The 62642-nt window shown below is 45.8% G+C and overlaps 3 protein-coding genes across 4 annotated transcripts in view; all 3 read right to left on the bottom strand.

The window, feature by feature from the left end:
• Positions 1-5842, bottom strand: part of LOC113247999 (zinc finger protein 345-like) — a 15292-nt gene extending 9450 nt beyond the window's left edge. The window contains exons 1-2 of the mRNA XM_026489385.4: positions 5572-5842; positions 2814-2940 (exon numbers count right to left, since the gene is read on the bottom strand). Coding sequence (XP_026345170.1) covers positions 2814-2940; positions 5572-5604 — 160 coding nt within the window. The 5' untranslated portion in view covers positions 5605-5842. The remainder of the gene's footprint in view (positions 1-2813; positions 2941-5571) is intronic.
• Positions 5843-29335: 23493 nt separating this feature from the next.
• Positions 29336-44394, bottom strand: LOC113250159 (zinc finger protein 345-like). Of its 2 annotated transcripts, none has more exons than XM_048223716.2 (3): positions 44165-44394; positions 41671-41797; positions 29336-38007 (listed from the first exon to the last, which is right to left on the bottom strand). In XM_048223716.2, the coding sequence occupies exons 1-3, from the start codon at positions 44195-44197 to the stop codon at positions 35690-35692; spliced, it is 2478 nt and encodes an 825-aa protein (XP_048079673.2). In that variant the 5' UTR covers positions 44198-44394; the 3' UTR covers positions 29336-35689. The 2 variants fall into 2 exon arrangements, with proteins under 2 accessions (XP_048079673.2, XP_048079675.2); XM_048223718.2 differs by having other exon boundaries at positions 44351-44394.
• Positions 44395-45785: 1391 nt separating this feature from the next.
• LOC113250145 (zinc finger protein 256-like) lies at positions 45786-61506 on the bottom strand. The gene is made up of 3 exons (XM_057313915.1): positions 59910-61506; positions 57065-57191; positions 45786-53566 (listed from the first exon to the last, which is right to left on the bottom strand). Exons 1-3 carry the CDS (start codon positions 59940-59942, stop codon positions 52107-52109), a joined length of 1620 nt encoding a protein of 539 aa, XP_057169898.1. The 5' UTR covers positions 59943-61506; the 3' UTR covers positions 45786-52106.
• Between the last annotated feature and the right edge of the window lie 1136 nt (positions 61507-62642).

The following is a 62642-nucleotide window of genomic DNA, read 5'->3' as shown; positions in this document are numbered from 1 at the left end:
GGAAACTGGACCCTTATCTTACATCACTCACAAACATTAACTTGAATTAGAATAAGAACTTAAACGTAAGACTGGAAATTATGCAACTTTTTTTTTAAAAGATTTCTTTATTTATTTGAGAGAGAGCAAGTGCACACACATGTTCAAGTGAGTGGGGGGAGGGGCACAGGGAAAGAAAATTCAGACTCCCTGCCAAGCACGGAGCCCAACACAGGGCTCAATCCCACGACCCACAAGATCACGACATGAGGGGCGCCTGGGTGCCTCAGTCGTTAAGCGTCTGCCTTCGGCTCAGGGCATGATCCTGGCGTTCTGGGATCGAGCCCCGCATCAGGCTCCTCCGTTGGGAGCCTGCTTCTTCATTTCCCACTCCCCCTGCCTATGTTCCCTCTCTCCCTGGCTGTCTCTCTCTCTCTGTCAAATAAATAAATAAAATCTTAAAAAAAAACAACAACAACAACAACAGCAGCAGCAGCACCTGGCTGGCTCTGTAGGTTAAGTGTCTGCCTTCAACTCAGGTCATGATTCCGGGGTACTGGGATTGAGCCCTATGTCAGGCTCTCTGCTCAGCCAGAAGCCTGCTTCTCCCTCTGCCCCTGCCCCCCACTTGTGTTTTCTGTCAAATAAATAAAATCTTAAAAAATCCTCCACAATAACAAGAACAAAACCAAATAATCCAATTAAAAATGGGGGTGCCTGGGTGGCTCAGTCGTTAAAGTGTTTGCCTTCGGCTCAGGTCATGATTCTCGGGTACTGGGATCGAGCCCCACATCGGGGGGGGGTCCCTGCTCAGCGGGAAGCCTGCTTCTCCCTTGCCCACTCCTCCTGCTTGTGTTCCCTCTCTCACTGTCTCTCTCTGTGTCAAATAAATAAATTACATCTTTTAAAAAAAATCCAATAAAAAATGGGCAAAGAACCTCAATAAACATTTATCCAAAGACACACAAATGGCCAACAGGTACATAAAAAGATGCTCAACATCCCTAATACCAGAAAAATGCAAATCTAAATCACAGTATCACCTCACACCTATCAGGATGACTATTATCCAAAAGCAAGAGAGAACAACTGTTGGTGAAGAATGTGAAGAAAAGGAAACCCTTATATACAGTTGGTGAGATAAACTGGTATAGACATTAGTACAGAATGGAAGGTCTTTAAAATTTTTCTCTCTCTGCTCCTCCCCCCACTCACTTGAACATGTGTGCGCACTTGCTCTCTCTCAAATAAATAATCTTTAAAAAAAAATAAAGTTTTATAATTTCAGGTCTTATGTTTAAGTTCTTATTCTAATTCAAGTTAATTTTTGTGAGTGATGTAAAATAAGGGTCCAGTTTCCTTTTTTCTCCTCCTATTTTTTATTGGTAGCACTAGGATTTATTAAGCTGTGTCTTAGTAAAGGCTCTGGGGCTCACCCATGCTGCTCTTATGTATAAAGCTCAGATGTTCTGTCAACAACAAAATGTTATGGTTTATACAATGTCATATTAACAGATTTCTGGTGTTCAACAAATTTAGTTTTCATGATCTAAAGAAACCGTGGCATGGGGAGCGGAGAGAAGCAAAAAAGTGTATGATTCTGGAAAAGACATTAGAAGGAAGTGACTGGGGAAAAGATGTCTCTTTGTATATTAAATAGCTCTAATGTAACTATTTAATGAGGTGTTAATGCTGGCTTGAGAATCTTTTTCTGAATGATTTTAAAGAAAAATTTGGATTTTAAAGGTATTAAAATATTTTTGTTTTGTACAAAAAAAAAAAAAGAGTTCAACCCATAGAAACAAAGAGTAGAATGCCAGGGGCGGGGGCTACGGGAAACAGGGAGATACTGGTCAGTTACAAGCTTGATTAAGTTCTGTGACTCTAATGTACAGCATGGTGATTATAGTTAGTAATAATGCTGAGTTGTATACTTGAATTTGCTAAGAGAACAGATCTTAAGTGTTCTTACACACCCAAAAAAGGTAAATATGTAAAGTAATAGATATGTCAATTAAGTTGTTTATAGTAATCATTTCATAATGTATATGAATATCGAATCATAACACTGTACACTTTAAATATAAATATATACAATATTATTTGTCAATTATACCTCAATAAAGCTGGTAAAAAGAAAAAAGAAAAAAGAAAAGAAATCTGAACACTATAAAAAGAACAGTACAGGATAGTCTTAAAAAAAACAGTCCATGGTCCAGGCAGGTAATGACGATGATAATACCTGCAATTCCCAGCACAGGGAAGCCCAATGAAATGTCAGATAAGAAAAGGAAACAGGGCGCCTGGGTAGCGCAGTCGTTAAGCGTCTGCCTTCGGCTCAGGGCGTGATCCCAGCGTTCTGGGATCGAGTCCCACATCAGGCTCCTCCGCGATGAGCCTGCTTCTTCCTCTCCCACTCCCCCTGCTTGTGTTCCCTCTCTCACTGGCTGTCTCTCTCTGTCAAATAAATACATTAAAAAAAAAAAGAAAGAAAGAAAAGGAAACAAAACCAGGGACACAGAAATAACATAGACCTAGAGAGACAACCTGGCCACGGAGAGGACAAACAAGATGCCACCCACTAGCCTCACTGCAAGACTACTGAACTCAAATTCTTCCTGAGGGTTCAATACAGACAGTATCGGGCCTGTGGGGAGAGAAGAGGACGGCGCAAAAACACAGCCCTACCAAGGACAACAACTATTCAAGAAACTGTTGAAGCAAGCAGTACCTATACTCTATATGTTGAAAAGGACAGAGCACCCCCTGGGAAAAGAGGGGCATGGGGTAATGCAAAACCTAGTTTACATCACTGGAGAGGGGGAGGGTCTTACCCAGGGAGGATATAAGTGCAAAGTTCTCCAGCATTACATCACAGTACAGGCGTCTCTGAGCCTCATTAAGGAGACTCCATTCGTCCTGGGAGAAGTACACAGCAACATCCTCAAAGGTCACGTCACCCTGTCAAGAATGGGACGGATAAAACGATGAACATTCTGTCTCTGAGAACCCACACTCCATCTCCCATACATCTACTCCACATTCATCCTCCTCTGGAGCTCCCCACCCCAGAGGAGGTACCAGGCCTTAGCACCACTGATGGCTGTTCTCTCCTCATGATCCCATTCATCACTATATTCAGCTCTCAGCAACAATAGGCGGGGGCAGATAAATGTCATGTAAGCTCTAGGCCTGGTCTCCAGGGCCCCATCCTTCCTACCAAGCAATTCCCCTACATCTCACAGATTGTACATACAAGACATAGTGAAGCCACATGGATTCATGCTTCACTCTGAGGTCCCCAATACCAGGGCCCTAGGGCCCTCAGCTCATACTTACTCTCAGTGTGCACATCATTCAGTAGACCAAACCTCTCACATCTTCAGATCCCTCAAATGCATTCCCATAGCTCTGCCATCTCCGTGCCCCACACCACAGGCATGTCCCTGGACTCACACATGCACTGGGCACGTGGCATCCAGACTGCTTGAAAATTTCAAACATGATCTAGTATAGCCCCTGTCCTTTGATGGATCCGACCGACAAAGAAAGCCCCAAGGGCTGCTTTGAAGGCCTGTCCATCTACTTGTGATCTTTGCTTCAATATTAGTCACCTAGAACCACAAGTAAATTTCAGATACCTATGACCCTCTGATACTTCTGTGCTGCCCTTGCTGTCCCTCAGCAGCAATAACCCTCCTTTCTCCACTTAACCTTCATTAAAAGCACATCAAAACGCCATTGGTCTCCATGCCAGGCACAGTGACCCTCACAAATGAACATTTCCCCAGACCTTATCCACCAGCAAGACTGAAACACCACAGATGCCATAAAAGCTCACCACAAAATTTGGTGAATCTGTACGGTAGTGAATGAACACCAGGCCTGGACTCACTATCATCTTGATTCAGTTTCTACTTTGCCTCCATAGCTCTCTCATGTCCACTCATCCCAGGGAAGTAGTGGCCGCCTGCCAGATCATCCTCTCTCCCACACTGCTCCCACTATCAAATTTCTCCCTCGGCATGCACCCTCTTCTTTCTAACCCACTAAACAGCATTACCACCACGACACCACAACCTGCCCTCCCATATGTGATCCAGCTCTCCACCTTGCTGCACACAATAGCCATCACTTTTGGATGTCTCCATCCTGGACGTCTCCCAAGATTCCAGACCTGTGTGTCCAGCAGCCCATTTGATTCTTTAGTACTCAGTTCTCTGAAACTTCTCAGATTCTTAATACGGCCAAAAACCTTAGGATATTCCCAGTGGAAATTAACCTTCCACCAACTTCCCCATTCCAGCTGATGGACCTTTCATAGCTTCAGCTGCTAACACCCAAAACCCTGAGATCCTCCCTGAATCCTCCTTTCTCTTCCTCATCTACAACATCCAAAAGTCTACTTGGCCCTTCTTAAAAAATGGACAGAAGTCCAACCCCTTCTTCTATTTCCACAGCCACCACTCCTATCCATCAACACTCATCTGGATTATAGCAATTGCCTCCTCCCGGGCTCCCCATCTCCTTCTTTAACCCCATAATCTGTTCTCCACTGTGCAGCCAGATGGAGCCTGTTAAACCTGGGTATCACCAACTCTTTCCCCCTATCCAAACTTCCCATCACTTCCCTAACAGATGCCCAAGTTCTCAGGCAGCCCACATTACAGGCCTGATTCTTGATCTGCTTTTTGTTCTTAATAGAAAGAATGAAGACCTGCTATACCCTGTTTCTAACTCAGGCACGCCTTCAAGCATTTAAACAAACTGGTATCTGTTCCTGAAATAACCTTCCACACCTGTTTACATTGGCTGACAAAACCGAGAACACCTCCATGTGACCCTTGGCCTGCATTCAGGACCCTGAACTTGGGGTATCTGGAAGGTCCCGGACCCAACAGCTGGAAAAACAAGTGAACGTTTCAGGTTACCACAATCCTATACACCATTGGGGTGGTGTCAGGGCAAGTGAGGGACTGGGAGATCTTCTCCCTCCTTGTGTAGGTGCCTTAAGTGCCTTTTCAGCCTCCAGAAACTGTGGGAAGAGGAAGGCAACCGAGTGAGCTGGGCATCCTCTGTAACCAAGTGACCTGTTATGGGACTAACGTCTGTGCCTCAGTGCTCCTCCTACCAGCTCTAAGACCTTGGTCAAGAACTCAACTCCCAGTGCCTGCCTGTCTTCATCACCCCCATTCCAACCTGTTCTCCCTCGAACAGCTTTTTGGAAAGCTGTTAACACCCTAACACAGACTGTATCCCTATTCTGCTCACGATCCTCTAGGGCCCTAGGAACCAAGGTACCTCACCTCTGCCTGCATTCTACGCGCGATTCCGCCTCACGCTCTGTCGCCTGAGGGCAGAATCCTCCCGTCTCAGGCCCCCTCCAGCCTCTGCCCCAGCCGGCCCCTCAGCCCCGAGCCCACTCCCGCAGCCAGCACGCCGGCGCTCACACACGGGGCCCCCGCCCACCGGCGCCTCCCTGTCCCGGACACTGGGGCCTGGGCCGCAGGGACGCGAGCAGGCGCCCCGCGCTCGGGCCTCTCGGGTCTGGGTGGGGGGACGGCGGGGAGGGCCCGGGGGACGAGCATTTACCTGAGCCGGGTCCCTGGGCGCGGCCGCCGCCATCGGACTCTGTGGGCGGAGCGGACCCGCGGTCCCCGTCTCGGCACGGGGCAGCCCGGGCGGCGTCGCTGAGCAGCGGACCCAAGTCTGTGCGGCGGGGACAGCGCCTCCTCCCGCCCGTTCTCTGGTTGCGTCACCACAACCCACACCGGGAGCTCCGGAACCTCCGACCGGGTGAAAGAACCAGCGAGAAGCAGAAATGACCGGGGTGATGACAACCGGAAGTCCCGCCCTGAGGCGATGCGCACGCTCGGAAATCCCTCAACTTGGTCCCTCATTGGCTCATGGCTGCTGGCTCCCATCGCAGGATCTTCTGGGAAATGTAGTAGCTGCAAAGGGCGTTCACAGTGCTCCACCGGAGGATGGTCCAGGCAGCTGCCCGGGAATGCTAGTCGCGCTCCTGCGTCAAAGCAGGGAGGGGTTTTGCTCGTTGTTAAACGCGGCTTACAGACATTATTTCGACTCTATAAAGCTCAGCCTGCTCCATGAGGATAAAAATATTATTTGAGATGTCCCGAAATCCTCTATCTAAATGACATCTCATTTCACAGTGTCGTTCAAACATAAAAGAGTTCACACATAAGTGGAAACATGTTATTGTTCTTCAAATGTATATGGCCTGGAGCATTATTACTCAGTTTTGTATTAATGTGTCTGTCAGGAAGAAGAAAAAAGACTCCATACAGGGTCGTAACAGAAGAGCAAGAAAAGGCATGCTAGGCTGCCCTGAAGCGGGTGGACAAACAGGATTTGTTTCTGGTTCCCACAGAAAACTTCTCCATTACCTGTGTCATCAGTGATTTTGACAAATGGAAGCAAAAATCAACAGAAGTGGAAGTAAAATTGGAAGCTCTATACTAAATCCTCTAAATTTTACAAAGAGCTATTTTATAACTGTGTAATTTTTTTTAGATTTTATTTTTAGGGGCGCCTCGGTGGCACAGGTAGTTAAGATTCCCACTCTCGGTTTTGGGTCAGGTAGTGATCGCAGGGTTCTGAGATCGAGCTCTGCCTGGGGCTCATCCTCAGTGTGGACTCTACTTGGGATTCTCTCTCCCTCTCTCTCTGCCCCTCTCGCTCATGCTCTCTCTCTCTAAAGTAAGTTTTTGTTTTTTTTTTTAAGATTTCATTTTTAAGTAATCTCTACACCCAAGGTAAGGCTGGAACCCACAACCCTGAGGTCAAAAGTCGCGTGCTCCACTGATTGAACCAGCTACGTTCCCTTGTAGTCTTTTTAGGATAGTATCAATTGTGTCCCCTAACTGTATCTTTTTGGATGTCCAGCTTATTTATTTGGTGAGAACACATTAAATGACAATTTTGTCAGTCTACTGTGACTGAAGTAGCTTAAACAACAGAAATTCATTTTCTCACTGTTCTGGAAGCTGGAAGTTGAAGACGAAGGTGTCAACAAGTTTGGTTTCTCCTGAGTCCTCTCTCCTTGGCTTGTGGATGGCCATCTTCTCGTGCTCTCACAGGGCCTTTTCTTCCCTATGAGCATACTCCCGGTGTCTATTTTTAGAAGAAATCAGTCCTAATGAAGTAGTGCCCCACCCATATGATTTCATTTAACTTTAATTGCCTCTATGAATGCTCATTCTGGCTTAGGATTTCAACATATTGATATTACACTCATAAATGTTTTAGTGGTAATGAAAGGTAAATGACTGACCAAAGACATGTAATAAAGAGGAAAAAGAGCAACTTTTTGAAAGTATCATCCAGGTGCCAATGGTTCACAATAATTACTAAAATTGACTGATAAAAACTAATTTCCAAAAGCTTCCCACTAAATACTGTAAATGCTCTTATAAGATTTAAAACAAACAAAAACCTTTCCATTTAAACAAATATTAAAAGGTGGTAAAATAGGGGCACCTGGGTGGCACAGCGGTTAAGCGTCTGCCTTCGGCTCAGGATATGATCCCGGCGTTCTGGGATCGAGCCCCACATCGAGCCCCACATCGGGCTCCTCTGCTAGGAGCCTGCTTCTTCCTCTCCCACTCCCCCTGCTTGTGTTCCCTCTCTCGCTGGCTGTCTCTCTCTGTCTAATAAATAAATAAATCTTAAAAAAAAAAAAGGTGGTAAAATGGAAAGTTTAATAAAGTAAATTTATTAGAATACTTAAATTTTTATCATTAACAATACTATTTAAGGGGCACTTGGATGGCTCAATCACTTAAGTGTCTGCCATCAGTTCAGGTCATGATCCCAGGGTTCTGGGATGAAGCCCCACATTGGGCTCCCTGCTCAGCGGAGAGCCTGCTTCCCTCCCTCTTCCTCTGCCTGCCGCTCCCCCTGCTTGTGCTCTGTGAATAAATAAATACAATCTGTAAAAAAACAATACTACTTATTCCACCTGATCAATCCCTCACAAACCCATCATCTCCCTTCCCAAATTTCTGATCATTCTGACAGTTCAGGTGTCCTCTGATACCTGGTAGAAAAAGCCTTGCCCACTTTCTGTGCTTTTCTCACCACTGTCCTCTTCATACACTGTACTATAAATGCATCGATCAAGCCCCGCATCAGGCTACCCGCTCAGTGGGGAGCCTGTTTCTCCCTCTCCCTCTGCTTCTCCCCCTGCTTGTGTTTGATCTCTCTCAAATAAATAAGATCTTTTAAAAAAAGAAAGAAAATAAAGGACACCTTTATGTCCAACATCACTCAGAAAATATTTCCTTCCAAAGCTGCCATGGTTTTAAGGAACTCCTTAGAGACAAGCCCTAAGGAGTTGGCAAAGACAGATTGTTTAACCAAATCTCTCTCTTTTTAAAGATTTTATTTATTCATTTGTCAGAAAGACAGAGAGAGCACAAGCCGGGCAGGCAACTGGCAGAGGGAGCAGACTCCCCGTTGAGCAGGGAGCCTGATCCAGGACTCAATCCTAGGACCCTGTGATCATGACCTGATCCGAAGGCAGACGCTTAAGCAACCGAGTCACCCAGAAGTCCTTTTTTTTTTTTTTTTTAAAGATTTTATTTCCTCATCTGAGAGAGAGCATGAGCAGGTAGGAGGGGCAGAGGGAGAAGGAGAAACAGGCTTCCCCTGGGAGAGGGAGCCCGCCTCTGGGCTCTATCCCAGGATCCCAGGATCATGACCTGAGCTGAAGGCAGATGCCCAACCAAATGAACCACCCAGGCGCCCCTACGTTGGCCACTTTGAATCAGTTACACTTCACTCTTCCACCCAGTACATTTCCTGCTTCTACCACTTCTCAGTCACACCCTTACAACCTTTTTTTTTTTAAACTCAACTTTTTAAGAATTTTTTTTCTTTTTCTGTTACCTCAATTCCCATGTAATTCTCATTCTATTTGCACCTTTATCTTCACAGATCCAATGTTATGAGCAAACTTCTAAACAGAACAATCACATTTAAGATTTTGGTTAAAAGTCCTCTCACCAGGTCTTGACACCGTTAATAATTTCTGTATTTTTAACTTACTTTTGCTGGTTCTTCATTTTCTCCCAATCAATAGTAATGGAATTCCTGAGGGCTCAACTTTTAGTCACCTCTGTCTTCACTATCTACACACATTTTATTGGCGATCTCATCCGTCATGGCATAAACACCACTATAAGCCAAAAACTTCCAAATTCCTATTTTTGAACATGTACAAAGGGAGCATTTTTTAAAAAAATATTTTATTTATTTATTTGACAGAGATAGAGAGACAGCCAGCGAGAAAGGGAACACAGGCAGGGGGAATGGGAGAGGAAGAAGCAGGCTCCCAGCGGAGGAGCCCGATGTGGGGCTTCATCCCAGGACCCTGGGATCACGCCCTGAGCCAAAGGCAGCCGCTTAATGACTGAGCCACCCAGGCGCCCCCAAAGGGAGCATTTTATCCCTTAATTAAAGTTTTGGGATAACAGGAGGTCATCTCCTCTCTGGGAAGAGATTATTATTTCACATGTAATAATGTGTTTATAGGGACTTGAGATGATCTCAGAAACACTTGTAAAATAATCATATTATTGAGAACTATTAGAAGTGATTACATAATTTATTGAGAGAGAAACTACCAGGCCATAACACATTAGAAATGCCCGGAGGGGCACCTGGGTGGCTCAGTCAGTTAAGCGTCTGCCTTCAGCTCAGGTCATGATCACAGGGTCCTGGGTCGAGCCCCATGTTGGGCTCCCTGCTCAGCTGGGAACCTGCTTCTCCCTCTCCTCCCTACTCGTGCTCTCTGTCGCTATCTCTGTCTCTCTCTCTCAAATGAACAAAATCTTTTTAAAAAAATAAAAAAATAAAATGCCTGGAAAACATTAGATAAAAATGACAGGCAAGACAAAGTAATAATTGAAAGAAGACGGCTAAGACAAAAGATGGGTTTACTGGGGTGTGTTTCTGGTGAACTGAAGTGTTTTACCTAAAAAATATTATTTTAAATTTCTGGTATCTCTGCACCATTGCAGCCTGGATGAAGAAGAAAATAAAGAAGTAGGGAAGACTTGAACATGGACACTTGAAAATGAACATGGACAAAGTAGGTATACTTTTATTCACTACTTCAATAGATACATGTTAAGCATGTAATGTTTGTCAAACATTATTCTTGTAAATGAGAAGTATCAGAAGGAAAAGTATCTGGCAAAGAGACTGCCTCTATTAAGCAATGTTATCTTCAGGAAAGATAAACTTCAGGCAAAATAAGTAATAGATAAAATATGCAATATATTTTCAGATGACAGGGGCGCAGACACGAATTCCACAGAGAGATTCTGTCTCTAGACTGTCTTCAGACTAGAACTGAACATCTGTTATTCCCTGGATCTACAGATTGCCAGTTTTCCCCCAATGATCTTGGACTTTCCAGCCTCCACATTTTTGCAAGCCAATTCCTTAAAAATTTCTCTTCCTTTCTCATGTCTCTATTAAGCCAGTATTATTGAGGAAAAAAATGAATATAAATTTCCTCTCTCTCTCTGTCTCTGTCTCTCTCTCTCCGTGTGTCTGGTTATTGGTTCTTTTGCTCTGGAGAACCCTGATGATTAGTCTTTAAAAACTTTCTGTGATCAGTACAAAACTGTATACCCCACGTACTTTCTTATTGGTCCTGGGGAATAGGTTGCACTTTATCTCATCAGTAATTTTATGTCTATAGCAGATTTCTGGGATCAGTACAAAGAAAGTGTTACTGAACCTAAGTTCAGCTGCCAGTCACCTGAAAGATCATTACTCAAGAGACAAGTTTTGATTGGAAAGGAATTTGAGTTTTGTGCAGGAGCCTGGCAACCTGGGAAGGGAAGGCGGCGTCTTGTCCAAAAGCCAATTCTGAGGTTTCTGCCCTGCCCAAGGTTTTTTTTTAAAGGGGTTTAGGCTAGTTGTTCAGCAAAAGGAGTGCTGTGGCCTGCAACATTTGTTGGTCACAGGCAGACCTGATGGTGCCAGTTACAAACGTTATCTCAGCGCTCAGGAGTTGGGGGGGGGGCAGCTCTTGTTTCACGATGTGCAGAAGTGCTCTGTTCTTTCTGCAAAGAAAGGCAAGTTCTACAGATACACAAAGGGAGGTCAGTAAAATCATTTCTGTGACCTAAAATAAAACATTTTGCTAAAAAAACAAACAAACAAACAAAACCCTGCTAGGCTAATCAGAAAGCCGAGGTGGCTTCAAACAGACTTGTTGGCCTCTGTGGCCTGGGAAATTTCTGGTTCTCCACTCCTCAAGGCTGGTGGTCTGCAAATCTCAAACAAAGTAAATTAGTTCTGTTACAGATCAAGGGCCTCAAGTCAGCAAGTAAGGAGTGTGTCAACTTGAAGAAATTTAACCCTTAAGACCAGATGATGTGCTTCTCATTTAGAATGATAAACACCTCATTTGAGGGGCACCTGGGTGGCTCAGTCGGTTAAGCATCCGACTCTTGATTTTGGCTCCGGTTATTATCTCGGGGTCTTGAGATCAAGCCCTATGCTGGGCTCTATGCTCAGCAGGGAGTTGGCTTGAGATTCTCTCTCCCTCTCCCTAGGCCCACACCCAGCTCTCTCTCAAATAAATAAATCTTTTTTTAAAAAAATAAACACCTCATTTGCTATAAGAAAGAATGAATGAAACATTGCCAAGCTTAAAGGACAGAAATAATGAAGGTGTATAATGGTGTTAGGGTCTAAGTGTATCTCTGGTACATATAAAATGCTTTGATCGTCCCTGAACATCAGCATCTGCTCCACGTTTGTTAGGATTTCTAAAGTTTGCTCCACTCATTCTGTGAGCAGTGACAACTTAAGTCTCACCTGACCTCCAAAATTTAAACCACGGAGCTGTGAGATGGGGATTCTCCCATCACTCCCACTAAAAATAAGATGTGCCAATTTAGTCCCTAAATGTCCTTCCACAGAAACTGTGTGGTAAAAGACAGGAAACAGGCTTGATTTTTTTTTCAAATGACTGCAGTTCTTAATGGGGGTGAGACATGTAACCACAACTGGTCCGGAAATCAAAGATCTTTTGTGATCTCTACGATTTACCCAAATTTTGTGGTTCTGACACCCATTTTTTTTTAATGATTTTTTATTGTATTATGTTAGTCACCATACAGTACATCCCTGGTTTCCGATGTAAGGCTCGATGATTCATTAGTTGTGTATAACACCCAGTGCACCATGCAATACGTGCCCTCCTTACTACCCATCACCGGTCTATCCCATTCCCCCACCCCCCTCCCCTCTGAAGTCCTCAGTTTGTTTCTCATAGTCCATAGTCTCTCATGTTTCATTCCCCCTTCTGATTACCCCCCCTTTCTTTATCCCTTTCTTCCCCTACTGATCATCCTAGTTCTTATGTTCCATAGATGAGAGAAATCATATGATAGTTGTCTTTCTCTGCTTGACTTATTTCACTTAGCATTATCTCCTCCAGTGCTGTCCATGTTGTAGCAAATGTTGAGAACTCGTTCTTTCTGATAGCTGAGTAATATTCCATTGTATATATGGACCACAACTTCTTAATCCAGTCATCTGTAGAAGGGCATCTCGGCTCCTTCCACGATTTAGCTATTGTGGACATTGCTGCTATGAACATTGGGGTGCATATGGCCCTTCTCTTCACTACGTCTGTATCTTTGGGGTAAATACCCAGTAGTGCAATGGCTGGATCATAGGGTAGCTCAATTTTTAACTTTTTAAGGGACCTCCACACTGTTTTCCAGAGTGGCTGTACCAACTTGCATTCCCACCAACCTGACACCCATTTTTTAAAAAGATTTTATTTATTTGAGAGAGAGCAGAGTGAGAGAGAGCACGTGAGCATGAGTGGGGGGAGGGGCAAAGGGAGAGGCAGACTCCCCATTCAGTAGGGAACCCAACATGGGGATCGATCCCAGGACCTCGATATCATGACCTGAGCCGAAGGCAGCCCCTTAATCCACTGAGCCACACAGGCACACCCTGACTCCCATTTATATGATATATCTGATGGGGCACCTGGGTGGCTCAGTTGTTAAGCATCTGCCTTCCGCTCAGGGCGTGATCCCAGGGTCCTGGGATGGAGCCCCACGTCGGGCTCCCCGCTCTGCTGGGAAGCCTGCTTCTTCCTCTCCCACTCCCCCTGCTTGTGTTCCCTCTTTTGCTGGCTGTCTCTCTCTCTGTCAAATAAAATCTTTAAATAAATAAATAAATACATAAAATATCTGATTATTTAAATTCATTTTGTAATTCCTCTTTATTATAATTCCCCTAGAATTTTTTATTATTTGTATGTATTAATTTCATACACACTTTTTGTTTATCAAGGTTTTCCTTATTATTTTTTCAATATGTATAAAATATTTTTGTTTAGAAAATTTTCAGATTTATGTGCATATACATACAATAAATGGTATTTCCTCTTTCTCCTATTCCACTCCCCAACCTCTATAATGCAAGAGTTAAGTTCTGTAATCAATTGTTGGGCATGCCTCCAGAAATATTTTTTATTTGTTAGCATACATTTGCAGTAACTAATTTGTAATATACCAAACGTCTGATGGTCCCTAAATCTAATTCCAATTAATAATTTATTGTTATTTAATAATTTATTGACTATTAATCTAAACAAGTAAAATATTATTATGGATTTGAAGTGATGCTATGATGAATCCTAATTTGAATTCTCTGATGGGACACCTGGGTGGCTCAGTCATTAAGCGTCTGCCTTTGGCTCAGGTCATGATCCCAGGGTCCTGGGATGGAGCCCTGCATCGGGCTCCCTGCTCAGCGGGAAGCCTGCTTCTCCCTCTCCCACTCCCCCTGCTTGTGTTCCCTCTCTCACTCTCTCTCTCTGTCAAATAATAAAATCTTGAATTCTCTGAGAGCATCTAAATTTTAGGTGGCCAAATTTTAGGCAGTTTAGGTGCTGCTGTTAACTTAAATGTGGCTAATAAAACTATGTTGTTGTTGTGTTTTTTAACATAACCATGAACAGATACCTCACCAAAGACGATACATGGATGGCAAACAAACATATCAAAAGATGGTCGACATCATTTGTTACTAGGAATTTCTAAATAAAACAATGAGATATCACTACATACCTATTAGAAATGGCCAAAATCCAAAACACTGATGGATATGGAGCAAGAGAAACTCTCATTCATTGCTGGTAGGAATGCAAAATGGTACAGCCACTTTGGATGACAGTTTGGTTTCTTACAAAACGAATCATATTCTTATCATAAAATCTGGCATTGTGCCCCCTGGGTATTTACTTAAAGCAGTGGAAAACGTATGTCCACATAAAAACCTGACGATAGATATTTATTTATGAATAAACTATGATCCATCTATCCAATGGGATATTATTCAACACTGCAAAGAAGTTATCAAATCCTGAAAAGGCAGGAAGGAAACCTGAATGCATATCACTAAGTAAAAGAAGCCAATCTGAAGAGAGTACGTACTGTATGACTGCAAGTCTATGACATTCTGGAAAATGTCGAACTATAGAGACATTAAAAGGATCGGTGTTTGCTAGGGGCTAGGGGCAGACCACTGAATAGGCAGAGCACAGATTTGGGGGGCAGTGAAACTAGGTATGATACTGTAATGGTGGATACATGTCATCATACACTTGTCAAAACCCCAATGTTAACTGTGGACTTTGGGTGAAAATGATGTGTCAGTGCAGATTCACTGATTGTAACAAAATATTCCACTCTGATGTAGGATGTTGAGAGTAGGGAGGTCTGTGTTTATGGGGGGGGGGAGGGGTATACGGGAAACCTCTGTGGCTTCCAGGCAATTTTGCTGTGAACCTAAAACTGCCCTAAAAAAACAAGATCTAATTTAAAAAATAATAATCTGGATTTGATTGCCTGCTTAACAAAGAAAAAAATTGATCATAAATACAAAATAATGGCCAACTTAGTAGGGTCTTCTCTTCTTCAGCATGCAAGCTCTACTCATCACATGGCTGACTCTACTCCTTTCACTGCCGTCTCCTCCCAATGTGGAAGCCATGTAAATTGTTGATCCTTGCTTAGGAAAAATGATGAGAAACAGAGTAATAGAAAAAGATGTCACTGTAATACTCTCTCAAAATTGAAGGTTAAACAATGCAACATAAAGAATGGTGCCCTAGAAAATAAAATGAATCGTTTTAGTAAAAAGGGGGAAAACATTTATCTGAATTTGTTAATTATTGAAATTATGACATTTTTAGAACTTCAAATTTTCAGACATCTACAAAAGAGAAAGGGTTAATAAATGAATCATGTGGACCCACAACATAGTTTCACAGGACCCACCCACTGCCAAACTCATTTCATGTATAAACCCACCCAAGTTTCCTCCAAAGCCAATTCATGTTAAGGATAATTTAAGAAGCCATATAATTGTGCCTCTAAACACTTCGGTGAATGTTCATAAAAGAATATTTTCTATAAAAGAATATTTTATTTAACATACAATATCTTTATCACATGTAAGTTATAGTTGCTTAAAATGATCAAATACCAAGACAGTATTCAAATTCTGATATGTTGATTAAATATTCAGAGTTGTTTGTTGGGATCAGCATTCAAATATTTTTCTGACCACTGTATCATATTTATATATTCTCTAGACTTTATTATACTCTACAGATATCCTGTTCCTTTTATCTTAACATATTACATTTTGTGAAAAGACTCCTATATCTTATAGAATTTCATATATATTAATTTGGCTTACTGCTTCCTCATAATGTATTTTAATATAATCCTCAATGCTCCATTGTTCCTTTAAACTGTCACTTAATCAATGGGTGGGATCAAAATTAGATTTGGTATTTGGGTAGAATTATTCACAGGCAGCCATTGCTACTTTTTTCTGTATGACATTCCAAACAAACATAGTACCTCCTTTTGTCTATTTTTGTCAAGTTACCATCAATATATTCAGTACGTTCTTGTAGTATCCCCCCAATCAACCCATAATGACACTGAAGAGAAACAAAAATAAACTTTCCTTCCCTTCTTAGAAAAATAAAGCTACCTGCACAAAATATTGTGACACCTTCTTCCTCTTCCTCTTTTTCACCTAGCGCTATGTTCTTGATTTGCAGCAGTTGAGAGAACCTCCTCGTCATCTCCACACTGTCTAATGCTCCATCCTGGTATGCATCATGATTTATTCAATCAACCTTCCACTGACAAATATCAGATAGGTTTCGATCTTTTTGTTATTATAAAAAAGCACTCCAAAAAATAAATTTGTGTGTATGAAAGACCTGATGTTAATGTTTATACTAAATTGAGTTGAAAAAGTGGGTTATGTGAAAAATCACATCTGAGTATAATGAGAATAAGCCAATTTTATTTTATTTATTAATCAATAGGTTTTTTTAAGTAAGCTTTACACCCAACATGGGGCTCAAATTCATGACCCTGAGATCAAGAGTCCCATGTTCCACCGACTGAGCCAGCCAGGCACCTCAAGCCAATTTTATTTCAAAGTTTGCATATTTCTCCGATTCAAGAAAAATCAACCCCCCCCCAAGTCCTCTAAATTGATAAAACTGTTCTAACTTAAATTCGGTTATTTTCTTTCTCAACCATACTAGATCTGGGATCCTTGGAAATGCTTTACTCATTTATCTTTATAATTTTACTTTGTTCACTGCATAGAAGGTGCTATTGACAGACTCAACCAACTTATCTAAAGCTTCTCTCTAATGAGATTTGTCAGCCAATGGCAGCTTTTGAATGGAATTTATTTTCTGGAATGATGTTGGATATTAACCTGTCTTTATTTTCACAGAAAGGGCGGAAGGTTTTTCTTAGCACTACCTGCTTTCTGAGTAGCTTTCAGAACCTTAAGCTTTGCCACAATGCTTCGCAGTGGATGAAACTTAGACTGATGTTCCCAAAGTGTCACTGCTTCTGTTTCCCCTCCTGCACCCTGCATCTCCCTTACATAAATGTACTGCTATGAAAGCAAATGGCTCCAAAAGAAACAAGTAAAAAAACTACTGAAAAAATATATAGTGCCGTTCATTGGATATTCCAGAAATATTATCTCACTGCACACATGCATGTTGTCCTCCACTGACGTTATGTGCTCTGGCCTCATCTACCAAGTGGCGCCCCGTCACTCCCACACAAGCAGCAAATCCAACACATTCATAGCCATGGCCTTTCCCCCAGACCCTTCTGTGAAACCAAAGCCCCAAGCTCCATTCTTGATGGGACAAAAGCCAATCTCATCCTGATGAATACGTTGGTCTCCTTTTACTTTCTTCCATTTTATCTTTTTGAATAGCCCTGATTATGAACCTACGACATGGTCTGATGAACACCTCTACACTGGTCTCTTCAGACTCCCTGACATTCATCCCTTCATGCTATTTGACAGTGACATGTGGGTCTCTCAATTCTGCTCTACCTGCTGGGCAAGAAAAACAAATGTTCCAAGTACAGTCTCTAGGGTTTTAGTTCCCTCAAGAACATCACACTGTTTATTTCATCAACCTTATATATTTGTAGGCTCACATTTCCTATCATTAGTCTTCCAGGATATTTTGATTCAAAATTCAGTAAGAGTGATAGTAAGTCTGCTTCTCTTGCTTATAGTGTGGACAACTATAAGCTACATCTTGAAAGGTCACACTGTCCTGCCATGATGATGACAGATGAAACCACTAACAGTCTACTTCTGAGGAACCACAATCCCTTCCCCAACACATCTACCCTACCATCTATCTCCCAAGCCTCCCAATTTAGACGAGAAATCAGGCCCTGGTACCATCAGTGTTGTTGTCTCCTCATGGTCCCATTGATCACTGTGTTCAACCACCAGCAAGAGACAGGTGGACAAATACATATCTAAGCTGGGGCCTGGCATACAGGAATCCATGACCTCCTGACAAGCAATCCCCCTGGTATGGTCATTGCCTTGTAATTATCAGTGCAGGGCCCTGGGACCATCTGACAATGCTCCCTCTCCAAGGACTCATTCTTGAGACTGCACATCCCTCAGTCTCCATATCCCACAGCTGTATGACCATGACTGCCACCACATCACTGTCCCGCTTCATAAGCACCTGCCTGACCTACCCAGATGTTACTGCTTCCACTTAATCCGACTCTTAGATTATGGTGATGGCCAAACACATGACACCTGAGACTGGACAGAGGAGCCTGACGGCAGTTTATTTATCACAGAAATTCACACCTCTGATTATAGGATACCACTCAGCATAAAGGCCCATATGGGAGCTGCATTCTGAAAAAGAGTGAACAAACAGAGGCCATGAGATGCTATGCTTGCAGAATGAAAGGTTGGGAGCACTCTGAATCCCACAGGAGGATGTGACTGGCTGGTTTGTATAAGCCTGTGGGCTGGTAGGGGACTGAAGCCTGCTACAAAGAGATGAGCAGGAATTGCACCATGTTCCCTTTATGAAAAGGGTTGTTGGGCTAGGAGCTATCATCCCATGAAGCAGTGTGGGGAGGAGAACTTGCACTCAGGCCATTTGAGCAGTTGGTCTCACCAAATGTCAAGAAAGCACATCATGTAGGGTTTAGGCCTTATGCCACACTTTGGCAGATAGCATCCACAGTATTCTTTTTTTTTTTTTTTTTAAAGATTTTATTTATTTATGTGACAGAGAGACAGCCAGCGAGAGAGGGAACACAGCAGGCGAGTGAGAGAGGAAGAAGCAGGCTCCTAGCGGAGGAGCCCGATGTGGGACTCGATCCCGGAACGCCGGGATCACGCCCTGAGCCGAAGGCAGACGCTTTAACGACTGCGCTACCCAGGCGCCCCTCATCCACAGTATTCTTGGCAAATTCAAACAGGATCCCATAAGACCACTGACTTCCCCTGGGTCCCGAGAGCAGTGTTACTCCAAATCATTTTATGAAGGCCTCACCCTGTGGCTCTGATCGTTGCCTCAGACTTAGACACACAGAACCATGTGCGGATCTCAGATATTCATAGTTCCATTCTATTTCCTTGATGCACTTGCTGTCACCTTAGCAAATAAAAAATTTCTCTCTCCCCCTGTCATTCCAAGACCACCCCCATTAATTGCCCATCCCAGGCCTAGTGATTCTCACAGGTGACCCTATTTTCCCCTGACCAGGCTGAATGAAACACTTCACACCCCACCAAAGTCCTCACAAAATCTTATTAAGTCTAAAAAGTGGCTAGAAAGTATCAGCTCTGGCCCGAGTGTCATCTTTCGTCCATTACCCCTTGTCTCTGCATCCATCGGAAGGCCACTCTTCCCCTGGAAGCTGTGGACACCTACCAGACTATCCTGTCTGATATACCAAATCTTCATGTCCACTTACCTACATTTGTGAAGACTAATACCATTGCCAGGTATCCAAGCAAGAGTCCTGGGTCCCCACTTTCCACAACTGGCCCCCAAAGAGTTTTGCCTCAAGTTTGCCTCAATGTGACCCACTGCTTACTCATCTCGGTCCACAATGTGGTTACCACATTTTGGATGTCTCTAACCTGAATCCCTCCCCAGATTTCCTGACCTGTATGTTAGTTGTTCATTTGATGCCTCCAGTCAGTGACTTGTGAAACACCTCAGACTCTTAAAATGGTCAGAACTAAGCTCCTAATATCCTCAGTGAATACCAACTTGCTCATCTGAATTTCCCACCAGCTAGATCCCAAGACCTGACCTTTACTTCTCACCTGCCTGTATCCACCAGCCTTTGTCCCACATTTTTCCTTAGGTGCCTCTTTCTAGCTTATCTCCTAACTCAGGCAAAAGACCCAAGAGGCATAGAATCCCAGGAGAGAAACCAACACCACCCCTCAAGCAAAAACTGCCTGGTCAAAGAGCTCTGGCCTCTGGTGGCCAAAACCAGACCAGTTGGAGCTTAACCCCGGACTCATGTGTGTGCAGATGGGCCAGGAAGTGACCAACAGTAACCTTGACCTCATTACAATGCTATAAATCACTCCCCGAGGTGGAGACAACTGCAAATGAAACACCCAATGTATGAAGAAGCATGTTCTGTCAACTGCACCTGCACACCCAACTCCTTGTACTTCCTCACCCCTACGTGCTTAGACAGACATCACTCTTCCTCCACCCCTGGACCTTTAAAACTTTCCCTGGCTATTGTTCGGAGAGCCAGTTTGACACCTTTGTTGTGACTGTGTCTCCCTTCCATTGCAGCTGTTGTCCCCAATAAAGCCTGGTCTGTTTTTAAATTGTAGGTCCAGCCTGTTTCTACCGTTGCCGTGTCCAAGGACCAGAGTCCGGTAACACACTGATACAGCTTCCATTCCTACGGCTACTAAGACCAAAAGCTCTGAGATCATCACTGATTATCTCTTTCATTCCCTCACTGTCCACATCAGAAAGTCTAGTTGCCCCTTTTTAAAAACACACAGCCAGAATATAACCATTTCCTAAGCAACAACCCTGGTCCATTAACCCTCACCTGGACTATGGCAGTAGCCTGCACAATGATTGTCCTTGTGCTCTCTCAAGCCCACAGTCTGTTTTTCACTGTGAAGCCAGATGAAGCCTCTTAAGACCTCGGTAACATCACCTCTTTCCTGTGATCGAAACCTTTTATTACTTCTAGAATAAACACCCAACACCTCAGGCAGTCACCTGACAGGACACCTATCCATTTGCTATTTATTTCTACCTGAAAGAAAGGAGACCTGTGGTTTTTGAACATTCCTGACTTCAGTTTTACCTCAAGGCACTTGCACATCCTGGTACCCACTCCTGGGTTAACCTTCCAAAGCTGTTTACAAATGGTTACCAGAAAAGGGAATGCCTGCATATAACCCCTGACATGGCCTTAGAACCCTGGGTTTAGGGGTTCTCCAGGATCACCAGACTCAAGGAGGGAGGAATGGCATGAAGAGCATCAGGACACCACAATCCAGAGAACATGGAGATGAGAGGTTGGGGCCAGTGAGGGACTGGGACACACTCCACTTCCCTGTGTAGGTTCCAAGCACTTCTCCAGCCATGAGAACCTGTGCTGAAGAGGCAGGCGTTTAAGAAATGTGTCCATGGGGGCGCCTGGGTGGCTCAGTCGCTGGGCATCTGCCTTTGGCTCAGGTCATGATCCCGGGGTCCTGGGATCGAGCCCCACATCGGGCTCCCTGCTCAGCGGGAAGCCTGCTTCTCCTTCTCCCACTCCCCCTGCTTGTGTTCCCTCTCTCGCTGGCTTGTCTCTATCTCTGTCGAATAAATAAATTAAAACATCTTAAAAAAAAAAAAAAAGAAATGTCCCTTCAGGAAACTTTTATGCCATGTGTGTGTAAAAAATATTTTATACACACCTATATATATGAACACTGTATATTAATGGGTGCGTAAAAGAAATCGCGATTAAGAAATCTTTTATAATATGTGTGTGTAAGAAATATTTTAGAATATGCATGTATAAGAAATAATGTATACACACCTGTATATATCAACGTCATATATAAATGTGTGTATAAGAAATCTCTGTAAAAAATCTTTTGTAATATGTGTGTATAAGAATTATTTTTCAAAGTGTGTATAAGAAATATTTTATACACACCTATATAAGTCAATACTTCATACTTATTTTGCATAAAACAAATCTCGATTAAGACATCTTTTAAATATGGGTGTATAAGACAGATTTTATACTCACCTATATATATCAATATTTCACCTATAAATATGTGTATAAGAAATCTCGATTTAGGGGCGCCTGGGTGGCACAGCGGTTAAGCGTCTGCCTTCGGCTCAGGGCGTGATCCTGGCGTTACGGGATCGAGCCCCACATCAGGCTCCTCTGCTGGAAGCCTGCTTCTTCATCTCCCACTCCCCCTGCTTGTGTTCCCTCTTTCGCTGGCTGTCTCTCTCTCTGTCAAATAAATAAATAAAAAATCTTTAAAAAAAAAAAAAAAAGAAATCTCGATTTACAACGGGGTGCCTAAGAGATTCCTCTGCTATAGAGCAGTACTGGAACTATAACGGGGTGCCTAGGAGGAATCTCTTAGGCACCCCGCTATGGAGCGGTACCTGAACTATAGCTAGAAAGTGCAACATAGCCACACGTTTCCTACATAAATGATATTTGTGGGGGATCCTCCCTCTATGGAGGTTTAGATGTATGAGATTCAAATCAGGCAGATGGCTCCTCACAGAGGCTTTGATCCATTTTGTTACACCAAACAAGGAGATTGCACGTTCCCTCCACAACTAAGGTCTTTCTCCAGTATGAACTCTGCATTGATAATTGAAGGTGGAACTATCGCTAAAAGATTTCCTATATTTACTACACTCGAAGGCTTTTCTTCAGTGTAGACACCTGGTTCTGAGCAAGTGTGCCTGTGTAGCTGAAGGCTTTCTTGCATTCTCCCCAGTTGTGATGACTTTTTCTGCCAACCCACATTTGATGGTTTTGTTCGGCCTCTCCTTCTTGTAGAAATAGCTCGGGGTGGCCAGTAAGTCCTTTCTAACCTCCTCACAGGTAAAGGGCTTCCTTAACACCTGGAACTTGCAGCTCTTCTCACATGAGGCCCTTTCCGTGTTGCTTCTGAGGTTTTTCACCAGTATGCTGATCCTGGTGACACTGAGGGTATGCACTGAAATAAAACTGTTTGGTACATGCTGCCTTCTTGTATACAGTTTCTATCCACGATGTTTTCCATGGTGCTCAGCCAACTGTAAAGTGTGCTTCAAGATATGGATACACATATCACAAGGGGGGGTTTTCTAGATGAAGGGACCTGACTTGGGAGTCCTGATCTGTGCTGCTCCTAGAGAAACACTGTTCAGAAGGTACCTCTTTGCTCTCTGCTACACACCAATAACCCGAAAGCAAAGAAGTGACAGTGCAGTATGTGTTGATTTTACTGGAGGAATATGTCTACACTGATTCACTGAATTACAACCAATTGAATTACTCAATTGAAATGCAACCAGAAATAAGCCCTGGGGATGCTTTTCAAGAAATGGAGTGGGGTTCTGGTTGCAGAAGTGGCTACTGTGCATTACTGGACCCATAAGGTCACGTACTGGGAGCGGCCTCACCAGGAGGACACAAGGACAGGGTGTGTGGCACAGGGAAGCAAGGCAGATGTACAATTTCTTCTTCCACCAAAGGCTTTCAGCAGGAACTTGTCTGCTGGTGGCATTTACAGCTATGCAGAGGTGTGTGAAAGCCCAGGACAATCCAACTGCAACAAACAAGTGGGAGTTCACGGCCAGTATCAGGATACGTGTACACCTCAGGACACAACATGTGCAGGCCAATGTTGCAGAGCACTTCAGAAGGAGTGGTGAGAGGGATGGGTAGGATGCAGAATACAGAAGGGGGAGATTTTCCCTAGGCTTCAACAAGTCAGCAAAATACCAACAATGGAAAGATAGAGGATGCCTGGGTGGCTCAGTCGGTTAAGCTCTGCCTTAGGCTCAGGTCATGATCCATCAAGTTCCATATTGGGCTCCTTGCTCAGCAGGAAGACTGCTTCTCTCCCTCTGCCTGCTGCTTCCCCTGCTTCTACTCTCTCTCTGACAAATAAATACATAAAATCTTGGAAGGAAGGAAGGAAGGAAGGAAGGAAGGGAGGGAGGGAGGGAGGGAGGGACGGACGGACGGACTGGGGTGCGGCCACTGGCAATGGCACCAAAACCCTGGTTGAACAAGACAGGGTGCTGGTGTGATCTGAAGTGACAACACACTCCCCCCAGCTGCCATCTACCAGGTCCAGGCCCCCTCTGAGCCCAACCTGCTGTGGCTTGGGTCATGTCCAACCTGTGATGCGGAAAGAACTCTTCCAGGTCCTAGTTGAGCAACTATGGGGGAAAAAATGCCAGATGAGTGGCTAGTACTGGGCCAGGGCAGGTCAGCACACAACAGACCACAGAAAAGAGATCTAAACACTATAAAGAGAAGTGAGTGGGAGGCTTGAAAAACAGCTCATGGTCCAGATAGCAGCAGCCATGAGAATACAAGTAATTCCTGGCACAAGCCAGCACAAGGAGATGTCAGCTGAAGTAAGGAAGCAAAACCTAAGGTACAGACGTGCCATGGACATAAATACAGTCACCAGCCAGGGAGAACGCAAGCAAGGCAGGATCCTTCAGCTCACTGTAGGAGTACTGATGCTGAATCTTTCCCTGTGAGGCTTCTGGGCAGCAGATGTTGGGGCTGTAGGGGAGGGAAGAGGTCAGTGCAAACAATCCAGTCCTATCAACCACAGGGCCTGCCCAGGGAACTGGGGATGGAAGCAGTGTCCGTAGTCCTGATGTGAGAAGGAAGAGCACCCTCTGGGGAAAGCAGGGTTGGAGAGGGGGGATGTGAAGCCTAGATCAGGGCACCGGGGAGGGTATGAGTGCCTTGCCCAGTGAGGATATGAGGATAAAGTGCAAAGTTCTTCCGATTCACATTGTGGTACAGGCATCTCTGAACCTCATCCAGGAACCCCCACTCCTCCCACAAATATATAAGCATGTCCTCAAATGTCATAGCACCTGTCATGATAGGGACAGATGAAATCAGGAGTAGCCTCTCTGAGGTCCCACAATACAAACTCATCTTCCTCCAGAGATCCACATCTCTGAGGAGATAGCAGTCCCTGGTCCCACTGATGCCCATGCCCTCCTAGTGGTCACATTAATACTCTGCTCAGACCTCACCACCAACAGGCAGGTAGGCAGATGCCATCTAAAGAGTGGGGCTGGCCTTCAGGGCCCAAACCCTCCTGCCAGGCAATAACCCTGGGGTCCCCAAGATCATGACTCTCAGATACAACCAAACCTGGCTTCACAGTTTCATCTTCAGTTCCCAATAGCAAGGCCCTGGAGACATCAGGTCACGCTTTCTTTCTACATGCACATCATTCTGTGGACCATACTTTCTCACACCTCCAGACACCAAAGTCACATTTTAACGTCACCACCACCTCCCCCTGTCCCACTCCACAGGCATCTCCCTGGACTCACCCAGGTGCTTGGCACATGGCATCCAAAGAGTGCTTGACAAATTCAAACACCATCCAGCACAACACCAGACCTCTGATGGATCCCACGGCCCAGGAAAGCCCTGAATGCTGCTTTGAAGGCCTCTCAGCCTACCTCTGACCTTTCTGCAGTATTAACCACTTAGAACTCCATGTGAGTTTGAGACACCCATGCCCTCTTCCACTTCTGTGCTGCACTTGCTCTCCCCTCAGCAGCCATTATCCATTATTCTCTAAGAAATTTTCATTAAAATCCCAGCACCACTGGTCCCTCTGCCAGGTATAGTGACTCTCACAGATGACCACCTTTGCTCCAGATCTTATCCACCAGCAAGACTGAAAAACCCCAGACCCCACCAAAGCTCACTACAAAATTATGCTGATTCTGTACAGTTGTGAGTAAGCAGGAACCTGGCAGTGTCCTCTTGTCTCAATTACTCCCATGCCTCCACAACTGTCTCATGATGACGCATCCCATGGAAGCCTTGGTCACCTGCCAGACAATCCTCCCTTCATCTTTCTGTGCCCACCACCCTCAACCATGTGCCTGAGCAACAGACTCAGTCCTCTTTACCATCTTCCTAACCTATTAAGAGCATCACCATAACATGAATTCCCCCTCCTCCATGTTAATCCAAAGCTCTATCCTGGTCCACACCATAGCCACCACTTTTGAATGTCTGCTTCTTGAACTGCTCCCCAGGTTTCCAGTCCTGTGTATCCAGCTGCCTACTTAATGACTTCACTCACCATTCTCTGAAACATCATAGATTCTTAACAGGGCCAAACAAAACTCCTGATAGTCCCAATGAAAATTAACCATCTACCAACTTCACCATTCTAGTTCATGGAGCTTCCTTTGCTTCGGCTGCTAGGACCAAAACGACTGGGGCTCTTTTTGACTCCTCCTTTCTCTCCCTCACCTACGATATCCAAAAGTCTACTTGGCCCTTCTTTAAAAATGGACCCAGAATCCAATCCCTCCTATCACTTCTACAGCCACCATCTGGTTCAACAACCAGTTCACCTGGACTATTGCAGTAGCCTGCTTCTGGGGCTCTGCTTCCTCTCTTAACCCCATACATAATTCTGCTCTCCACTGTGCAGGCTGTCACTCAGACCCTGTTACTCTATCACAGCTAGAACCTACAACACATTTGAGGAAAAGAAAAGTGATTCTGAGAGTTTCAAAAACCAATCCTTCAGGGGCGCCTGGGTGGCTCAGATGGTTAAGTGACTTCCTTCAGCTCAGGCCGTGATCCCAAGGTCCTGGGATCAAGCCCAGCGTTGAGCCCTGCATAGGATTCCCTGCTCATCCAGGAGTCTGCTTCTCCCCCTCCCTCGGCCCCCCCCATCTCAAATAAATAAATAAATAAAAACTAAAAAAAAAAAGCGCAAAGAAAAACCAATCCTTCAAGTGGAGCTTTCTTTACACTTAGACAAACTGGAGTTTTGTGGGTATTTTTTTTTTTTTAAGATTTTATTTATTTATTTATTTAAGTAATCTTTACACTCTGCCTTCAGCCCAGATCATGATCCCAAGATCCTGGGATGGAGCCCGGCATCTGGCTCTCTGCTCAGCAGGGAGCCTGCTTCTCCCTCTCCCTTGGCTGCTCCCCCTGCTTGTGCTCTCTTTGTCAAATAAATAAAATCTAAAAAAAAAAAAAAAAAAAAAAAAAAAAAGCAAGGTTCTCTCCTTGATAATTCAAATGAAAAGAAAAATTCTAACTTTTAGAAATGAAGATGTTTGAACTGTTCTCTTTTCAGTGCCCCCCTTAGACCTCAACATCCTTGAATATGTTCAAGATTCTGTCTCTGAGTGATCAGAGACCAGCCCTGGGGCCAGGTAAAAGAATCCTGGGGGATTACTTTCCTTCCTCCCCACCCTGGCAGGCAGAGCTTATCCTCAAGACACAAACTACTGGACAAGTCAACCAGCACTTCAGGCATCATGGTCACCTGGAGGCGAAAGTGGACAGCTGCCTTTTGGCCCCTGACCCAGAGCCTGTCTTTGGAGGGATGTGCCCATGTTCATTCAGGGAAGTCAGATGCAGTCTTTACGTGGAAGACGGTGTGTGTGTGTGTGTGTGTGTGTGTGTGTGTGTGTGTGTGTGTGAAAGAAATCCTGCTTGGGTGTCAGGCGACCTGCATTCTGGCCTCAGGTCTTACATAACTTGTATGACATTGGGGAAGTCCCTTCCCCATTCTCTCACAGAAAGATATACCTCGGGGCGCCTGAGTGGCTCAGTCGTTAAGTGTTAATCTTCTGCCTTCGGCCCAGGGCATGATCCCAGGGTACTGGAATGAGCCCCTCATCGGGCTCCCTGCTCCGCTGGGAAACCTGCTTCTTCCTCTCCCACTCTCCCTGCTTGTGTTCCCTCTCTCACTGGCTGTCTGTCAAATAAATAAAATCAAAAAAAAAAAAAAAAAAGAAAGAAGAAAGAAAGAAAGAAAGAAAGAAAGAAAGAAAGAAAGAAAGAAAAGACAGACCTCTCTGGGTCCCCTTTTGTACAAGAAGGCTAGGCTGTTGATCCTAGTGACCATTTAAACAAGCTAGTTCTCACTTCATTGAAGCACAATTTAAAAACAATAAAGTGTACCCATTTTAAATACACAATTCATGGACTTTTGACAAATGTTTGCACTTGCGTAGCCATGACTGTATATTTGGTGTCAAATCCAAAAAAATCATTACCAGGACCAATGGCAAGGAGATCACCCACATGTTTTCTTCTAGGAGATTTATGGTTTCAGGTCATACATTCAAATCTTTCATCCATTTTGAGCTGATTTTCATTTATGGTATAAAGCTGGGGTCCAGATTCATCCTTTTTTTTTTTTTTTTAAGATTTTTTATTTATTTATTTGACAGAGAGAGACAGCCAGCGAGAGAGGGAACACAAGCAGGGGGAGTGGGAGAGGAAGAAGCAGGCTCCCAGCGGAGGAGCCCGATGCGGGACTCGATCCCAGAACGCCGGGATCACGCCCTGAGCCGAAGGCAGACGCCCAACGACTGCGCTACCCAGGCGCCCCAGATTCATTCTTTTGCATGTAACTGCCCAGTTTGGCCAACATAATTTATTGAAGAGACTATCCTTTCTGAATTGTACATTCTTGGCTCCTTTGTCTAACTAAATAGACAAACCCATATATGCACAAGTTTATTTCTGGGCTCTCTATTCTATTCCACTGATCTTTGTGTATTTCTAAGCCAGTGATGAAATTTAAAAGATTGTTTAATTCCAAACCTTCATATTTTTGGAGTATGATCTCATATTTATAAAATTATACACACCTTGTAAATATTTATCGGGTTAATTTCATGCAATATTCTGTGATGGGGCTGTATCCTTCCAATACCTCCCATTCACAGAACTTTCACAATCAGATAAAGGGTGTGTTTCATTAAACACAATGACCTGAATGTTTTCCAACTAGCTAAACAGGTGACCAACTGACTTTTGTACTCTATAATTCTAAGGTCATTTCTGACCTAGTCATACCTGCATAATTTTATGATGAAATATCAATATAAAGTTATACTTTTGCCTGATGACAGTTAATGGGTACTGCTAAGCAATGAAGTCACAGTAAATAAAGCAGTTTACTTACCAACACTGACCCTACTATGTCACACACAGGGAGAAACTTTATAAAGAAGTGAGCCCTCATTGACTTGCTCTATGTCTTTTTCAATTACTTCATTTTTTTTAAAGATTTTATTTATTTATTTGACATACAGAGAGATAGAGTACAAGCAGGGGAGCAGCAGGCAGAGAGAGCAGCAGGCTCCCCACTGAGCAGGGAGCCCGATGTGGGACTCGATCCCAGGACCCTGAGATCCCGAGCTGAGCCAAAGGCAGACGCTTAACCGACTGAGCCACCCAGGCGCCCCTCAATTACTTCATTTCTTTGCATGTCTGTTCTTCTAGTCCTTTTCTATTGTTCCTGTAACAAATTACTATAAACTTAGAGCCGTAAAAATTATTGCACAGCTTTTGTAGACAATACATAGTTGGATCTTGGTTTGGGACCCACTCTGAAAATCTTTTACTAGTTTTTTGCCATTCAAGGTGATTATTGAGGGGCGCCTGGGTGGCTCAGTTGGTTAAGCGTAGGCCTTTGGCTCAGGTCATGATCCTGGAGTCCCAGGATTGAGCCCCAATCTCTGCTTCTCCCTCTGACCCTCCCACATCTTGTGCTCTCTCACTCTCTCTAATAACTAAAATCTTTTTAAAAAAGTGATTACTGATATAGTCAGATTAATATATACCATATTTGTTACCAATTTCTATTTGTCACCTTTTTTGTTGTTCCACTTTGTCTTCCACTCTTTTCCTGCTTTTTGTGGTTTTAACTGAGCATTTTATATGATTCTGTTTCTTTGTTTCTTAGCATATCAATTATGCTTTTTTTTTTACTTTTTTAATTAGTTGTCCTAGAGTTTTCAATAAACACTGACAACTAATCCAAATATACTTTTCAAACACTATACCACTTCACGGATAATGTGAGTACCTTGTAATAACAAAATAATCTCAATTTCCCCCTCCGGTCCCTTGTACCATTGATGTCATACATCCCACGAATACAAAAGCATGATAAGAGCACACACACACTAAGATAATCATAAATAACAGAATATATTGTTGGTGTTACTACTGCAAAAAAATTGTTCTGTTACATTAAGAATTAAAAAAAGTAACACTCTTGGGGCACCTCTTTGGCTCAGTTAGGAGAGCATGCAACTTTTAAACTCAGGGTCATGAGTTCAAGCCTCATGTTCAGTGTGGAGCCTACTTAAAATTAAAAATAGTAATAACAATAGGGGCACCTGGCTGGCTCAGTTAGTTAAGCATCTGACTCTTGATGTCACCTCAGGTCATGATCTCAGGGTCCTGAAATCGAGCCCCGGATCAAGCTCAGAACTAAGCAGGGGAGTCTGCTTGAGAATCTCTCTCCCTCTGCCTCCCTCACCCCACTCTAATAAATCAAACTTTTAAAATAATAATAAAAGAAAAATACTTTTTATTTGACCTTTACTTATTCCTCCTGCAATGATCTTCCTTTATGTAGATCCAAATTTCTGACCTGTATCATTCTCCTTATCTCTAAACAAGTTCTTTTAACAATTCTTGCATGGAAGAGCTCATTGTCACCCCCTTTCCACAAATCCATATGATGAAATCCTAACCCCAAAATGTGATATTATTAAGAGATGGGGCTTTGGGAGGTGCTTAGGTCATGAGGTTGGACTCCTCATGAATGGGTTTACTGAAAGAGGTTCCACTGGCACGCCTGGGTGGCTCAGTCAGTTAAGCATCTGCCTTTGGCTCAGGTCATGGTCTCGGGGTCCTGGGATCCAGGTCCCACACTGGGCTCCCCGCTCAGCAGGGAGCTGCTTCTCCCTCTCCATCTGCCCCTCCCCCAGTTTGCAAGTGCGCACACCCTCTCAAAAAAAATTTAAGGAAAAAAAAAAAAGGTTCCACCAGGATCCCTGATTTCTTCAATCATGGAAGGACACAGAAAGAAAAGCAAACTATGAACCAGGAGAAGGATCTTGACCAGAGAACTCACCCAGGCTGGCACCTTGATCTTGGACTTCCAGGCTGCAGAACTGTCAGAAATGAATGTTTATCTTTATAATAAATTACCTGGCCTCTAGTATTTTGTTATATCACCCCAAATGGACTAAGATGGCAGGTTTATTGGCAACAAATTCCCTAGTTTTTCTTTTAGAAAGCCTATTTGCCCTGCACTGTTGAAGGATAATTTTGCAATGAACAGAATTCTAGCCTGATCAGTTTTTCTCTCAAAACTTCAAATATTTAACTCCTCTCCCTTTTTGCTTGCATGGTTTCTGAGAGGATGGATGTAAGTCTTAGTTCTTCTGGAGCTAAGGTATTTTTTCCCTCAGGCTTCTTTCAAAACTTTATGATTTCAAGGAAGTTGAAAATAATATGCCTACATTGGGGTATTTTTTGGCATTTATCCTGCTTAGCGTTCTCTAAGCTTTCTGGATCTATGGTTCATTTCGTGTTATTAATTTATCTCTTAACAATATATTTTGAAACATAATTGCTATGGAGATTGAGTCCCTAACTGGCTCAAAGACTGAATACCATTTGTACATGCCATCGTCTCCAGGCCACATGGTCTGTGATGTGTCCCTCAGGGGACATCTGGGGAAAGAGCAGCTGGAGCTCTAGGCAGGGCATTGCCTTAGGGACCCACAGTGGGAAATCTGCCTCCAGAGGAAGAAAGGAAACTCAGCCCATAGGGTCCCGCCTAAATCGCATCCCCAGGCGTGCTCCCTCCAGGTGTCTACTCCAGTCCCCATGAACCACCCCTGCCCTCCCACCTAGCATGGTGGTCTACCGGCATGTTCTACCCTGCTCCCCACATGGCTCAACCCCTTTCTTACTGTCCCAATTGAGATGTGACCACACTCACACTTGGGTCTGCAAAGGAAAAGACCTCACCAAGTTGCTGTACAGAATCCTACCCCCATTCCCTCCTTCTGGGCAAGGCCCTGGCCCCACCTGACAAGTTGGGCACCAAAAGACCAACAACATCCCTAAGAGATTTGGTTTTTCTCTGCAAGACACCACCCAGAACTCTGATCACATACTGTGGATAAATACTGGGTCACATCCATGCCTTAACTTAGAAGGGAATGAGAAGTTCCAGTTGTCCATAATTTCCATCAACAATGACAAACCAGAGAGCTCAGCATCCTTAAGTATGTTAGGATGGTGACTGATGTACATTATTGGGAACTGCCAGGTGGCAGAAGTTAAACTTCTGCTACAGAAACGGTCAGTGACTTCAATCTAGCAAGGACTCTGCACACATCAGAAAGCACAATGCCTCCTAAATTTTCCCCAAATAGCTGGAACTTATGGGAAGTCACTCCACCGTAGACATTCAGGTGAACAAAGTTCAATTCAGGAAGGTGGCTGCCTCACTAGGTTCTCCCCCATTGGAATTACACAAAGTAAGGAAACATCACCTTCTGTGTTATTTTAAAGCCTTTCTGCAATGTCAACTCTCCAATATGGAATGAATAGAGATGACTGGATAAAGGAATGGTGTCATTCACCTTATCCCAGTGTGAATTCTGATTTTTCTAAAACCGTATCTTTGGCCAAACGATCACCTATATTCTTCACATTTGTCTTCCCTCGGGCTGCCCTAAAAACATCATAAATTAGGTGGCTTGTAAAAACACAAATTTATTTTTCAGTCCTGGGGGCTGGATATCTGGCGTTACACTCCTTATAGGGTCTAGTTCTGTGTCTGGTGAGATCCTGATTTATAGATTATCTTCAAAAATGGTCCTTACATGATAGAGGAAGCAAACTCTCTCAGAACTCTTATGAGGACAATAATCCCATTCGTGAGGGCTCCACACTCATGACATATTCTAACTGCAATTCCCTCCCAAAGACATCACCTCAACTCCTAATCCTATCGCACTGAAGTATAGGAATTTAACCTATGAATTTTAGTAAACATAAAGATTCAGTTCATAATATCACTCCTAACGACGTATCAACTACGTACTTTTTGCTTTAAGGAGACTGGAGCTTTGGCTGAAAGGTTTTGCACATCCCAGCACTCCTAAGGCCTTTCTCCAGTGTAAACTCTTTGATGATAATTAAAAGTAGTATGACCAGTAAGAGATTTTCCACATTCATTGCACTCAAAAGCCTTTCTCCTGCATGAATTCTCTAGTAGTGAATGAATGCTGCCCTCTACTTAAAAGATTTCCCACATTTGGGGCACCTAGGTGGCTCAACTGGTTAAGTGTCCAACTCTTTGTTTCGGCTCAGGTCATGATCTCCTGGGTCATGGAATCAAGCTCGATTCTGGCTCCAGGCTCAACAGGAGTCAGCTTGAAGATTCTCTCCATTTGCCCAACCCTTCAGTGTTCTCTCCCTCTATAAAACAAATAAATGAATCTTTTAAAAAATAACACATTTCCCACAACCATTACACTTCTAAGGTCATTCACCTCAGCAAATCTTGAGGTTGCTTTTCTGGAAAAAGTACCTTCCACAGTCATGCACACAAAAGGCCTTTCTCCAATGTAAACTCTAGTGAGTAAAGATGCCAGTCCTGGCGATAAAAGACTTCCCACATTCACTGCACACATACGGTATTCCCCCACTCTGAGCTCTCTAATGATAATGGGGGACAGACATAGTGGTAAATGATTTGGCACAGTCACTACACTTACAAGGCCTTTCTCCAGGACGAACCCTATTAGTAATCAATACTGAGCTACGGTTAAGACATTTTGCACATCCACTGCAAACAGTTTTCTCTACTGTGCCATCTCTGAGGATGAATGAGGACGGAAGTATACAACAATGTCCTCAAAGGTCACACCACCCTGTCATGAAAGGGACAGATGAAACCATGAACATTCTCTCTCTGAGAACCCATAATCCAATCCACCACACATCTACCCATCTCCGTACCTCAGAATAGATGCCAGGTCCTGGTGCCACTAATGCTGCTCTCCTCTCACCTCCCATCAATCACTGTGCTCAGTCCACAGCAGTAACAGGCAGGGGGACACGGAGACACAATCGAAGCTCTGGGTTTGGCCTGCAAGGTCCCATGCCTCTGACACGATATTCCCAGGGAGTCTCCCAGACTGTGCCCTCAAGGCAGACAATTATAGGCCCTACTTTCCCAGGAAGCCTTCAATACCAGAGCTCTGAGGCCCTTAGCTCATGCTTCCTCTCCATGTGTACAGGATTCTGTAGACTGTACCGCTCTCACGACCTCAGACCCCAGGATGAACTCCCACACCTTCCTGCCCCACACCAAAGGCTTCTCCCTTGACTCACACTTGTACTTGTCACATGACACCCAAAGGATATTTGACAAACTCAAGCAGGTTCCAGAATCACCCCAGTATTCTCCTGGATCCCCACTGAGGGAAAGCCTCAAATGCTACTGAGAAGCCCTCCTTATTTGCCTCTAATCGTCGCTTCAGTAACAGACACTCACAACAACTGTCAACACAGAATACTCGTAGACCCTCTTCTACTTCCCTGCTGCCCATGCTGTCCCTACACAATCAGGAACCAACCATCCTCCACTGAACCTTGTGAAAAACCCAGCCCTAAAGATCTCCCTGCCAGGCACAGCAAACCACAAATAACATTTGACCCAGAGCTTTTCTAGCAGGAAGACTCTGAAACACTCCAGACACCATAAAAGCTGACCACAAAATTCCGGTGAAGCCCTAGAACACGGAATACAGAGCAGCCCCCAACCTGTCACCTTGTCTCAATCTTAGATGTCCTCAGCCATCTCTTCCAATCACCCCAAGGAACCCTGGACATCATCTGCCAGATCTTTCTCTCTCTTTCTCCCATGTCAACAATGCCCATCAACCACACCACGGGCTGTGCAAGAGAACCATTCTTGAGCACATCCTAGTAGGATACTTGACCTACTAGCAGCACTGCCACTACACTCTGCATTCCTTCCTAACTGTGATCCAAATCTCCGCCCTGGTCCACACAACAGCCATCACTTTTCAAACCCTCAATCTTGAAACTTTCCCTTAATTTCCCAAACGTTGCTGTCCAGCTCCCTAGTTCATTCCATGACTCACGCTTTTCTGACACATCTGAGACTGTAAACAATTCAGTCCATCACAAAGGTCTTGGGTTATAATGCAAATTCACACACAAGTTGGAGTATTCATATATATATGTATGTCGATATTATTTATTTGCGATTATCAGCTCAGAGACACAGCAAGTTTGGGATGCAATGCACTCTGCTCTTTCCTTCATGATGGGAAAGCACAATCCTGCTTTGAAATCACCCCTTAGAGGGGGGCCTGGGTGGCGCAGTCGTTAAGCCTCTGCCTTCGGCTCAGGGCATGATCCCGGTGTTCTGGGATCGAGCCCCACAACAGGCTGCTCTGCTGGGAGTCTGCTTCTTCCTCTCCCACTCCCCCTGCCTGTGTTCCCTCTCTCGCTGCCTGTCAAATAAATAAAATCTTTAAAAAAAAAAATGAAACCACCCCTTAGAGTGCACACAATGTCTAAGACTAAACGTAATTAAACAAAGACGGCATTTACTAATGCATAAATCAGAGCAACACGTGGCACTCAAGTCCTGTGTGGTGATTTGGAAGCTGCAGAGTCATCAAAGCATCACGAGACCAACAACATCCCCATTGGATTTGGCCTTCCTGTGCCAGTCACCACCCAGAACTCAGATCACTCACTGTGGATCAACACTGGGTCTCATCCATGCCATAACGTAGAACAGAACGAGGAGTTCCAGTTACCCACACTTTAGATGAGCAAATGAAAAAGCAGACAGGTCTGCATCATTAACCATGTTGGGGTGGTGACTTATGCACATTATTGGGAACTGCCAGATGGCAGAAGTGAAAGGACATCTGCCACAGACACTGACAGTGACTTCCATCTTGCAATGACTGCATTCACAGCGAAAGCACAGTGCAGGTTCTGAATTTTAACAAAAACAGCCGGAACGTAGGAGAAGTCACTCCACTGTGGATATTCAGGTGAACAAAGTTGGATTCTGGTAGGTGGCTGCCTCACAGTGCTATTTTAAATCCTTCATGCACTGTGTAGACTGTAATGATATCTAAACCATTATGACTGATAAAAAGATTTCCCACATTCATGGCATTCTAAGGCCTTTTTCCAGTGTGAAGTCTCTGGTGACGGTGGAGGGCAGAACTAGCAGTAAATGATTTTCCACATTCATTACACTCATAAGGCCGTTTACCTGAGTGAACCTTTTTGTGTACACTGAGGCTATCTTTTCGAGGAAAGGATTTGCCACATTCACTGCATTCATAAGGCCTCTCTCCACTGTGAACACTCTGGTGAGTACGATGTTGATTACTAGTGATAAAAGATTTCCCACATTGATTGCACTGATAAGGCTTCTGTCCAGTGTGAAGTCTCTGGTGATAACGGAGGGCAGAACTAGCAGTAAATGATTTCCCACATTCATGGCATTCATAAGGCCTTTCTCCAGTGTGAACTCTCTGGTGACGACGGAGGGCAGAACTAGCAATAAATGATTTCCCACATACGTTACACTCATAAGGCCGGTCACCTGAGTGAACCATTTTGTGTACACTGAGGCTACCTTTACGGGGAAAGGATTTGCCACATTCGCTGCATTCATAAGGCCTCTCTCCACTGTGAACTCTCTGGTGAGCACGATGTTGATTACTAGTGATAAAAGATTTCCCACATTCACTGCACTTATAGGGCTTTTGTCCAGTGTGAAGTCTCTGGTGATAACGGAGGGCAGAACTACTGGTAAAAGATTTCCCACATTCATGGCACTCATAAGGCCGTTCTCCAGTGTGAAGTCTCTGGTGAGAACGGAGGGTAGAACTAGCAGTGTAAGATTTCCCACATTCACAGCACTCATAAGGCCTTTGTCCAGTATGAAGTCTCCGATGAGAAGATAGGGCAGAACTGAAAGTAAAACATTTCCCACATTCACGGCACTCATAAGGCCGTTCCCCAGTATGAAGTCTCTGGTGTGAACGGAGGGCAGAACGAGCAGTGTAAGATTTCCCACATTCACAGCACTCATAAGGACGTTCTCCAGTGTGAACTCTCTGATGATGACGGAGGGCAGAACTGGCAGTAAAATTCTTCCCACATTCATTACACTCATAAGGCCGTTCACCTGAGTGAACCTTTATGTGTACACTGAGGCTAGTTTTTCGGATAAAGGATTTTCCGCATTCACTGCACTCATAAGGCCTTTCTCCAGTGTGAACTCTCTGGTGATAACGTAAGATAAAACTACCAGCAAAAGATTTCCCACATTCGCTGCACTCGTAAGGCCTTACTCCACTGTGAACTGTTTGATGATAACGTAGGGCAGAACTGCCAGCAAAAGATTTCCCACACTCATTGCATGTATAAGGCTTTTGTCCAGTGTGAACTCTCTGGTGAGAACGGAGGGCAGAATTACTGGTAAAAGATTTCCCACATTCACTACACTCATACCGTCTTTCTCCTGCATGAGATCTCTGATGATAACAGAGGGTAGACATAGAGGGAAAAGATTTTGCACAGGCACGACACTTGTAAGAGCTTTCCCCAGGTTCAACCCTACGGGTAATCATCTCTGAGCTACAGCTATCAGATTTTGCACATCCACTGCAAACATAACTCTTCCCTCCACTGTGCCATCTCTGGGGGTGAATGAGGACAGATTTCCGACCTAAAGATTTCCCACATCTGCTGCACGTGGGCTGCCTGGATCCACTGTGACTCTTTCCACGTTCATTCAGGGTTGATCTTTGCCTAAGGGATTTTCCGCATTGCCCAAACTCGTATCTTTCTCCAGTATGATATCTCTGGTGTATAGCAAATAAGGATTTGTACCTGAATATTTTCCCACATTCACTGCACACAAAGGACTGTCTTCCAAAGTGGACACCCTGGTCCTGAGTATCTGTGTGTTTGGGACCAAAGGCTTTCTTACATTCTCCCCGAGGATGATGACTTTTCCTGCTTTGTAAAGTTGTCCTGCACTGGGTGATCGTGTGTGGCTTCTCCCCAGTGTGAGTGGCCTCTGGCTGCAGATGCACGGAGCCAGAGAGGAAGTCCTTCTGAACTTCTCCACAGGTAAAGGGCTTTCCTGAACCATGGAATCCCCAGCTCTTCACCACAGAGGCCCCGTCCACACAGCTTCTGCAGGGTTTTGCTCCCAGGTGCTGTTCCTGCTTCGGCTGAGACTTTGCACTGAAATAAAATTGTTTCCCACATGCCCCACACCTCAACAGTTTCTGGCTGTTTCCTTTTCCCTGGTGCTCAGCCAAGTGGAAAATGTCTCTCAAGACTGGACCACACAGCTCACAGGGGTGGGTCTTCCGGGAAGACACAGCTGCCGTGGGCGTCCCGGCCTGTGACGCGCCTACAGTAGTGCTCTGTGCAAAGGGTGCCTCCTCACCCTCTGCTCCACAGCAGCAACCTGAAGGCAAAGAAACGCTGGTGAAATTCGTGTTGACTATCGCGAGGGGCTGAGCCCATCACACGCATGCACCCGATTCATCTAGGCAGGAGTGTACGGCGTGCTTTTCCACACAAAGGAGATGGAATTCAACTGAAGGAGTGGCCACTGTGCGTAACTGGGCCCAACTGGTCAAAGTATTACGGAGAGCAGCCTAGAAGGACAAAAACCTAGGGTATGACACAAGAAAGCAAGCCAGGGTCTGCAACTTGTTCTCAGCCCAAAGGTTTGTGTAGAAGCGTTTCTGCTACTGGTGTCTGGCTGAGTAAAAGGCTGCGGCACAATCCAGTATCACGAAACTGACTTCAGTCAAGGGGAGTTTAAGGACATGTGAATATCTCATTTCAAAATGTCTGGGGGTGAACACTGAGGTACACAGAAAGAGCAGTGACAGAAATAGGTGGGACGTGGGTGCCTGAGATGCAAGGATTATCCCTGTACTGGCATTCACGGAATTACCAAAGAGGTAGAATCCACTTGACACAAAAATGTCAACAGCAAGGAAGGAAAGACAGAAACGGGGTGTGGCCATCGGCAATGGCACCGAACTCTGACTGAACAAACAAAGGTGCCCGGTATGACCTAACACAGGTCGGATATCACACCGTTGCCGGCTGCCACTCATGACAGACAGGCTCCCTATGAGCGCACCTGGTCATGTCTGGAGCATGGCCATGCTTTGATACACAAAGCACTCCTCCCTGTAAGCCCTAGCTGAGCAACTTCGGGGTACCAGGAAGATAGAAAGACTGTACGAAAACAGGCCAAGTGGACCGCCAGCACTGTTACTCAGTGCTACTCAGGACACAACAGACACAGAAAAATGTCCCACGGGGCTGTTATCAGCAGCAAGGTAGAATCAGAGATACCACCCTAAGCCCCAAGGAAAATCAATGCAACAGCTGTCCATGAATGACATTAGCCTCGGAGGGCTCAACAGTCCAATTAAGACAGACTAGTATACAGAGGAGCATAAGAGAGGGCACAAGCACACAGAAAAGTCGGCTGGAGACTCCACTGGCAGAGCCGTGGGTGATGGGTGCGAAATAAGGGCTGGGGCTATCTCCGCCAGCCACAGGGTGGGTGCCACTGCAGTCCTTGCTCAGAAGAGCCTCCAGCTTCCTGCTCCACAGAGGGCACTGGACTATTTGCCACCAAGTCAACCAAAGCCTAAAGCCAAAGCAATCTTCAGAGAGAAGATCAAATCTTTAGGCAGCACATTTCTGATTTCAAACTAGATTACAAAGCTATACAATCCAAAACAGAACAACGGAATGGAATGAAAAGCCTGTAAGGACAGCCACACATACACAGTCGACTACTCTTTGACAATTATGCCAAGAACTACACTGGGGGAAAAAATAACCTCTTTCCTACTGCTGTGAACTCTCAGTACACAAATGAAAAAACAGTAAGAGTGGATCCCCATCTTACAGCACCCCTTGGAACGCACGTATCATTGACTGAAGACTGAAACCTATGACCTGAACCCTAAAACTCCCAGCAAAAACAGAGGGAAAAGCCTCTTCAACCTTTCTGCTGGCAATGATTTTTTGAACAGGACACCCAAAGTTTATATAACGAAAGCAAAAGCAAACAAGTAGGACTATACTAAATTTAAAAGTTGCAGCAGGGGGCGCCTGGGTGGCTCAGTTGGTTAAGCGACTGCCTTCAGCTTGGGTCATGATCCTGGAGTCCCAGGATGGAGTCCCACATCCGGCTCCCTGCTCAGCAGGGACTCTGCTTCTCCCTCTGACCCTCCCCCCATCCTGCTCTCTCTCTCTCAAATAAATGAATACAATCTTAAAAAAAAAAAAAAAAAGTTGCAGCAGAGCCAAAGAAACACAAAAGAGGGAAAAGGAGATGTTCAAGGGCCCAACACGAGCTCACAATCACTGATCATCAGAGAAATGAAAACCAACACAAGGTATCACCTTGTACTTATTACAATGGCTAGTAAAAAGACAAGACCAGTTGGTGAGGATGTGGAAAAGAGCGAATCCCTGAATACCTTTGCTGGGCATACACATTAGGAAGTCATGATGGGACACATTAGGAAGGGTACACAAAAAGTTAAAAACAGAACTGCAATATATTCCACCACTGCCACTTCTAGCTATGTGTGTATCCCCAGGCAACAAAATCAGTATCTCCACAAACTATCTGCACCTCCGTATCCACTGCAGTACTGTTCATAATACCCGATATACAGCAACATCTTTAGGTGTGGGTCAGGGTTTAAAGACACAAAGAACATTTTGGGGCCCTGGCATGCACAGTAAGTAGAGCATGAGACACTTGATCACGGAGTTGTGCGTTTTAGCCCCACATGGGGTGTAGAGATCGCTAAAAAACAAAACAAAAAACAAAAACAAAACCAAAAAAAACAAACAACTTAAAAATCTTAAGCAAAATAGTAATGTGACAAAGAACATTTGGGAAACATGGGACGCCTAGACGGCTCAGTGGGTTAAGTGTGTGTGTTCCGCTCAGGTCATGAGCCCAGGGACCTGGGATCTAGTCCCACATTGGGCTCCTAGCTCAGCGGGGAGCCTGCTTCTCCCTCTCCCTGTCACTCCCCCTGCTTCTGCGTGTGCGCGCGCGCTCTCTGTCTCTCTCTGACAAATAAATAAATCTTAAAAAAAACACACAAAAAAAAGAACGTTTAGTAAACACATATGTGCAGGAAAACTCAGACATATAAAAGGCAACACTGCCACTTGCCACAACATGGATGAACTTGGAAAACATTATGCTAATTACATGGATATCCTTTTTTTTTTTTTAACTTATTTATTTGTGAGAGAGAGACCGAGGGAGCGCGTGTGCACATGAGGGGGAGGGCAGATGGTGGTCAGGGATACACATTTTCATTTACAAGATGATACACTTCTGAGGAACTAACATACAGCATGTCTACACTTAATACTGCACTGCAGAGCTGAAATTTGCTAAGAGGGTAGATACTAAGCTTTCTCACCACCACCAATAAAAAAAGTAACTACGCCAAGTGATGGCTGTGTTGATTAACTTCATTTTGGTAATAACTTCATAATGTTTAAGTACATGAAATCATTATGCAATACTTTTAATAATACAATTTGATTTCTCAAACACTTGTCACAAACTTGAAGGAGAGGGGCAGGCAGAAGAGAGGTAAACATTACAAAAAGATCCATACAGCACATTCTTGTGAAGTAGCCCAAGGTCCACTAAAGTAGTGACAGGACCAATGCCTCCAATTTCAGGCAGAGGCAGGCACAAGGAAATATCATCTAAGGGAAGGGTCAACACCTACGCCATCCAAAAGCCATGGATCTAGATACACGGACCCAGCCAGGGAGAGGGCAAGCAAGGTGCAATCCATCAGCCTCACTGCATGACCACTGACCTCTAATCTTAGCCGATCAGGGCTCAGCACAAAGGATATGGGGCCTGCAGGGCAGAGGAAAGGGCAGACCAACAACCGAGAGCTAGCAAAAAAAGCAACTACCCAGAAAGCTGGGGAACCAAGCAGTGCCCACAGTCCACACGAGAGAAGGACAAACCTACCCTGGACAATGGAGAGGGGGAAGCGGGAGTACAGAGTCTAGTCCAGGTCAAAGGGGAGGCTGAGGCTCTTACCCAGTGAGGATATAAGCGTAAAGTTCTCCAGCATCACATGGTGGTACAGCCGTCTCTGAGCCTCATCAAGAAGCTTCCATTCCTTCCAGGAGAAGTACACGGCAACGTCCTCAAAGGTCACACCACCCTTTCATGAAAGGAACAGATGAAACCGTGAACATTCTGAGAACCCACAATCCAATCCCCCACACATCTACCCCAGTCTCCCCACCTCAAAATAAATACCAGGTCCTGGTGCCACAAATGCCGCTCTCCTTTCACCTTCCCATCACTCACTGTGCTCAGTCCACAGCAAACAGAGGCACGGGGACACGCAGACGCAATCGAGACTCTGGCTTTGGCCTGCAAGGTCCCATCCCTCTGACACGATATTCCCGGGGAGTCTCCCAGATTGTGCCCTCAAGGCAGACAATTATAGGCCCTGCTTTCCCAGGAAGCCTTCAATACCAGAGCCCTGAGGCCCTTAGCTCACGCTTTCTCTCCATGTGTACAGGATTCTGTAGACTGTACCGCTCTCACGTCTTCAGACCCCAGGATGAACTCCCACACCTTCCTGCGCCACCCAAGGATTCTCCCTTGTCTCACACTTGTACTTGTCACATGACACCCAAAGGATATTTGACAAACTCAAGCAGGTTCCAGAATCACCCCAGTATTCTCCTGGATCCCCACTGAGGGAAAGCCTCAAATGCTACTGAGAAGCCCTCCTTATTTGCCTCTAATCCTCGCTTCAGTAACAGACACTCACAACCACAGTCAACACAGAATACTCGTAGACCCTCTTCTACTTCCCTGCTGCCCATGCTGTCCCTACACAATCAGGAACCAACCATCCTCCACTGAAACTTGTGAAAACCCCAGTCCTCGAGTTCTCCCTGCCAGGCACAGCAAACCACAAATAACATTTGACCCAGAGCTTTTCTAGCAGGAAGACTCTGAAACACTCCAGACACCATAAAAGCTGACCACAAAATTCCGGTGAAGCCCTAGAACACGGAATACAGAGCAGCCCCCAACCTCACTGTCACCCTGTCTCAATCTTAGATGTCCTCAGCCATCTCTTCCAATCACCCCAAGGAACCCTGGACATCATCTGCCAGATCTTTCTCTCTCTTTCTCCCATGTCAACAATGCCCATCAACCACACCACGGGCTGTGCAAGAGAACCATTCTTGAGCACATCCTTGAGACCTACTAGCAGCACTGCCACTACACTCTGCATTCCTTCCTAACTGTGATCCAAATCTCCGCCCTGGTCCACACAACAGCCATCACTTTTCAAACTGTCCATCTTGAAACTTTCCCTTAATTTCCCAAACGTTGCTGTCCAGCTCCCTAGTTCATTCCATGACTCACGCTTTTCTGACACATCTGAGGCTGTAAACAATGTCAACACAATGTACGACATCCCCAAGGAAAATCAACCCACATTACCCTCAATCCAGGTAACGGGAGTTTCCATCCCTTCAGCTGCTAGGAACTGTGAAAATTAACAACTGGAACCTTCACTACTATGGACTTGGGAGGTTGCAGCATAGGGAGCTCTCAGGCACTGCCACAGTGACCAACTGCAGACCACAGAGGAAGAGACAGACTTGACCTTATGTGGGGATACTACTTCACTAGCACAGAGCCAAAATACACGATTTCCTGATCATCCCAAGCAACAGCTCAGCCAATGAGAAGCCACAACTCCCACCTTACTCCAGTGGACTCGTAGTTTATAACAACAGCCTTCCCAACTTTGCCCCTTTCCCCTTTAAAAAGACTACCCTTCTTTTGTTCTCCACATTGGCCTACTGTTTTGGCTCAGCTTGGTTACTCCGAATTGTAGTTCACTTTCCTTTCCATATAAACCCACTTCTGAGGGTAAAAGAGCAATTTTTAAGGTTCACAGACCAACAGCCCTGGGGTTTTCCCTCACTCCCCCCATTCTCCTCCCACCTGCAACACCTACAATTTGCCTTAGACCTTCTCAGAAGGTAGACCAGTAGTCAACCAGTTCTCCAGCATCCAAGGTGCACAAGGCAGCAGTCCGTGGACAATACCAGCGACCACTGCAACTCCCTCCTCCTGCGCTCCCTGCCTCCTCGCTCACCCCCGCCGCGGGTTCTCGTCTCTGCGGCCGGGGAAAGCCTATTGACACCTGGCTTAGACCACCTCTCGTTACCGCCATGAGACATGGACTGCTCAGGCAGCGAGGGGACAGGCCTCGCTGGCCGCGCCGCACCTTGCTGCTGACACAAGGCAGGGAGACGTGCTGTTCCCCGCTGGGGGCGCAGACCGCCTCCAGCCTCTGCCCCAGCCGGCCCCTCAGCCCGCAGCCCGCTCCCGCAGCCAGCACGCCGGCGCTCACACACGGGCCCCCGCCCGCCGGCGCCTCCCTGTCCCGGACACCGGGGCCTGGGCTGCAGGGACGCGAGCAGGCGCCCCGCTCCGGGCCTTTCGGGTCTGCGTGGGGGGACGGCGGGGAGGGCGGGGGACGAGCGTTTACCTGAGCCGGGTCCCTGGGCGCGGCCGCCGCCATCGGACTCGGTGGGCCGGCAGCGGGGCCGGAAGGGAACGGACACCCGGACTCAACGGTGTGCGGCGAGGACAGCGCCTCCCCTCGCGTCCTCACCGTCAGTCACCCCGGGCCGGAACCCGCGGTCAGGAACCTTAGCGGATAAAAGGACCTAACCTGAGGCTAAAAGACCGCCAGCGGGGGATGAGAGCGGAAGTCCCGCCCCCAGAGGATGCGCTCGGCTAGGAAGGCCGTGTCCCCTTCCCTCATTGGCTCTGCGCTGCACTGCGCCCTCAGAGGCCAGGCTCTTCCGGGGGGTGTGGCTCCCGGAGCTCTGGCGGTCTCAGAAAGGGGTCCTCCGCCCTGGGCTTCCGCGCTTAGGTCTCCCTACACGTCAGTAAAAGCTAAAAGACAGGCATCACCTCGGAGACCTCTTAGGAGAGGGCTTCACAAGTCCAGGAAAAGATGGAATCACACAGAGCGGGTCACCGTGCTGGACCAACGTGCCTGGACTTGGTGAAGCTTTTTATCATCACAATGTGACTTCTGTCATTCTTGAAAACTCTGAGGCATACTACTGCCAACCTTAAGTATAAATAGCCAGTTATTTTACTAGCAAACCGAGTTTCTTCAGGAACAGAGGAATCTCAACTCGGGATAAGTACACCGTGGCCAACCACAAGCAAGTCTGAAGAGAAAAAGGGAAAGTCAGCTTTTATTAGGTCTTAGAAGGAGTTTAGAGAGGGTGGCTTTCAAGAAAAGGTCATTCAAGAAAAGCGTCTGAGGTCCTGGCAGTGTTTCATTGCCTGCATGCCAAGGTTAGTGTGTCCTTGCTGGGACAGGAGAGATCATCCCTTCTTTCCTTAAAAGAAGATTACAATCCTACCAAGAAAGCATCCTCCCTTATCAAGATAAAAAGTATCGGGCGCCTGGGTGGCTCAGTGGTTAAGGGTCTGCCTTCAGCTCAGGGCCCAATCCCAGGATCCTGGGATGGAGCCCCGCATTGGGCTCCCTGCTCTGCTGGGAGCCTGCTTCTCCCTTTCCCACGCTCCCTGCTTGTGTTCCCTCTCTCGCTGGCTATCTCTCTGTCAAATAAATAAATAAAATCTTAAAAAAAAAAAAAGATAAAAAGTATCTTCCTTCCTCCTGCTGATTATACATGTCCTACCTGTGAGGGAGCTCCCCATTCAGGGCCAAGTGACTCCATTTTAAATGGGGCTTCCTTTACTAATTTTCACAGTACTTTGGAGGGAGAAGTAAAGGGGACATTTAGAGCAACCGGAAAAGTTAAACCGAAAGGAGAATGCAAATGTCATATTTATTCACTGTTCTACCCAACGTGCATTGAGTTCATACTGAGTTTTCAGGAACTTTGGATTGGTGTATGGGAGACATGCAAGCACAAAAGAAGCGCTCCTGCCTTCGTGTGGCTTTTAGTATGTTCAAGGAAGGACAGGAAACATGAATGCAGAAATACGAAGTCGGTGTTAGAATGTGGCAGGTGTAATGGGAACAAGGCTAGGGGAGTTTATAAGACGAGGGGACTCCATATAGTATTTACACTGGGTGCAAAGAAAACCCTTGTCCATAAGAACACCACTGAGCAAAGATGAGTCATTTGGGTCTTTATTTTTATCAGTTCTGTTAAAGGATAAAGTGATCTACATTAAAATTTCCAAAAGGTAGCTCTTTCTCCCCACCTGTCCTTTCCCCATGCTTTAATAAAATCACCTTTTTGGCACCAAAAATAATTTTTTTTTTCCCAAAGAGCTTATTTGAGGAAACAGCAAATCCATTCAGGCAGCACCAAACGAAACTAGGGGTCAAGCTTTTGTAGACAAAAAACAAGAATCCAAGCAAAGAAGTATATGATTGTCTAGAACATAAGGAATTGCCCATTTCAGAAAGCCTACTTCTCTGTGATTGGGTGTTCTTAGGTTCCATTGCCATTTCTTACCCTGGAGGTTTTTACAAGAATTCGCTCCAGGTTTGGTGTCTGTTCGCTTTTGTAGGTGGCTAGCGCAGGGAACCACCTGCGTCTAACAGACTCCTTCTGGATGTAGACTTGGAAGCAAAAGAAGGAGCTGGCTAGGTGGCTTCTGTGGAGTCTTCAGCAGTCGAGAGCCTGGAACTCCAGCCCCATAAGGCTTGGATCACTGCAGAGGCACTGAGCATATGTGCAACTGGAACCCTTCAGTAGTCGAGAGCCTGGAACTCCAGTCCCATAAGGCTTGGATCACTGCAGAGGCACTCAGCATGTGTGCAACTGGAACCCTTCACTCTGCTGCTCATTACAGTCTGTACATTTACAGTCTCCCTGTACTGGAGCCTGGAGGGAGACAGTTTCGTCTTCCCTAAAAACTTTTTTTGACAGAGAGAGACAGCCAGTGAGAGAGATAACACAAGCAGGGGTAGTGGGAAAGGAAGAAGCAGGCTCGCAGCAGAGCAGAGAGCCCCATGCAAGGCTCGATCCCAGGACCCCGGGATCATGCCCTGAGCCGAAGGCAGACGCTTAACGACTGAACCACCCAGGCGTCCCTAAAAACTTGTTTTCTGTGCACTGACCCTATCAACATCTCCTCATTAGAAATGGTGATTCTCTGCCCACAACTGAGACCTTTTGACTCAGACTTTTGGGGGGTAATTAAACAATCCCCCCCTTTTTAAAACAAGCTTCCGGATGAGATAGACACACAGTAAAACATTCCATCTCCTTCCTGTGGTTCCTGTGGACAGGGCACCTGATAGTCTTGTGATTCACAAGAATTTCCTCAACCGGTACAGGATTTCATAACCTAGGCTGCAAAACGTACCAGCACACATTTATTTCCTTCCTTAAAAAAGTAATGTCTAAAATGTCTACTTTTCTCTTATTAAGGGATTACTACTCTTTTATGAACAGAGAAAATGTTTACTGGAAAGGAATATGAGTTTTAATCAGGAGGCGGGAGAAGGTGGACTCTTGTACAGAGGCCAACTCCAAGGTTTCTGCCTCACCCTTGGGTGTTTAAAAAGCTTCGGGCAGGCGCGCGCTCAGCAGCTTCAGCGGCTGCTTTCACCTCAGGTCATGATCCCAGGAGATCAGGTCATGATCTCTCAGTAGAGAGCCTGCTACTGCCTCTCCCTCTGCCTGCCACTCTGCCTACCTGTGCTCTCTGTCAAGTAAATAATGATCTTTAAAAAAAATAAAAAGCTTAAGGTAGTTAACCAATAAAGGGAGTACAAGGTCTGAAACATTTCTCGACTACATGCACACTCAGTGGTGCGGCTACAGATGTTCCCACAGCGCTGGGAGACTGTACAGGGGGGTCTGGTTCCATAATGCCTAGGGGTCGTGCAAAAGGGTCTGTTCTGTTTTGTGGCATGCAGAATGCTCAGCTCTTTCTAGGAGAGAAAGCATGACCTACAGATGAACACAGAAAGGTTAATCAGTCATGGAGGCAAATAGGGCGCTTGTTAAGCCTTCAGGATTACGAGGTTGGCTGGAGGGCCCGAGGCGACTTCACCCATACACACTGCTTTACTTAGCACTGAAAGGGGACCTCGCCTGCCCCCATGTTGACCTCAAACTTTCTAGTTGGGTTCTTCTTTTCAGCTTGCCTCTTGACTCAGTTGGAAGACCCTGCTGGCAAGGCATCCCCTGATGGGAACCAATAAGTACCCCCTCAAACTCTAAGGGTTGCCCTAGGCCAGCAAGTCCCCACCAATGACTGACTCCAGGACAATGATCTATTTGACTTTCACTGCCTACCTGCATGTAGCCACTCACCTTACCCCCGGGTTTTCCCCTCTACAAACCTGGAAGTGTTCTTAGCACTTTGGAGACAATCTTTGAGAGCTTAGGCCATTGTCTTCTCTGTGTTGGGCTCCCTGAGATTCCTTTCTTGTTTAGCACCACTCCTTTCTCTGCCTTTGGATTTAGTCACCATGGAGTGGCCAAACCAAGTCTGTCTGGGGCCCCCAGACTAGGTGCTCTTGCACCCCTGTGCCCCAACACTACAACAAAGTCGTCTTTGTTGACCAACCATAATTTGTTGACGTCTTTTCCCCTGAAGAGAATCGTGGACAACCTAATCTGCTGAGTTTAGTCCAGACTTCGACACCCCATCGGTATCAGAAGGCACCAGTGGTCATGTTGGTGCACGTGGGAGGAATTCAGGACTCACCTCTGGACTGTGCTGCGTCTCATACCTGGACAAGAATGGCTGGAGCTCTGGGCAGGGCATTACCTTAGGGATCCACACGTGGGAACATCAGCCCCAGAGGAAGTAATGGACTCCGCACAGAGGGTCCTTCCTGAATTGCCTCCAGGTGTGTCACCCTCCTGCAGGTGCTCCCCTGTCCCTGCACACTTGCCCTCCCACCCAGCACCGTGGTCCCCCTGTAGGCCTCTTCTTGGCTGATCCTCCCGGTTGAGAGGGAGGTTGATCTCACCTGGGGACAAGGCAAAAAAGGCTTCAGCCGATTCCCAAACTAACGTGCCTGACCTGGGGACCCTATGCCTCCGGTAGAGGCCCTACTCTGCCTAGACAACCGTCCTTCCAGTGGAGAGGAAGGCCAGTACTGAGCCCAACCTTCTAGGTAAGGCCTTGCTTCACCTGTCTCCCAATCCTTCAAGGTAAGGGGGCAGCCAGAAGTGGCCCTAGTGTTCCTTCACAGTCTTCCCCGGTCAGCTGTCCGCAAACACAGCCCACAGAGGTGGTGAGCCGCACCGAACATAGACTCCTTTGTGGACCAGAAAGAGAAGGAATTTAATCATTTGGAGGTAATCACGTAAGAGGGAAAGTCCTTCCAAGGTACTGGGTGGGATCGGAGGAAGCAACTCTGACCTGAGCGGGTGTACAAGACAACCTTGTCACTACTACGCTGAGACCACCCAGATTTTCAGTCACCAGTCAGGGTGTTCAGGGACGTCCCTCCTCTCTGGACGGACGAGATTAGTCTGCCTGTGAGGCTCCTGCAGACCTCCAGCCAGCTCACACCCCCACAGCTGTTGTCTGCCAGGTGTTGTGAAGTCTCCCGCCTACACAGGCCAAAGTTTAGTTTTCCCCCAAACACCCAAGTAGTTGTTCAACACCTTCTCTGAGCATATCCCGCTCTCGTAATGGGAGAAGTTATACTTTGGAAATTGGCAAGCACTACAAAGCGGGGATGCATTTTTCTATTTCTGAACGCCTGGACTTTAGAAGGGCATTACGTAACGGTAGGAATGCACTGAACAACTAAACAAGTAAGGTATTTTGGGCCATTACATTTTGCGGGACACAAAAAATCTGAGAAAAAATGAAGAAGAAATAGAATTCCAGAATTACTGAGACTCCATTGAGATAAACATCACACCATGTGCAAATGAGGACATTCCATCGCATATCTGTTAGTATACATGTCTTATTTGTAAATGAAAAGGAACTAGTCATAACTCGTATGAAAGAAAACGGGCAAATGTAAACAGAAATTGTACCAAAGAAGACATATAGGTGATAAAGATAACACATGAAACAATGCTGGAAGGCAGAAAGCCGTAGGAAATGCGATTACGACATAGCACTACACATGTACTAAAAGGGCTGACATGGAACACTGACCCTCTCAAGTACTAGAAGGGATGAAAACACTGGAACTCTCATACGTAACCGGAGGGAATGCAGTAGTGAACACTTCAGACCCCATTTTGGCCCTTGATTCATGACAGTGTTAACACTCACCTACCTGTGCCTACCATGGTGCTTTGATTTTTAGCAGAAGAGAAATGAAACCTCTATCCTCATAAGGAATTACAATGAAAATATATAGAGGGAATCGTTTGTGAAAAGGAAACACAGGAAATAATCACGTGCTCCAAACAGATGAAGAGATTGGTATACATCCAGAGAAGGAAACAGTACCACGGAATGAAAGGGACATACATGCACAAACTCCAACACTTCAGACCGAAGAAAAAGGCTGAGAAGTCCACCTTGAGGAGAAATGGTTTTTTCAAGGACTTTGGGACAGATCTTGAGCAACCGTGAATAGGAGTAGGACTCTGCACCACCACCTCCAGAAAGACCTGTGTTTTTCACCCTAGGCCTGGAGACGACCTGGGAGACAACCTGGGACGAGGATGTTTCAGAACAGGCGTCTGCCATAGCCCTTTAGGACACCAACAAGAATGCTGCCCGGGCGGGGTCACTAAAGCTACATCTGGAAACTATGAATTCTCTCCTGCCTTTTACCTGTGGGCAGCATAACGGTCTTCACATATATGCACCGGAGAGGATATGGGAATTCAGGGACGTTTGGATTATTTTATAATGACCTGTTATACAGGATGCATGTGTCTGAAAGTGGAGAATTTCTGTGCACACTGACCCTGCCAGCAAATCAGTACAACATCTATGGATAAACTTTTATAAGACTTACACTCCATTAGGGGCCTGACGCGGCAGTCCTCTAAGTACCTAATTACCCAATCTCCTAGATTACCAATTACAGTTGCCCCGCCCCTGTGGTGTTACAAGTGAATACTGTATACCAGATCACACGGTTCCTTTGAAGGATCTGGGATAGAGATTCCACTCAGCAGTGCCTGGGATCCCGTGCTGTCAGCTGAGGACAAGCAAATACTCCTGTTGTTTCCACATGCGCTGGAGATGATCTCAACTGCTCCCTCTTCAAGGTGACCTCTGAGCACACAAAACATGCTGGCATCAACACCACAAAACCCAGATATGGATCCCAGAAGACTGTATTAGCTAGAACTGCCATAACACAGTACCACACAATGGGTGATCAGACGACAGAAAATTATTTTTCCACGAATCTCGAGTCTCGAAATTGAAGATAAGGTGTCAACAGGGATACTCTCTTCTGAGGCCTCTCTCCTTGGCTTGTAGTGGGGATTCCTTGTCTTCACATGGTCATCCCTGTGTCCTTGTATCCTCATCTCTTCTCATCTTGAAGCCAGCCATACTTCATAGGAGTCCATCCTAATAACCCATTTCAACTTCGTATCGCTTTAAAGATGCTGTGTCTAACTATAGTCACACTGTGAGGTACTGGGGGTTATAACGTCAAAATAACAGATTTTGGGTATACAATTCAGCCCATCACAATGGTCTTGGGTTATAATGCAAATTCACACACAAGCTAGAGTATTTATGAATCTATGTATGTCAATATTATTTATTTGCGATTATCCTCTCAGAGACAGAGCAAATCTGGGATGCAATGTAACCTGCTCTTTCCTTCATGGTGGGAGAGCACAGTCCAGCTTTCAAACCACCCCTTAAAGAGTGCACACAATGTCTAAGACTAAAGGTAATTAAACAAAGACGGCATTTACTAAATGCATAAATCAGAGCAACACGTGGCACTCAAGTCCTGTGTGGTGACTTGGAAGCTGCAGTCATCAAAGCATCATGAGACCGACAACATCCCCACTGGATTTGGCCTTCCTGTGCCAGTCACCACCCAGAACTCACATCACTCACTGTGCCGTAACGTAGAACAGAACGAGGAGTTCCAGTTACCCATAATTTAGATGAACAAATGAAAAAGCAGACAGGTCTGCATCATTAACCATGGTGGGGTGGTGACTTACGCACATTATTGGGAACTACGAGGTGGCAGAGGTGAAAGGACATCTGCCACAGACACTGACAGTGACTTCCATCTTGCAATGACTGCGTGCACAGCGAAAGCACAGTGCAGGTTCTGAAATTTTCCAAAAATAGGGGGAACTTATGCAAAATCACTCCATTGAGGACATTCGGCTGAATCAAGTTCAATTCAGGTACGTGGCTGCCTCACAGAGGTTGTCATGCGGCCTGAACTATACTGATCAAAGAAGTATCACCTTCCACGCTATTTTAAACCCCTCCTGCAGTGTGAAGACTCTTATGATATCTAAAACCATTAGGAGTTATAAAAGATATCCCACATCCAGGGCACCTTAAGGCCTTTCTCCAGTGTGAACACTCTGGTGCGAACGGAGGCCACAACTAACAGTAAATGATTTCCCACATTGATTACACTCATAAGGTCTTTCTCCAGTGTGAACTCTCCGGTGGTAACGGAGGGTAGAACTGGCAGTAAAAGATTTCCCACATTCAGAGCATTCATAAGGCCTTTCTCCAGTGTGAACTCTCTGGTGACAACGGAGAGCAGAACTAGTACTACAAGATTTCCCACATTCATTGCACTTATAAGGCTTTTCACCAGTGTGAATGCTCCGGTGACAAGCAAGGGCAGAACTACTCCTAAAGGATTTGCCACATTCATGGCACTTATAAGGCTTTTCTCCAGTGTGAACTCTCCGGTGATAACGGAGGGCCTCACTAGTAGTGTAAGATTTCCCACACTCATAGCACTCATAAGGCCTTTCTCCAGTGTGAAGTCTCTGGTGAGAACGGAGGGCAGAATTACTAGTACAAGATTTCCCACATTCATTGCACTCATACCATCTTTCTCCTCCATGAGATCTCTGATGAGAAGAGAGGGCAGTCTTAGAGGGAAAGGATTTTGCACAGGCACGACACTTGTAAGACCTTTCCCCAGGATCAGCCCTATGGGTAATCATCTCTGAGCTACATCTAACAGATTTTGCACATCTACTGCAAACATAACTCTTCCCTCCACTGTGCCATCTCTGGGGGTGAATGAGGACAGATTTCCGACCTAACGATTTCCCACATCTGCTGCACGTGGGCTGCCTGGATCCACTGTGACTCTTTCCATGTTCATTGGGGGTTGATCTTTGTCTACGGGATTTTCCACATTGGCCAAACTCGTATCTTTCTCCAGTATGATATCTCTGGTGTATAGCAAATAAGGATTTGTACCTGAATGTTTTCCCACATTCACTGCACACAACGGACTGTCTTCCAATGTGGACACCCTGGTCCTGAGTATCTGTGTGTTTGGGACAAAAGATGTTCTTACATTCTCCGCAAGGATGATGACTTTTCCTGCACTGGAAGATTTCATTTGGCTTCTCCCCAGTATGAGTGACCTCTGCCTGCAGATGCCCGGAGCCAGAGAGGAAGTCCTTCTGAATTTCTGCACAGGTAAAGGGCTTTCCTGAACCATGGAATCCCCAGCTCTTCACAACAGAGGCCCCGTCCACACAGCTTCTGCAGGGTTTTGCTCCCAGGTGCTGTTCCTGCTGCGGCTGAGACTTTGCACTGAAATAAAATGGTTTGCCACACGCCCCACATCTCAACAGTTTCTGGCTGTTTCCTTTTCCCTGGTGCTCAGCCAAATGGAAAATGTCTCTCAAGACTGGACCACACAGCTCACAGGGGTGGGTCTTCCGGGAAGACACAGCTGCCGTGGGCGTCCCGGCCTGTGACGCGCCTACAGTAGTGCTCTGTGCAAAGGGTGCCTCCTCACCCTCTGCTCCACAGCAGCAACCTGAAGGCAAAGAAACGCTGGTGAAATTCGTGTTCACTATCGCGAGGGGCTGAGCCCATCACACGCATGCACCCGATTCATCTAGGCAGGAGTGTACAGCATGCTTTTCCACACAAAGGAGATGGAATTCAACTGAAGGAGTGGTCGCCGTGCTTTACTGGGTCCAACTGGTCAAGTATTGTGGAGAGCACTCTAGAAGGACAAAAACCTAGGCCATGACACAAGGAAGAGAACCAGGGTCTACAACTTGTTCTCTGACCAAAGGTTTGTGTAGGACCATTTCTGCTATTGATATTAGGCTCAGGAGAGGCTGCGGGAATATCCAATCCCTAGAAATTTGCTTTTGTTCAAGGTAGTTTAAGGGCATGTGAATAGCTCATGGTAAAACTTTCAGGAGTGAATTTCGGACTACTCGGAAAAAGCAGTGAGAGATATCGGCAAGACGTGGAGATTCGAGAAGCATTTATTACCCCTAAACTGGGTATCATGGAACCACCAAACAGTAGAATTCAGAAGTCCACAAACTGTCAACAGTAAAGAAGGAAAGACAGAAGTGGGGTGTGGCCATAGCAATGGGACCAAACTCAGGTTGAAAAAACAAAGGTGCCCAGTATGATCTCAACACAGTGCGATACCACACCTTTCCCAGCTGCCGTCCACCAGAAACAGGCTCCCCATGAGATCACCTGGTTACTTCTGGAGCATGTCCATGCTGTGATACACAAAGGACTCTTCCCTGTAAGCCCTCCTGAGCAACTACAGGGTACCAGGACGATACCAATACTGTAGGAAAACAGGCCAAGTGAACCGCCAGCACTGTCCTACAGCGACTCAGAACACAACAAAGAAAAACATCCTATGTGACTGATGTCAGCAGGATGGTAGAAAAGCAGAAATCATCCCTCACCCCAACAAAAGAAATCAATTCTACAGCTGTCTATGAGTGGCTTAGCCTGGAAGTGCTCAAGGGCCCATTAACACTGACTAGAACACAGCAGACCATAAAAGAGGGCACAAGCACACAGAAAAGTCGGCTGGAGACTCCACTGGCAGAGCCGTGTGTGATGGGTGGGAAATAAGGGCTGGGGCTATCTCTGCCAGCCACAGGGTGGGTGCGACTACAGTCCCCGCTCAGCAGAGCCTCCAGCTTCCTGCTCCACAGAGGACACCGGCATCTTCTGCCATCAAGTTAACCAATGTCTGAAGCCAAAGCAATTTGAGAAAGAAGATCAAGCTGAAGGCAGCACACCTGTCATTTCAAACTAAACTACAAAGCTATAGTTTTTAAAACAATAGGGTACTGGCATAGAAACAGACCAGTGGAATGGAATAAAGAGCCCAGAAGCAAAGCTACACATGTATGGACGACTAATCTTTGACAATGAGGCCAAGAATCAACACTGGGGAAAGAATAACCTCTTTCATGCTGCTGTGAACTCAATATCCAAATGAAAAACCAGGGATCCTGGATCCCTATCTTCCAGCACTGAAGGAAATGAACTTAAAATTGACTAATGACTTAGAGATACGATCTCAAACCCTGAAATTCCTAGAAAAACATAGGGAAAAGCCTCCTTAACCTTACTCCTGACAGTGATTTTTTGAAAAGGACATCTAAAGCATACACAACAAAAGCAAAAACTAACAAACACCACCATACCACATTGAAAAGTTGCGCCAGAGGCGATGAAACACGCGAGACAGTGAAAAGGATGTACAAGTGACTAACACGTGCTCACAATCACGAATCCTCCGGGAGATGAAAACCAAAACCACAAGACATCACCTCCTACCTGTTACAATGGCTATTACCAAAGGACAAGAGGCAACAGGTTGGTCAGGATGTGCAGAAAAAAATAACATGTGAATACTGCTGCTGGGAATGTAAGCGGGGAATTCACTATGGAAAATATTAGGAGACCCACCAAAAACTGAAAATAAAACTACCATATAGTCCACCACGGCCATTTCTAGTATGTATCCGAAGGAAACAAATCAGTATCTCCACAACGTATCTGAACATGAGTATCCGCTGCAGTATTGCTCACATAGCCAATACACGGAAACATCAGTAAGTCTGTGAGTGTTTATACTGACAAACGGGGGGCACGTGGCCTACTCAGTCCACAGAGCATGCAACTCTTGATCTCAGGGTAGTGGATTTAAGCCCCATACTGGGTACGGACTCTATATGAAAAGAGAGAGAGAGAGAGAGAGAATAAAAAAACAAACTGTAACTAAATAGAGAAATAAATAAATAAAGTGACAAAGAACATTTAGTACACACACAACATGCAGGAATATTCAGCCATAAACACGAAGGCAACACTACAATGACCACGAAACAGACGAATCTGAGAAACACCATGCTAAGTCAAATGAGCCACACAGCAAAACACAAACCCTGTACGTGGATACAGGGTACAAACCCACTTATGTGGATACTTATTAAGACAAGAAGTCAGTCAAACTTAGAGAAACAGAAAGTAGAATGCCAGAAGCTATAAACTGAGGGAAATGGGGAGCTGCTGGTCAGGGGTACACACTAACATTTACAAGGTAAGTCCTGAGGATCTAATATACAGCATGTTGACTGCAGTTGATAATATTCTATCGTACGCTTGAAATTTGCTATTGGAGTAGATACTAAGCTTTCGAACCACCACTAACAAAAAACGTAATTATGTCAAGCGATGTTGTGTTCAATGGGTTCATTTTGTCAATAATTTCATATGTAAGGGCACCTGGGTGGCCAGTCAGTTAAGCGTTCAACTCTTGGTTTCGGCCCATGTCTTGATGTCTGGGTGGAGAGACCAAGCCCTGCCTCAGGATCCGAGCTCAGGGCAGAGTCACCATGGGTTTCTCTCTCCCTCTCCTCTTCCCCTTGGCTTGCGCGCGCTCTCTCTCTCTCAAATAAATAAATAAATCTAAAAAAAGTTTCCTAATGTGTATCAAATCGTTATGCACTCTAATTTCAATAATATAATTTTATTTGTCAATCATACCTCAACAAAGCGCATGGGAGGGGGGCAGGTGGTAAAGATGTAAACACTACAAAAAGAACCATACAGGACAGTCTTGAGAAGTAACCCATGGTCCACTTAAGTAGTAAACATGACAATGCACAGCAAGGCACAAGGAAACGTCACCTACATGAAGGGTTCAAAACCCGGGCCACAGAAATGGCAAGGATCTGAACACACGGACCAAGCCAAGAAGAGGACAAGCAAGGTGCACTCCATCAGCCTCACTGCATGACTACTGACCTCCAATCATACCCTATCAAGGCTACGCATGGAGGGTGCTGGGGCTGCAGGCCTGAGAAAAGGACACACCAACAAATCAGTTAGCGACAACATCGACTACCCAGAAAGCTGGGGAAGCGAGCAGTGCCCACAGTCCACACGAGAGAAAGACAAACCATCCCCTGGAAAATGGAGGAGGGGGACGCCGAATACAGAGTCTAGTCCAGGTCAATGGGAACCGTGAGGGACTTACCCAGTGAGGATATAAGGGTAAAGTTCTCCAGCATCACATGGTGGTACAGCCGTCTCTGAGCCTCATCAAGAAGCCTCCATTCCTTCCAGGAGAAGTACACGGCAACGTCCTCAAAGGTCACACCACACTACCATGAAAGGAAAAGTTGGCAGCCTGAGCATTATTTCTGACAACCCACAATCCAACCCCCACACATCCACCCGGTCTCCCCTGCCACCCCAGCTCCCCACCTCAGAATAAATACCAGGTCCCCGTGCCTCTAATGCTGCTCTCCTCTCACCTTCCCATCAACCACTGTGTTCAGTCCACAGCAGTAACAGGCAGGGGGACACACAGATGCAATCTAAGCTCTCGGTTTGGCCTGCAAGGTCCCATTCCTACCCCATGATATTCCCGGGGAGTCTCCCAGACTGTGCCCTCAAGACAGACAATTATAGGCCCTGCTCTGCCAGAAAGCCTTCAATACCAGGGCTCTGAGGCCCTTAGCTCACACTTCCTCTCCATGTGTACAGGATTCTGTAGACTGTACCTCTCTCACGTCTTCAGACCCCACAGATGAACTCCACACCTTCCTGCTCCACACCGAAGGATTCTCCCTTGACTCACACTTGTACTTGTCACATGACACCCAAGGGATGTTTGACAAACTCAAACAGGTTCCAGTCCCAGTACTTTCATGGATCCCAATTGAGGGAAAGCCTCAAATGCTACTTAGAAGCCCTCCTCACCTCCCTGTAATTCTTCCTTCCGTAACAGACACTCCCAAGCACTGTTCACTTACGACACTCACGGACCCTCTTCTATATCTGTGCTGTCCATACTGTCCCTCAACAATCAGAAGGCACCACTTTCCACTGAACCTTTGTGAAAACCCCAGCGTGAAAGGTCTCCTTGCCCAGCACAGTGAATCACAAATGACAACTGCCCCAGACCTATTCCAGCAGCAAGACTTTGAAACACTCCAAACACTATAAAAACTCATCCCAAATTTCTGTTCAAACCCTACACCACCGAATAAAGAGCATCCCCAGACTCTCAAATGCTCCTGGGCAGGGGGCACCGGCATGCCTCAGTGGGTTAAGGGTCTGACTCCTGCTCTTAGCTCAGGTTTTGATCAGCATCCTGAGTTCAAGCCCCATGTTAGACTCTACACTGGGCGTGGAGACTACTGGGGGGGGGGGGAAACAACCACCTCCTAGGTGTCCTAGCTATCTCTTGTCCCATCATTCCATGCAAGGCTTGTCCATGTATCTGCCAGATCATTCTTTCTCCTTCACCACCTGTGTTGGCAATGCCCAGCCAATCCAACCAGGTGCTGAACAAGAGAACCACTCGAGCACACTTTACCGAGACCCTCCAACCTATACTAATAGCATTGCCAGGATACTCTGCATTCCCTTCCTAAATGTGATCCAAATCTCCACCCTGGTCTACACAATAGCCATCGTTTTTCTAACTCTCCATCCTGAATCTTTCCCCCAGTTTTCCAAAATTTCCTGTCCAGCTGCCCACCTTCTGCTATCACCCACACTTCTCTGAAACGTCAGAGATCGTGAACAATGTCAAAACAACTTAGGTATCCCCATGCACAATCAACCTACTGATAACTTCCATCCGGATGATGGGAGCTTCCATCTCTTTGGCTGCTAGGACCTGTGAAAACTGAGAATGGGAAACCTCACCGAAATGGAGGCAGAGGTTGCAGCTGGGAGACTGCTCAGACACTAGTACCATGATGAACTGCAGTTCCACGAGGAACAGACGGACTTGACCTTATACTGCCACAGTACCTCACTACCCCTGACCCAAAAAGACAGGCTTTCCTGATCACCCCACCCAACAGCTCACCCAATGGGAAGCCACGGTTCTTCGAACTCCCAGTTTACTCCAATGGACTTGGAGTCTGTAACAGCCTTCAAAACTTTGCCCTCTTCCCCTTAAGAAATCCTACCTCTCCTTTGTACTCCTGTCCTACTGTTTGGCCTAAGCTTGTGTGTTCTGAATTGCAGTTTCTTTCATTCCCAAATAAACCCATTTTTTGTGGGTAAAATAACTGCCCGTTTTTGTTTCACGTTTAAGGTTCAGACACCAAAAGCCCTGGGGTTTTCCCTGACTCCCCCCTTTCTCTTGTCATCTGCAACACCCACAATTTGGTTTAGCTCTTCTCAAAAATGGACCATAATTCAACCAATTCTCCAACAGCCACAGTGGTCATTCTACTCCAACACTGAAGCGCCCCGGTGACTCAGTCCCTTGAGGGCCCCACCCTTGGGTTTTGGTTCAGGTGAGGATCACCGCATGTAGCCCGAGTTGGTCTCCTCTCTCAGCCGGCGTCGGCTGGGATTCTCTACCTCTCCTACCCCCCGACGCGCGCATACTCTCTCCAGGTCAAATAAATAAAATAGCTTTTAAAAAATAAGTAAATAACATCCACTTTGCAACTCCCTCCTCCTGCGCTCCCTGCCTCCTCGCTCACCCCCGCCGCGGGTTCTCGTCTCTGCGGCCGGGGAAAGCCTATTGACACCTGGCTTAGACCACCTCTCGTTACCGCCATGAGACATGGACTGCTCAGGCAGCGAGGGGACAGGCCTCGCTGGCCGCGCCGCACCTTGCTGCTGACACAAGGCAGGGAGACGTGCTGTTCCCCGCTGGGGGCGCAGACCGCCTCCAGCCTCTGCCCCAGCCGGCCCCTCAGCCCCGAGCCCGCTCCCGCAGCCAGCACGCCGGCGCCTCCCTGTCCCGGACACCGGGGCCTGGGCCGCAGGGACGCGAACAGGTGCCCCGCCTCGGGCCTTTCGGGTCTGCGTGGGGGGACGGCGGGGAGGGCGGGGAGGCGAGCGTTTACCTGAGCCGGGTCCCTGGGCGCGGCCGCCGCCATCGGACTCGGTGGGCCGGCAGCGGGGCCGGAAGGGAACGGACACCCGGACTCAACGGTGTGCGGCGAGGACAGCGCCCCCCTCCCGCCCCGTCTTTGCGATCAGTCACCCAAATCCTGAATCCTCTCTGGAACCGTAGCGATAAACCAACGCAACAGGTAGCAAAAGTACCTACGGGGCTTGAGGCCGTAGTCGCGCCCCCACAGGACGCGCTCCTTTAGAAATGCCGCGTCTTGTTCCCTCATTGGCTCCGCGCTGTGTTCTGGGGGCGGAGGCTCTTCCCGGTGATGTGACTCCTAGAGCTCTGGCAGTCGCCCTCAGGGGGTCCTGCGCCCTGGAGTACGTGGGCTTTGTTCACTTGGCATCCTGAGGTTTGGTGTAAAGAACTGTTGGCACCCAGGGGAACCGGCTTTGCTCCTTAAAGCTGGAGAAGAGCCCTAATTTCAAACTCTATGACTCTCTGCTTCCAAAGGAGAAGACTATTTTAGATGCTCCCAAATCCTTTTACTGAAATAGTTAAACTTTTCCGTACAGAAGTTCAGAAATAAATGAGATCTTATATAGCTGCAAAGATGTTGCTGTTCCTCAAATGTTTGCATCCTGAAACATTAGGGTCAGTTTCCTAAGTTTCAGTAGTACTGGTTGGGAACTATAGATTAGTTCCTTTTAAGCAACCAAATATTCAACCAATCACACTGTAAAGGTCTGTTGGTTTTATTCAGTGATTTGAATTGGGCAGTATCCCATCTAGCAAGCAGAAGGCAGCTCCAAAGTGCTACAGAAAGGGAAAGGTTTTTAAAGGTAGGACAGGAATATCATAAGCAGAAAAAATGATAGTGTCAGGTGAGGTCAGCTTATTGTCGGGACAAGAATCTTATTAGGGGAATGCCTCACCTTTTGGGTGACAGGGCCCATCAATGTGGCCTATTACCTTTTTGGTGCTGACCAGAAAAATCCTGACTGAGCAGTGGAAACTGAATTTCTGGGGGAGGTTGAAAGTGCAATGAACTTAGGTATTATGCCCTGGTTTTGTGACATGGCCTAGGGAAGTGACTCTGTTTGGGGTCCCTGGTTTCCTTTTTCACACCCTATGCAGCGTGGTGACATAAATAGAGGACGGGAGGAGGGATGGTAGGCCACCTAGATTATGGGGACAATGATGAGGTCAGCCTCTGGTTCCACACTAAACCTCTCTTGCCTGTAGAGTGATTGTGTCCCATCTATGAAGGAACACTTTTGTCCACATATTTCTTACTTCATATTTGCAGATATACTAATTTCCTTTTAAGAGTCTGATATCACCTCAAACACAGAGCAACTTAACCGATGCTGGTTTTTGTTCCAAACACATTGCCATTTTCAGTTGGAACATGTGTGCAAAGGGAGAATCTGAACGCTGAAATAAAGGATTATCTGAACCCAATGAGCTCATCTTCTTGCTAGGAAGTGACCCTTCTTTCTTCAGGAATTGGCAGTAGTGTTGCTTTAGGAATTGAAGTTATCTCAGAAAACTGTGGTGAAATGCACATTTCAGATGTTTAAAGACAGTGGCAGAAATAGCTATGGGGAAATCCATATTCCATCTCCCTACACATCACTAAAGGCTAAAAAAAGTTATAGGTTCATAGACCTTTTAGGAGAAGGTTTAGCAAATCTGAGAAAAGATAGAATCAAACAGATCATTCACTGTTCTAGACCAATGTGCCTGACACTGTGAGGCTTTCATCTCCAAAATGTGATTTTTTTCATTCCTGAAAACATTGAGCTTGCTACTATCAACCTTAACAATAAAAAGCCAGGGTTTTTGTTTTGTTTTGTTTTTTTACAAGCACACTGAGTTTATTCTGGAATAACACTGGAATTTCAACTTGGGATAAGCACACTATGGCAAACCAGGACAATTCAAAGAGACAAAGGGAAGTCAGTTTTTATTAGGTCTTAGAAGATTGAGAAGGATAACTTTGAATAAAGTGTCCTTGAAACACAGGAGATTGAGTCATGGCAGTGTTTCATTGGCTGCATACCAAGGTTAGTGTGTCCTTGACTGGGCAAGGAGGGGCCATCCTTTCTTCTGTTAAAAGCAGGAGATTAAAATCCTCCCCAGGAAAGTGCCCTCCTTTGTCAAGATAAAAATTATCTTCCTTCCTCCTGCTGATCTGCAGTTCCTACCAGTGTGTACCCTGTGCTTCCTTAATCCATTTGCAATGAGTTCTCTCTTCCGATCTTCACACTACTTTAGAGAGATTTAAAAGAGGACATTTAGGGTACCAAAGAACGAAGCATTTCTACCAATAACCTAGCTTCTGGAAGGGAAGGTAGATACAATTAAATGTCCTTATAATCTGCAGCCTCCAAGAAGTTCCCAACCATCTTAATGTTAACACCTTGCTAGAGGGGAAAACAACCTTAACTTGACCATGGCAAGGCCTCTGGTATCCTGTGAATCTTCTTTAATATATGAAAGTATTTTCTCAACCTCCCTGTTTCCTTACCTCCCCCAACCCCAAAGTATATAATCAGCCACCCCTCACAACCCAGGGCAGCAGCTCTTTCTGCCCAAGGGTCCTGTCCCCGTGCTGTAATAAACCACCATTTTGCACCAAAGACGCCTCAAGAATTCTTTCTTGGTCGTCGGCTGCGTACTCCACCCCACTGAACCTCACCTAGATTCCACAACCTCATCAAAATGACAGGAAAATTGA

Source organism: Ursus arctos, unplaced genomic scaffold (genome assembly GCF_023065955.2).
Source record: "Ursus arctos isolate Adak ecotype North America unplaced genomic scaffold, UrsArc2.0 scaffold_19, whole genome shotgun sequence".
Taxonomy (NCBI): domain Eukaryota; kingdom Metazoa; phylum Chordata; class Mammalia; order Carnivora; family Ursidae; genus Ursus; species Ursus arctos.
The sequence above is the reverse complement of the archived record's forward strand: the minus strand, read 5'-3'. Positions and strand labels throughout refer to the sequence as shown.

Bases quoted from the DNA above. Each gene is read 5' to 3' on its own strand.
- LOC113250159 (XM_048223716.2), bottom strand. From the start codon at position 44,197: ATGGCGGCGGCCGCGCCCAGGGACCCGGCTCAG. The intron at 41,798-44,164 runs GTAAACGCTCGT...CTTTCATGAAAG, and splicing joins CGCCCAGGGACCCGGCTCAG to GGTGGTGTGACCTTTGAGGA. The intron at 38,008-41,670 runs GTAAGAGCCTCA...CTTTGCCTTCAG, and splicing joins TACGCTTATATCCTCACTGG to GTTGCTGCTGTGGAGCAGAG.
- LOC113250145 (XM_057313915.1), bottom strand. From the start codon at position 59,942: ATGGCGGCGGCCGCGCCCAGGGACCCGGCTCAG. The intron at 57,192-59,909 runs GTAAACGCTCGC...CTTTCATGGTAG, and splicing joins CGCCCAGGGACCCGGCTCAG to TGTGGTGTGACCTTTGAGGA. The intron at 53,567-57,064 runs GTAAGTCCCTCA...CTTTGCCTTCAG, and splicing joins TACCCTTATATCCTCACTGG to GTTGCTGCTGTGGAGCAGAG.